This window comes from Trachurus japonicus, unplaced genomic scaffold (assembly GCF_045865225.1).
Source record: "Trachurus japonicus isolate A0001 unplaced genomic scaffold, Traja_1.0 AP030749.1".
NCBI classification, from domain to species: Eukaryota; Metazoa; Chordata; class Actinopteri; order Carangiformes; family Carangidae; genus Trachurus; species Trachurus japonicus.
In genome coordinates, this window is record NW_028220882.1 from 539,341 (window position 1) to 592,626 (window position 53,286).

Here is a 53,286-nt window from a genome sequence, read left to right on the forward strand (position 1 = left end):
TTTTGTTTAAAAGGGACAATACACATTAATGCATATTAGAAATTGTACAAGTATGGCGGCCATCTTGAAATTTGTGACTTTCAAGTTGTTTATCTGCTTTTTTTTTTTAATGACCCTGAGAGAAAAACAGACCAGTGTTGGTGTTTAATAAGATTAATGTGACTTCCCTTTAACAAGTTCATGAGTGAATTTTCTCTTTCTGCAGGTTTGACTTTTTAAAGATGAGACTTTTGGTTCTTCTCCTCGTTGCTGTCTCCATGGGGACGGCTGGTAACTATTCACCTTTCCTTTGTGTCGTTATTTGCTTCTCTGCGACTACAAATGCACATTTTATTTTCAGTTTACAGGTGAATGATGTTGAACTTGTTCTTCAGGCAGCGTCACCATCAAGACTTTGGTGTTTCCCAGTCAGACGAGCACCAGCCTTGTTGAGTTGACTCCTCTGAAGCCGATGCAGCTGAGTGCCTTCACCCTGTGTATGAACGTGGCCATGGAGGCCGACACCCCTCCAGGGCGAGACATCATCCTGTTTAGCTACAGGAGTCAAGCTGATGATGAACTCAACGTGTGGCTGGAAAAAGACGGAAGGTAGATGTCCTCTCTCAGTGCGGGTTCAGACTACACAACGTTTTTATCTTTACCTGATGGATTTGTGTAGTCTGATTCTGCCTTAACACAATTATTAACACCAACGTGAATACGGCTTTGAGGCCAACACATGTCGATGAGTTTAAGGTATTAAATCAGGTCCGTAACTGATGAAAACCCTCTGAGAGTGCCTTTATGTCCATGTGTCCAGGTTGTCCCTCTACCTGGCTGCAGATAGTGCCTTGTTCGCACTCCCTCAGCCCGGGGCTCTGGAGACTCACCTGTGTGTCACCTGGGAGTCCAGTTCAGGTGCAACTTCCTTCTTCCTGAACGGGAGGAAGAGCTTGGCCAAAATCTACAGGAAGGGTCACACGATTCCATCTGGAGGGAAGGTTTACCTCGGTCAGGATGCTGACGGCGGTTTTGGAGGTTTTGACATCAATCAGAGTTTCGTTGGGGAGATCTCCGACGTCAACATGTGGGACTCTGTCCTCTCAGCCAGCTCCATCCAGGACCTGTACTCCAGGAGGAGAGAGCAGAGAGGAAATGTGTTAGACTGGGAAACATCCACCATGACGGAGGCCGGCGAGGTGGAGGTCCTTACTCGTGAGCTGTAGGTTTAAAACCTGAGGCCACAATATAATCCTGTGATTTTGTTGAGCTTGTTGGTTAAACTGAAGTCAAAGCTGTTGATCTGATGAACTCTGAAAAGTCCAATAAAAACTTACATTAAAAACGTTGTCTGTGGTGCAGAAATACTTTACATGATCTAGCCAGTGTTCAATGTGTCAACTATACTTTGACTCTCAAGAGTCATTATTATTATTATTCCATACGGTATAAAGGTAGATGTTTGTGTTAAAGCTCCTTCAGTATAAAGGTAGATGTTTGTATTAAAGCTCCATACAGTATAAAGGTAGATGTTTGTGTTAAAGCTCCTTCAGTATAAAGGTAGATGTTTGTGTTAAAGCTCCATACAGATCTTCCATCAGACTGATCAGTTTCTCTCTTGAAGCTTCACTTTAGACGGGGTCCGCCCGCTATTCAGACATCCCGCTATTCCGACATGTCTCTATTTAGACATCCCGCTATTACGACATCCCTCTATCTAGACATGCCGCTATTCCGACACTTTCTGGTATCGCTATTCCAACACGTCATCTTTTTTTTTTTTTTTTACACAGCTGCGATACCCAGGCGCGTCTCTCTCTCTTTTTTTCTTTTCAGCATGCCTATCACCGGTTTGATCAGGGAGTGTTATTCTTAATCTCAACAACTAAACTATCAAGTCGCAAACAAAACTGACACACATTATAAACAAACAGAACTATGCTGCAGTTTGTTTGTCAAGTTAACCTGTCACCTTCAGCACCACGGACAGCGCGGCGGATGAGCCGCGGAGCTGCAGCTGTGAGCGTCTGGGCTCTGGGCTTAGGTCCTGGGGCCTCATTTATCAAAACTGTAAGTAAGCAGTGTAAAACTGCTGCTATTAAATTTTTTGCTTAGGCCTACGGTGAAAAGACACCCAAAATATTTACACCTTTTTCAGATCTATCAAACTGTGCGTGCACAACTCTTCCTGCAATTTCTCTTTGATAAATCAAACTGGATCCAAGAATGGTGCGCTCGTGAACACACCTCATATTCCGCCCCCGGAACGCCTAGACACAACCATATATGGTCAGCACGTGCATATTAATTAGCCATGTGCACTCTGTGGAGCGGCTACAAAGTGACAACAAAGTGACAATGAAGACAACGGGCGGAGGGCGGGGGAAAGAAAGCGAGATACATGGCATCGGGCAATAAATTAGTCAGAAAAATGATCTGGCATTTTAATAAACTACAATAAAAACAAAAACCTCCCAAATCTCAACAAAAGGGAGCAGAAAGAAGAATAATCTTATGTAATCTGCCCCTTTATCCCAGAAAATCTTTTTTTTTTTCTTTTACCTATGTTAAAACAATGTAAAGCAGGATTTCCAGGATACTAGTTACCATTACTTTGAACGCCTTTCCACGACACAGTTACAGCTCTACTGGACTCAGTTTAGGTCATTTTCCATTACAGCTGAGTCTGTGTATGAGAAACAGTGTCTCAGATGAAAATAAAAAAAAATCAGAAGGACACGTCTGACTATAACGTAATCAATGTCGGAATAGTGGGACGCTTGAAAAATAATGTTAATGCCGCCATTCCGACAATTAGAAGTCAATGTCAAATAGCGGCATGTCAGAATAGCAGCATGTAACCACTTCAGACTTGGTGACTTGGGTCCTGATCAGGACTCTGCAGTGACTCCGTCCTCCACCTCCAGCTGCTCGTTACCCACACATTAACAACAGCTGCCGACCTTAATGGGTCCGTTAAATAAAGTCCAGTCAGCTGGAACATGAACAGTGTTGGACACAAATATTAATTATGATTGCTTGAATTGAGCACTTTCCAAATTCTCACGGGCACTCTCTACAGCTGTATACAAGCGATGTCGGAAACCATTGACATATTCAATAAGATTATTTGCTTTGACTGTGAATTGTGATGATAGAACTGATTGTTGTGTGTGCCACTGTGTGACTACATGTCGCGTCAACACGTAGTGACGCGAACCGCAGGACTGTGATTGGTCCACTCAGAAGGTCAGTGTGGTGAATTCACCCGTTCTCAGCCTCGACTGGTGGTTTAGTGGTCGGCCAGACCACCTCCGCAAACGTCTTCATCACCTGCACTTCAACATTTGCAATAAAAGCGTTTGTTTTTCAGTTGCCATTGTTTACTGTGACCGGAAGCAAACCCATTAGTTCGACCTCCCGCTGGTTCGACCTCCCATCGGTCCGACAATCGGAGTAATGAGAGTTCGAACTAATGGGAGGTCCTCATTAGTTCGAACTGGACTAGTTAGCATTAGTCCAACTCTCCATTCTTACCGTTCACTATGCATTTATATAATTATTCATATAGGCTCCACCTGTCAATAAGACACACGTGGAAGAAGAGGCGCAGTTTGTGTTTCACCAACGAGGAGCTGTAATTACGCTCGACTTTTACGCACTGCTGCGCGCTCATTAGTGTCCATAATTAAACCATGACACTCATATCAAATCAAACTTACATTACTGACAGGTGGATTGGGTTCTCTCTCTCTCTCTCCCACTCCGAACAGACAGACGGACGCAATCAGAAAGGAAACGGAGGCTGCGCATTCATCAAACGGATCAAACGGATCATGTGCAAAACAAGCATCTAATAACATATAACGCTCATTATGCTTCCAGCCTGTCTAGCCTCTACCTGGTCTTTTTACTAAACTTAACCAACTCCTTTCTTCATTGCCTGAACCTAACCAAAGCCAAATTTACTTTTTTTTTCTCTCAGTCTACTGTCTGCAGGAGCGGCGGCTGCAGCAGGCTCGCGCCCGTGAAGTGAGCTCAAGCCTGATCTGGCTCCTTTCTGGGCCGCGTGTGTGATGTGCGTGTGATGTGTGAGAGAGAGAGAGAGAGAGAGATCAATGGAAGAGCTTGTCACAAAGTAGCGATGACAGTTCGAACTAACGGGACCACCCATTGGTTCGACCTCCTATTGGTCCGACTTGTGGTTGATTTTGTCGGAGTAACGGGAGGTCGAACCAATGGGAGGTCGGACCAATGGGCAGTTCCCAGCAAACCAAGGGATCCGATATGAGCCCCGCCCGAAACCCACACAAAGACACAGCCACACCCCCCTAGTGGCTTGGTGGTGAATTGCAGAGCAACGCATTCTCTCAATGCAGAACTTGGAATGCTCAACGACGGTGTTGGGTCGACACGGAAGCATAAACTAGGCTTTAGTGAAGCAGAGAGAGCACCAGCCGTGGTGTTGTTCGGCTTGTTGTAGGCCGCCGTGGTGTTGTAGGCCGCCATGGTGTTGTTTGGCTTGTTGTAGGCCGCTGTGGTGTTGTAGGCCGCCGTGGTGTTGTTTGGCTTGTTGTAGGCCGCTGTGGTGTTGTAGGCCGCCGTGGTGTTGTTTGGCTTGTTGTAGGCCGCCGTGGTGTTGTTTGGCTTGTTGTAGGCCGCTGTGGTGTTGTAGGCCGCCGTGGTGTTGTTTGGCTTGTTGTAGGCCGCCGTGGTGTTGTAGGCCGCCGTGGTGTTGTTCGGCTTGTTGTAGGCCGCCGTGGTGTTGTAGGCCGCCATGGTGTTGATTGGCTTGTTGTAGGCCGCTGTGGTGTTGTTTGGCTTGTTGTAGGCCGCCGTGGTGTTGTAGGCCGCCGTGGTGTTGTTTGGCTTGTTGTAGGCCGCCGTGGTGTTGTAGGCCGCCGTGGTGTTGTTCGGCTTGTTGTAGGCCGCCGTGGTGTTGTAGGCCGCCATGGTGTTGTTTGGCTTGTTGTAGGCCGCCGTGGTGTTGTTTGGCTTGTTGTAGGCCGCCGTGGTGTTGTAGGCCGCCGTGGTGTTGTTCGGCTTGTTGTAGGCCGCCGTGGTGTTGTAGGCCGCCATGGTGTTGATTGGCTTGTTGTAGGCCGCTGTGGTGTTGTAGGCCGCCATGGTGTTGTTTGGCTTGTTGTAGGCCGCTGTGGTGTCGTTAGGCTTGTTGTAGGCCGCCGTGGTGTTGTTTGGCTTGTTGTAGGCCACCGTGGTGATGTTTAGCTTCGCTTCCGCGTCAACCCAACACTGTTGTTGAGCATTCTAAGTTCTGCGTTGAGAGAATGTGTTGCTCTGCAATTCACCACCAAGCCACTAGGGGGGTGTGGCTGTGTCTTTCCGTGGGTTTCGGGGGGCTCATATCGGATTCCTTGGTTTGCTTCCGGTCACAGTAAACAATGGCAACTGAAAAACAAACGCTTTTATTGCAAATGTTGAAGCGCAGGTGATGAAGACGTTTGCGGAGATGGTCTGGCCGACCACTAAACCACCAGTCGAGGCTGAGAACGGGTGAATTCACCACACTGACCTTCTGAGCGGACCAATCACAGCCCTGCGGTTCGCGTCACTACGTGTTGACGCGACATGTAGTCAGGATATTTTGGAGGTGCATCAGGGGTTGTAGGGTCCGCAGAACCATAAGCCAGGCTTAAGACCACAACCGACCACAAGGCCTACAACCATGCAGTATGCTGAAGCTGGGAAGGACACACACACAGTGGTACACACAACAATCAGTTCTATCATCACAATTCACAGTCAAAGCAAATAATCTTATTGAATATGTCAATGGTTTCCGACATCGCTTGTATGTAGCTGTAGAGAGTGCCCGTGAGAATTTGGAAAGTGCTCAATCCAAGCAATCATAATTAATATTTGTGTCCAACACTGTTCATGTTCCAGCTGACTGGACTTTATTTAACGGCCTCATTAAGGTCGGCAGCTGTTGTTAATGTGTGGGTAACGAGCAGCTGGAGGTGGAGGACGGAGTCACTGCAGAGTCCTGATCAGGACCCAAGTCACCAAGTCTGAAGTCAAGCTTCAAGAGAGAAACTGATCAGTCTGATGGAAGATCTGTATGGAGCTTTAATACAAACATCTACCTTTATACTGTATGGAGCTTTAACACAAACATCTACCTTTATACTGTATAGAGCTTTAATACAAACATCTACCTTTATACTGTATGGAGCTTTAATACAAACATCTACCTTTATACTGTATGGAGCTTTAATACAAACATCTACCTTTATACTGTATGGAGCTTTAATACAAACATCTACCTTTATACTGTATAGAGCTTTAATACAAACATCTACCTTTATACTGTATGGAGCTTTAATACAAACATCTACCTTTATACTGTATGGAGCTTTAATACAAACATCTACCTTTATACTGTATGGAGCTTTAATACAAACATCTACCTTTATACTGTATAGAGCTTTAATACAAACATCTACCTTTATACTGTATGGAGCTTTGACACAAACATCTACCTTTATACTGTATGGAGCTTTAACACAAACATCTACCTTTATACTGTATGGAGCTTTAATACAAACATCTACCTTTATACTGTATGGAGCTTTAATACAAACATCTACCTTTATACTGTATAGAGCTTTAATACAAACATCTACCTTTATACTGTATGGAGCTTTAACACAAACATCTACCTTTATACTGTATGGAGCTTTAACACAAACGTCTACCTACTGGGTCTAACGGGGGGTTGGATTAGACTATGGGTTAAATTTACGACAGAATATGCCATAAACGTCTAACTTTATATTGTATGAAATAATAATAATGACTCTTGAGAGTCAAAGTATAGTTGACACATTGAACACTGGCTAGATCATGTAAAGTATTTCTGCACCACAGACAACGTTTTTAATGTAAGTTTTTATTGGACTTTTCAGAGTTCATCAGATCAACAGCTTTGACTTCAGTTTAACCAACAAGCTCAACAAAATCACAGGATTATATTGTGGCCTCAGGTTTTAAACCTACAGCTCACGAGTAAGGACCTCCACCTCGCCGGCCTCCGTCATGGTGGATGTTTCCCAGTCTAACACATTTCCTCTCTGCTCTCTCTTCCCGGAGTACAGGTCCTGGATGGAGCTGGCTGAGAGGACAGAGTCCCACATGTTGACGTCGGAGATCTCCCCAACGAAACTCTGATTGATGTCAAAACCTCCAAAACCGCCGTCAGCATCCTGACCGAGGTAAACCTTCCCTCCAGATGGAATCGTGTGACCCTTCCTGTAGATTTTGGCCAAGCTCTTCCTCCCGTTCAGGAAGAAGGAAGTTGCACCTGAACTGGACTCCCAGGTGACACACAGGTGAGTCTCCAGAGCCCCGGGCTGAGGGAGTGCGAACAAGGCACTATCTGCAGCCAGGTAGAGGGACAACCTGGACACATGGACATAAAGGCACTCTCAGAGGGTTTTCATCAGTTACGGACCTGATTTAATACCTTAAACTCATCGACATGTGTTGGCCTCAAAGCCGTATTCACGTTGGTGTTAATAATTGTGTTAAGGCAGAATCAGACTACACAAATCCATCAGGTAAAGATAAAAACGTTGTGTAGTCTGAACCCGCACTGAGAGAGGACATCTACCTTCCGTCTTTTTCCAGCCACACGTTGAGTTCATCATCAGCTTGACTCCTGTAGCTAAACAGGATGATGTCTCGCCCTGGAGGGGTGTCGGCCTCCATGGCCACGTTCATACACAGGGTGAAGGCACTCAGCTGCATCGGCTTCAGAGGAGTCAACTCAACAAGGCTGGTGCTCGTCTGACTGGGAAACACCAAAGTCTTGATGGTGACGCTGCCTGAAGAACAAGTTCAACATCATTCACCTGTAAACTGAAAATAAAATGTGCATTTGTAGTGTCATAGGATCAAATAACGACACAAAGGAAAGGTGAATAGTTACCAGCCGTCCCCATGGAGACAGCAACGAGGAGAAGAACCAAAAGTCTCATCTTTAAAAAGTCAAACCTGCAGAAAGAGAAAATTCACTCATGAACTTGTTAAAGGGAAGTCACATTAATCTTATTAATCTCCAACACTGGTCTGTTTTTCTCTCAGGGTCATTAAAAAAAAAAAGCAGATAAACAACTTGAAAGTCACAAATTTCAAGATGGCCGCCATACTTGTACAATTTCTAATATGCAAAAACCTACATGACAGATTTAGCATATTGCATTAAAGGGATAGTTCAACATTTTTGGCAAATTGGCCCATTGCCATAATCCCTATAGTCATAGCAGTAGGTTCGTTACCTTTAATTGTCGGTGCAAGCTATTTTTAGAACGGCGGAGCAGAGCCGTGAGCTGCTCAGAGCTACGCTACAGAGGCTCATGGGATTTCTTGGTTTCCCTCATCAAACTCATCAAATACACAATCCAACAACTCCACAACGCTCTGGTGGACAAGTTGTGACCTGCACATTCAGTTGTTTTAGAGGTAAATACAGAGACTGCTTGATGAAAAACTGCCCCTGAAGGCAACGCGCATCAGTGGTTTTGCATGAATTTACCTCTAAACCATGAATAAACCACGAATAAACCGCTTTTAAATGAAAACAAACATTCACAAATTAGCAGGCTGCTAACTCCGATACATTTACATTAATGTGTATTGTCCCTTTAAAAAAAAAAAAAAAAAAAACTTTTCTGCAAAATATCAGATAGGAACAGTGATGAACAAATTATTTCTTGTCATTTAGATCTGGATGAAGCAGCGCAGGTCGTATGAGAAGGATGAAGGAGTGTACTCACCGTGTCGCTTCGCAGATTCTGCTGCTGAAGATCCAGACGAGAGGTTTTTTATATCATGAGTCCAGAAGCTCCGCCCCCTTGATCGCTTGATGTGCAAACAACACCCGTTGACTTCCCATCAGTCTGTGATGATGCTGTTTACCCTAAACTGGATGTCAACAGACAGCCAGGACACTGACCCGGTTTAAGTGTTTTCAGGTCAGCAACCTGAAGTCATGTTTTTTTATGTGGAACTAGGGATCTATTTTAGGCCTTATCTTATTCACCCTTTATATTAACAATTTAGGCATTGGCATAGCTAATAGTTCTACTCATCTGTACGCTGATGACACAATTATGTATTCTGTTGCTCTAGAGCAAGCTCTAATTAATCTTAAATTAACACTTAATCCAAAAAAGACAAAATATATGATATTCACAAGATTGCTTTCATCCCTGCCATCACACGGTGGGAAAATGATCTTTCTTTTATCGTAATAGAGTTTGTCTGACAATAGAATGTAGAGAAGAACTTGTTCAGGCCATTTTCTTATCTGCTCTTGATTACGGTGATGTCATTTACATGCATGCCGCTCTCTCCACATTGAAACCCCTTAATACACTTTATCATTCTGCTCTTCGTTTTATGACTGGAGATGTGTTCCCAACCCATCACTGTGTTCTTTATAACAAGGTTGGATGGCCATCCTTAAGTGTAAGGAGGGAACAACATTGCATGGTTTTTATTTACAAAGCCTTACTTGAAATTTTACCTGTTTATCTTACCAGTTTAATCTCACTTAGAGTTTGTAACTTGCACACTCGTTCACAGGATTCCTTGGTTTTACAAATTCCCAGTATCAGGACAGAATTAGGGAAGACTGCCTTTCACTTCTATTCCCCTCAAAATTGGAATAACTTACAAAGCTTCTTTAGATAGCTTTAAGAATTTACTATCAAATGTTCTACAGCCTGTATGTAATTGTGGATTATGATTTTGAATAAATAAAGGTGAAATGAAAATGTTCATACTACTAGAAAAACTAATATTCTCCTAACATCATGTAAAGGTGTAGATTATCTTATTTGAGGTTCATTCATGAAGAGTTCTGGTTCTGACTTTAGGTCATTTGACTTTAAATGATGAACAGATTTCCCAGTATGCATTGCTTGAGAGGAACAACAGGCCAGGCTGAGCCTCTCAAACAGTGGTGATGGCGTCTCGCTCAGTTCACTGAACCAGACGGTGCCTAGTTTTGGCTTCACACGAGGGATCAGAGCCAAATCACACAGAGAGGAGGATGAACGGGAAACGACTGGACACAGTGAGAGTCCAGAGTCTGAGCAGACTCACCTGCTCGTGTCCTCCACCACTCACTTCCAGTTCATCAGAGAAAAGATCAGAGGTTAAGTCTTGTCATCATTTCTGTATATGAAGTCCTCAGTTATGGCTAAATAGTGTTTTGTGAAGCATCACTGACCTTTGACCTATTTATATGTAGTATATAATAAAATAAAAACTAGACTAAAATAGAGCATATGAGTTTGCAGCATGAAAGATTGATTTGTATTAAAACAATTAAGAGGACTCAAAGTGCAAATCCAAGATTCCTATTTAAAGTTCTTAAAGGAGTCATCACCTTGTTTTTTACGTATCCAGCCCCCCTTGGATCGCTTTGGATCAATTCGTAAAACTTATTAGAATTTTTTTTTTTTTAATCAAACAGAGCTTGTTCTGACCCTTTTTCGTACCGCGACTTTATCACGCGCGAGGTTTTGACTGGTCCGGATGTGCATTGTATAATATGTAATTTAGGCGCGCGTTGATTCGCCGCAGGAAGGACAGAGCCGGGGGGGGGGGGGCTAGCCTGCATGCAGACTCTAAAACATAAACAGCATTACCTACCATCTTTTTACTACAGTAACCTAGTTCTTATTGTCCTTTCTCCCTGCTGAAAAGGTGCACCTGTGGAAATTGTGATACGATGCCCACTGAAAGAGAGAATGTTTGCTGCAGGGAGACCCCAAAGGTAGATATAATACACAATGAGATCTTTCCTAGTCCAGTGTGCTTTTAAAAATACTACAAACACATGCCTCTTTTTGTTGCACAGGTGCTCAGAAGGATGAACCAGCTCCAAACTCCCCCCATGTGTATGACACAACATCCAGGCTTAGAGCCTGTCTGCCTAAATGTTTTTTCATTACAAAATGCAAGAAACATTTATATGCAGGATTATGCCCATTTACCAATTGGAGGCAATGAGAGGTAAGTTTTAGTTCAGCATCTATGTGGAATTAAAAAACAAACGTAATTACCAATGAGATAACTGTGCATGTCAATGTGATAATAAAAATTGATATATATTTAATAAATATATATCAATCAATTGTTTGTAGCTGTGCATCTTCAACTGCATGGCATTGAAAACCTAAAATATCAAAGACAAAATCAATTTTATTGGTTATCTAGATTCACATTTTAGATTACAATAAAAATGCATTTTAGATCAAATTCTCAATTGTATGCAGGCTTTTTCATATCTAATTCAAATGGACTGCTATGATGGGCTTGGCAAGTGACACCTCAACCTTACGCAGCGAATCAAGAGCATCAACATTTGTTCTCTAACTTGTCATACTAATGTGTTTGAGAAATTATAAAAACAATCAACTATAAACAAGTACCTGAACATACCTTCTGCACTTTAAAAAATGATGCACCGCTGAAGTATATTGCAGCAGAAAGTTGCAAATTCCCAGCTGGTGTGGAGTGACCAATCACTGGCTGACTTTTCCATTGTCTCTGGTAGTGGCAATGTGGACATCTCTGGACAATGGCACAGAAAGTTCCCCTGATGTTCTTCTTGACATGACAAACTCGGCTGCACACTGGGCACTTCTCAAAGAGCTCCATGAGGCATGTTTCAAAAACCAACAGCTTTCGTATTTTGTGAATGGACAAGGGGTCTCCATGAGTGGTGCTGGGGTCTTCCCTATGTTGAGAGAGTGAAAAAAGTCACAAGTGACTAAATTAACTACAAGGATATTTAATGCAAAACATAAAAGTTATACAAACAAAATAAAACAAACAAAAGCCAATGATGCAAGGCAGGCGAGGCAGGCGAGGCAGGCGAGCCCAGCAGTCCCCACGCACCGCACCGCACTGCACTGCACTGCACCGCACCGCACCGCACCGCCCCCCAGTTTCAGCTGCAGGGTATTTAGCTCAGTGGACCAGGTGAGCCTTGTTTCACTGATTGGGACCTGGGTGGAGCTGTGGGGGAACAAGGAGAGGGAGACACACACACAAGGCCGAACCCCTTCCGGCCGTAACACAACCATGTACAATGAAGACTAGAGGGGCATTTGAAGAGCCCATACCTCTGCCATAGCCAATAGGCTTTATGCACAGCTCCACTACTTATAACTTTAGCCAGTTCCTTCATTCCCTGTCTTACATTATTGGACAACTAACCAATCTAGGTTTGTCTGACCTCAGACACACCTGGATAGTTATGGTATTCACAGCTCTAACACTTCCTGAAACTCTGAGGCTCTGTTATTTCCTGTGTAGCAAGCACACCATTTTTGTTAGTTCAATCCAAGGGAGCAGTTGTCGGTCTGAGAAGTGAAGCTCACTTCCGCGTTCAAAAAACTGCAATCCCCTCTTCTTCCTCTGGGGGCTGGTGTCAGAAAGCAGCATTCCCCATAGAGCCCCGTGTTAAAATCACCCACTTTACATCCTCAGTAAACATGTTAAAAGCCTGGTGTCAGAACGTTTTTTCGTCTCAATCGATAGTTTCTACCCCCGCACACACTCTGGGGGGGGGGGGTTTAACTCTACAGTTTTACTGTTATTAGGTTAAAACTCTGGCCAATCAGGGCGCGGAAACGTTGAGTGACAGGTCCGAGCAGCTCCGTGGACAGCTGCTTCGAGGCCAGTGGGCGGGTTCTCGGCCGGCCAATCCAACATGCCGCTGTTCAGGCCGCCATATTTGAGTCACAAAAACGACTCCCCAAAACCAATGGGGGACGTCACGGACGCTACGGCCATTCTTTTTACAGTCTATGGTTCAATCCAATCATTAGTCCCCAAAAACAACAGTGCTTCTGAGTTTCAGGAAGTTATGTGCACACAGGTAATTGGCAATCAATTGGTAATCAAATGTATTAGAAGTCACATAATGTTTTAAAAGTAATAATGTGTTAATGTTTGAGCCTAGTTCTAAAAAGCAGATAATGGCTGATCAAAAACCCAAATGTTAAAAAATAAAAGTTATAACTTACGAATTATCCATTGATTCTGTTGAATGAATGAATGAATTTATTTATCTTGGTATATCAAGCTTATATAACCGAAAGGGTGTAGGTTGAAGCCAAAGCTTATATACCCCTACCCCTTTTTTTTTTTTTTTTAAGTATATTTTTTGGGCATTTATGCCTTTATGGATAGTACAGTTGAGACAGACAGGAAATGAGGAGGCAGAGAGAGGGGGAATGACATGCAGTAAATGGCGCCCGACGCGGGATTCGAACCAGGGCCGACTGCAGCGAGGACTGTGCCTCTATACATGGGGCGCCCGCTCTAACCACTACGCCACACGACGTCCCACCCCTACCCCTTTTACCTTAAAAAATTAAAATAAAATAAAATAATATATATATACGCATTAATACAATAGGATCAGATTAGGCTTGGGCGATAGGACGAATGTATCGCCAATCGACCACCGGCTGAGTCCGTCACGGTTGATTTAATTTTTGGCGATTGTCTGGGCGATTTTTTTTGCATTTTATTTCGCCAAATTAATGGTCTGGCTCCACAGAATTCAACTCTAATTTACATGGAGCACAATTCAAAGCATGCGTAAATTGGATCTGGCAGCTATGTAGCCTAATATGTAGCTATGTTATTCACACTGATTTCCGACGAGTCTGAATTATTTTTAGAAGAGCGTTATGGCTGTAATGTTTTATGATATTCAGTGTGCCCTTATTTTGAAATCCTTGTACGGGGGTTACTGTTACCAAGGATACTGAAATAAAAGTAGCGAAGCTCCGGACAGAGTTGCGGTGATTGTATCCACGTTATGAAAACACATGTGTCGATCACAACAACGGATTATCAAGCTGATTATCCATACGAAAGGTAGGCTGCCGGTTCTCACGGCCCGGACTTTTTGAGGGTGTGTGTGTGTGTGTGTGTGTGTGTGTGTGTGTGTGTATGTGTGTGTATGTGCGCCGAGCGGACCCGTCTTATAGAGACACGCGTCTATGGGACAGGCTTTTATTTAATTTAGAACAAACCTTATGCTCAGCAAAGATGGAAAATATATAGTCTAATATAATAAAATAGTTCTGTTGTTTGGATACTTTGGATCCAGAGCAGCATTCATTTACAAGTCAGCACCAATTAAACTACTTTTAAATAGCCTAAACGTAAACATTTAATAACTCGGGTCAGGTCGGAGTCGGACCACAGGCTTCTTCTTTTTTTTTCTTCCTCACAGGAGACATAAGGTGTGCGCTGCACTACGCTCACCTCGCTTCTCTCTGAGCGTCGGTGCTCTGGTTGTGATTGATCTGCTGCCTTGACTCTGCCCTTTATACGTGCGCGTTCACAGATTCACAGCAATTCTGTTGAAATTATTTATCTATCACCTGCGCTCTGCACACGTGTCATAACGGCCGAATATATCGTCAACCGCCGATTTAAAGGGGTACGGTGGCCGATTGGAATTTTTTTACCTATCGCCCAAGCCTAGATCAGATCACAGACATTTGAAATTAATCAGTACACTTACATTTCTGATCACAACAAAATAAACAATTGTACACAGCGCATAACCCAAAATAGTACAAAATCATTGAACTTAATTTTCCATACTGTAACGAGAAATGATGTTGTTCTTATAACACAGTTAACACAGTAACTGAGTCTTCTGGGTTGTATGTGGAGTCCTGTGGTTCTGGAGCCACAAAAGATGAGCTAGCCTCCACAGAGCTTTCCTTATCTTCATGCTCCACCAGATTGAGGTGAGGCTGCAGCAGTGACATTTTTGTTGGCGTGGAGGACCAGGGAAGGTCAGGAACAACAGGATCAGTTGATGTGCTGACATCTGTTGTCCTCACCTCTGTTGTTTGTGTACTTTTTATGCACAGAAACAGATATTGACATCATAATGTGCAATAAAGGTGGACTGAATATTTACTTCTTTTATGAATAAAAACATAAAAGAATCGTGTGTTGTACTTGGTGTGTTATAATTTTCTATATGTAAATTAATCTCCCAGACTGACCTGTAGTTTTCACGTGAGGTTGTAATGTTTTGAGAGACAACTGTGTGCCACTTGATACCAGCTTGATGCATTCTGTCTGGCAGCCAACATGTGGCCTTGGACTTGGAGGCATTACGGCAGTGCTGGTGCTGGGCGCTGTATGAGATGTGCTAGCCTAAGAGAAGCAAAAATACATTTTAAAAGCAAATTGAATAAAAACACAAAACAAATCTGATTATCTGATATTGTTCAGAAGTAGGCTAACTAACTGTGTTTGAGTCCAACAAGGGTCACAAAATACATCACAGAAATTGACCTTTCGCAAAACCCCGCCCCCGAACGGTCATTGTCCAATCAGACATCATAGCAACCGTTACTATGTAAACAAGGTCCCCCCCCCCCCCCCACCCTTCTCCCACTCCCAGCTAAATGTCATGAAAATAAACAAGCATACAGCCTACATCAGCTCCAAGGTAAGCTAGCAGGACTAGGGCTGTATCCGATATCACTCACTACCACAGTGTTTCCTCTAGGATTTTCTTTTTTTTAAGGGGGGGGGGGGGGGGGGCGATCGGACCTTATAACTTTCACTTTCACTACGCACTGCTGCAGCATATGAGCTTCTCTCTCTCTCGCTCTGTGTGTGTAAATGTCAATAACAAACAGCGCTATGAGGAGATGAATGAACGGAAGACATGCAGCGGTGTATTTGCGACCATTTTAAAAAATAGAAGGAGCTGTACATATGAGGAAACACTGTAGCCTAACTTACTATAGTGTACTTCCACAGATTGAATCCTCTCGGTGGGGAGAAAAAAAGAAAAGAAGAAGCTCTGGTCTCGGTCCGCGACACAAACACCACGTCCTGTTACCCGTATTCTCTTGCTGATGCGCCACATGATGCAATTTATGAATCGATAAAAGCCGTATTTTGATCATCATTATGTTTACATTGTGACCACGCAATTTTGTAGTGGTGTCAGAATGTTTAGTGATTATTAATATTCATAAATATAGCGCTCATATGCCTCTGAGACTCTGATGGCTCAAGACGCTCAATATAAAAACACTGTTGACACTCGGGCAGCGTTGAGAAGCTTGTCGGGCTAGCAACGGTAACTACGGGGGGCGGAGCTTTTGCGAAAGGTCAATTGAAGCTCATCACATGTGTGAAGAGCTGCAGTTGATAAGGAATGACAAGTATTATAATCTAACATTAGATGTGACACTGGGTATTGTTAAAACTGTGATCAAAATAAACAGTAAAATCCAGCTGCAGAGCCTGTGTTCACACTTCACACTCGTGTTTTACATGTAAGACCTGAGTTTTAATGCTGGTGGGCACGATGTATTAGATTAGATTACATTAGATTTATTTGTCACTCATGGGGAAATTTGTCTTCACTGACTACACGTTAGCAACGAAGGACAGCATCGTGCATTACAAGACAAACAACAAGACAGACAACAACAGTAGTTATCCACAACGAAAGTAATGATACACACAGCAACAGTAACAACATGCACAACACCAGTGACAACAAACATGACGACACAGTGAAACAGCGGACAGACAGATCAATGTTAGACAGACAGATCAGCGGGGCCTGCTGTTCAGGGCAGCTAACTTATAGCTACAGTGATCAGACTTTGGTGTGAAAATGTCAGACAAAGTCTGGCTGAGGACGGCTGTGAGCCGAAACACGTCCTCACAGCCGTAACATGAATGTCAACACACTCACTCGCCTCGCTTCAGGTCCCTAACGTCTCTGCCACAACTTGATGAAATCACCCCCAACCCGGGGGGCAAACCGCAGACGCACCGCGGAAATACTAGTTCCGTTAGCATCTAGTGTTAGCACGATTAGCAGTTAGCTGGTGCCCTTTCTGCCAAACAGACAGCGGTATACCGTCATTTCAGGGTCTCAGACATTATAAAGCATAATCTTACACAACACTTACCGACTGCGCTGCAGGTGTGTCCCTGATGGTTGGAATCGCCCCTTTTTTTTAGCCGTGGCGCTGTAGCCAGCTGTGCCTGATACTGGCCAAGGTTTGTGAAGGAGTCTGTGGTAAAGTGGTCACCACAGACATGAAGAGCGGCAGGGAGGGTCCCAGGAACATTGCCGTTGTATATGAAATTGATCCACTGGTCCCTGGTGGATTGATCTGCCGATGCAGGGATATTAAAAATACTTGTATGTTGATTGTGGCAACCAACCACCGCGTTTACATGCGAACGACGTTTTGACATCTTGCTGTTCTCTTCAGTAATGGCGGCGCTTCGGTGATTTCAGGTAGCGGACGGGGCGGGGTTGGGTGGTGAAAGAGGGGTGGGCTTATGCAAGTAGCCTCCACGGTGACGTCACCGTAGGAGCAGAATCAAAATCTCGTGCTTTAGGAAGGCACACCATTGTGTGCTATTCCTGTTCGGAAAAAGAGCCAAACCGAAAAAACGGCGAAAAACTTTCAAACTCCAGCTTTTCAGGCAAGTTTCAACTGAGGTCAAACACCAATATGCATGTTTTAACAAGAGAAATTGCGATTTCCTGGTGATGACTCCTTTAAAAAGAGCTCAGTTATAAGCACATGAAAAGAGAAATGTTTTTAACCTGGATTTAAAGGTGTTTACAGTTGGGGCTGATCTCAGTTCTGCTGGTAGTTTCTTCCACTTGTGAGCAGCATCACAGCTAAATGCTGCTTCACCATGTCTGGTCTGAACTCTGAGCTCCACTATCTGACCTGAGTCAGTAGATCTCAGAGCTCTACTGGGTTTATACTCGACTAACATGTAATTTACGTGTAGCACCTTTAACCTCAATGTTAGAACGAAACCACATTCTCTAGGTTCAGAAAGTTGGACTCCATGTGGAAGTTGAACAGTGATCATTTATTGCATCAAAACCCATATTATTTCACTGCACATGGAATAGAAAACCCCCCAAAAAACAAAATAGAGCTCTTAAAAATCAAATCAAATCAAAATAAATTGTCCTTTTCCTTCTGTATCAGAAGAATAAAGTTCAGTTCTGTGTTTGGTGTGTGTGTTTATCAGTTCTTCTACTACCCGGGTAGATTTTGTGGTGAACGATCTTATCTGTATCAGAGTGCAGTGAGTTGAAGTCTGTCTTCGGAGTGGATCCCGTTCTCCGTTCTGTCGATCGCCTGATCAATCCCTGATCCGGTAGAAAATAAAAAACCAGTCTACACAGATGGTGTAGAAAACACATTCCATTAATACCACATTCACATTGACTTTCTACTACTTCTTCTCTGATTTCTCTGAATATTTATAATCAAATTCAGTATACACAATTTAAATCATTATAAATGATAGTGTACACAATAGTAGAGTTATTTTAACGCAACTATTCCTTCTGAACTCATATTTTTAACATAAATAGACTTAATTGTCTTTTTAAGCAGTATTTATATTTTAAACAGCTTTTTAAATTAATATTTATCTTTTAACTTCAATATATTTATCTTTTTTAACCTTTTAAACCATAAATGAATTTAATTAATTCACTCTTTTTAATCATCATAATAACCACAATGAAATAAATCACAATTTATACACAAAACAGTACAGTAGAATAACATTCTTGCAACGTATCATCATATCCCATTTCTGTCTCTCATTCAACATGGCGGTGGCCCACTAGCTTGGCCGGCTACACCATTAGCATCATGGCAAGCTACCTGAGCTAGCATAGCTGAGCTAACCGCGATTAGCATTAGCAATCTTTTTAAAGTTGTTTTTCTCACATAACACGGAGGATACAACAATACCAAAGTGGATGAAAACATTGGATAATAACTCCGACTGGTTTTATTAAAGTGTTTCAGTAAGCAATATCTTCACAGGAGCTAATATGAACAGGCTAAAACCAAGGCCTAGTATCGTAGCATCTTAGCATAGCTCTGCTTAACAAAGGGCTTAACACGGTCGTAGCGGCTCCTCTCTCTCTTTCACAACATTCACAGACTCTCTCCTAATAAACGAAAGGTTTATCAACACACTGTGCGAAGACTAATTGTGAATTCATGAGTTTTTCCATCACTTTTCATACCTTGGTCCGGCAGCTCACTCAGCGGGTGAGTTGCCTTGGGATCGGTGTATCGGCAGCGAGTGTGGCTCGGTGTATGGGCGTGAGCAGAGCGCATGGCCGAGGGAAGTGGGGGTGCTGGGGGTGCTGCAGCACCCCTAGTGGTCAGAGTGAGATTGGAAAAAAAAATATTTCAAATAATTATGAATACGCAGCCTATTAATAATTTATGTTGAATGTTTTGGTGACTAATTAGATCTTCCGATGTTGAACTCTTTATAGACCTAAAGTAGAGTGTGTAATCTTCCCACTGAGAGAAACAGCAGAGCTCCCTGACAGCTCTCAATGAGCTGCTGGTGAGTCGGCAGGAGAGCGTAGAACCGTCTTTTTTAAATTTTTTTTTTAGCAGAGCCGTCCTTACACACACACACACACACACGTCCATGTAAGTTTGTCATCTGGTCATCACGTGAACAGCTCTTTTACCAAGTGTGCAAATTGGCTGTGTGGTTTTTACCTTGTAGTATTTGTGTCACTGTCAGTTTGAAACTAGAGAAAGTTTATTGAAAAGTTACTTTCTCACCGTAACGGATTTAGGAGGGAAAAAACAATTTAAATCCTTAAACAGATTTTTTTTGTGAAAAAATCAGAGATTTTACTATACTAGGCTGTCTCGCCCAGCTCTATGAGGAGAGCTGTTAAACAATGTGTAAATAGTTGGATAATAATTCCTTATGGACGGATTTTTGAGAGACACACAGAGTTGCGTGTGTCATAGACAGTGATGGTACAGAGACTCAGGTTTAGATAAATATAGACCTAGGTTGTCGTCCTAAAAAAAAAAATTTTTTTCAGCACCCCCAGCTCAAAATGACTTCCAGCGGCCCTGAACGTGCTCAACGACAGTGAAAATGAATGCGGGGCTGATTTTCCACCTAGTGGTGGGGCACGGGAAGTTCGGGAACTACATTCAAATGACATGGGCTTCGTAACCATATGGGTTACACATGTATTCTGGACCTATTCAGTGATTTGTAGACCAGTAGCAGAACTTTAAAATCTATTCTGTAGCTGACTGGGAGCCAATGTAAGGTCTTAAGAACTGGGGTGATGTGATGTGATCTCTTTGTTCTGGTTAAAACTCGAGCTGCAGCTGTTTGATACTTTTCTGGGGGAGTCCAGTCAGAAGACCGTTAGGCTACAGTAGTCGAGTCTGTTGGAGATGAAAGCTCAGCTTCTCCTGGTCAGTTTGGGACATAAATATATTATGGATGTGTTCTTAAGTTGATACTAAAAGGCTGTTTCTAGAGACAGTGACTCGAGGTGTTTATTGACAGCAACCCTCTTCTCTTTATTGCCAAAAACAATGATCTCAGTTTTTTCCTGATTTAATTGAAGGAAATTCTTTTCATCCAGTTTTTGATTTGCTCTAAACAGTGACATAATGACTCTATTGGACTGCAGTCATCTGGAGACAGTGTGAGATATATCTGTGTGTCATCTGCATAACTATGATAGCTGACATTAGAGTTCTGCAGAATTTGACCCAAAGTAACAGAGCGTTACCAGACAGAGTTGTTTTATAGGTAAATACAGAGACTGCTTGATGAAAAACTGTCCCTGAAGGCAACGTGCATCAGTGGTTTTGCATGAATTTTCTTCAGAATCTTCACAAACTTCAGGTCTGAATGTTGTGAGGTTTAGAAAATGTTCAAACACTAGTTGTGAACGTGTAGAAACATGAAACCATTTCAGTTCATATGTTCAACTCATGTGAATATTTTGGATGTTCAACAGTTTAAAAGACGACAGAAGTCGGACGTCTCTGGGATACAGACAGCGTTTTATTTTGACAGTCTTGATTCGTCTTAAAAAGCAGCCCTTTTTCTAAAAAAAAAACACCCAAAGTAAAGACGACAGAGATCAGCTGATCACCCACGCATCAAACAAACACCTGCACTTTCAACATAAAATCCTCAAATGAAGGTTCTCTCAGCTCAGTGCAACTTCACATCGAACAGCGTTCTTCATAAGAAAGAAATGAAGATGGAGATAAAAACACGACCTCCTGACAGACGAGTGGAGCATGAGGAGCGGTGGACGAAGGTGAAGCTTCAGTCTGTAAACATCAACATGCTTGTTTTGTCTTCACGTCTCCGAGTGAACAAGTGAACAAGCCACAAAATCCACAGAAGAAAAGTTTCAGTCCAAAGAGACTCAGGAAACTGAACAAATCCTTTGAAGCCGTGAGTTTAATTGTGTTTTATGTAATTTTGATGTCTTTCTCTTAACTTACCTTATAGTCTACTTGCCAGCCCATAGGGCCCCATTGTGAACCCGGAAATGTTGAGTACCCCAAAGTTTTATGTTAGAAATAGATAGTACGGGTCCCCAGTATTCAGAAACTGCCAGATGCTAACTTATATATATTGGACAATTAGCATAACAGACATAATTAGCATAATTGCCTATATGGGCAATATTTCAACAAAATTGACTTGGCTGATCTGGGCAATATTGGAGTGGTTTTAGTGACCAGATTTTAACCGCCAGTGGGCCGATTTTGAGGGATTTCAAAATCTGGTCACTTCTGGTTTAGACAGCGATTTTGAATTTTGAAAATGTCAGAAATGGATTCAGCATCATCAATAACCCCTAAAACCACTCCAATATTGCCCAGATCAGCCAAGTCAATTTTGTTGAAATATTGCCCATATAGGCAATTATGCTAATTTATGCTAAATTGTCTGTTATGCTTATTGCCCAATATAGTTAGCATCCGGCAGTTTCTGAATACTGGGGACCCATACTATATATTTCTGACATAAAACTTTGGGGTACTCAACATTTCCGGGTTCACATTGTTGGCAAGTAGACTATTACCTAAACTGTTTGTAAAAAACGGGCTATACAAATAAAATTGCCTTGCCTTGCCTTGCCTTCTTTCTTCTGCTAAAAGCCTAACTAGGGACGGGAGATGGAAACTAGCATTAGCTATAATCTCTGTATGCAGAACATCAGTCACATTGACTTGTTTGTAACGAGTGGAAGTGTCACTATGTTAACCTGCATTGTCCCTATCAAATAAACTAAATTAAATTAAATTAAATTAATCCAGATGTGACGTGAGTGACCTGCAGTTACCAGCTGTGGCCACAGGTGGCGCCAAACATCTGAGAGTCTTCACCGAACCCACTTCTTCAATCTTTGATCAATTATAACTTTTCTTTTCTTTTTTTTTAACTTGCACATACGACTGTCAGCTGGCGTAGCTACGGCGCTAATCCTGATGGTGGCGCTACGCTACGTTCAAGAGTGAAAGTCTTCAATGGAGGAGCAGTGATGTCACAGGAAACGTAATAATCAATAGATTTTAAATTAGAATCTATAAACCTACAATTAATCCACCAATAAATACCTAAGATTTAACAATTGACTAGAGTTCAAAAATGGTTAAAATAACCGTATTTATTTTCCTGTTAGCTTCGTGGGCTGTGATGAGCTCTCTGATGAGGTATTGATTGGTTGATTGATTAATTATTCAGTCAATATATTCTTATTTTCAATTCCTACAGTATGTTGTTATGGAAATGATTGGGCTACTTTTCCTGTGACATCATTGTCCATGGATCAAATTAACTCGAGGGTTCACTAGTGTTTTATGAATTCTGAGTATGAATAGATATAAATACATAAAAACGTACATAAAAGAAGAATTTCATAATTAAAAACATAAATAAATTCACTCATTTATTATTACTTAGTAATGAAAATGTTATTTCTGTTTATTTATGCATTTCTACAAACATTTACTTCCTTATTTCTGCATTCACTGATTTATTTATTCAAACGTCTGTAGATTTATTTCTTTACAAATATTGATTCCCTTTTTTCCAACATTATTTCCAACATGTGCTTAAGTATTAATTTCTCATTATGTTATATTTTTTCTGTTCCTGTGTTTTGTTAATCAAATTTATAACGTATTTTACATATATTTACTGACGTTAATCAGGTAACAAATAGATCTACAACATCTTCAATAAATCAATTTATAAACGTAGAAATGCATAAGTAGATAGATGAATAACAGTGTTTTTCATTACGATGAATCAGTACATTTACTCTTGTTTGTCCTTCATAACAGTAAAACTGAAACAATTAAACTGACTCACATTTTCCATCAACATTCATGAGGTCACATGACGTTCACACTCATCATCGGTCTCAACGAACCGCTCAACGACACGACGACTGTGAACGCACCCTGAACGACAAACAGCTGATCCATGGCTTCAGTGTTTGTAACAAAAACCAGTGTCACTGTGTTTTTAAATGTGTGAGTGTTAAAGCACCATTAGATTCCCAAACATCCTCCAGTCTGACACTGGGACAGGTGGGGTGGGGTGGGGTGGGGGGGCAGTGGTGGAGGAAGTCTTCAGGTCCTCTACCAAAATAAAAGTCCACTGTAAAGCTGCCTCTTTAAAGGAAAACTCCCATTGTTTATCATTAGAAACAAGATGGTGTAAGATGAGGAAAAAAACCCAAAAAACTCTGATGCTGTTGAAGGATTGTCTTCACGTGTCCTGACCTTTGACCCCAACATGAACCTTTGTTATTTCTTTAAAGGGACAACGAGGAGTTTCTCCATCAGCAGAACGAAAAATTCTGCGACAATAAAAAAGTCTCATATTAATGTGGCTGAATCCACTAGGGGTGGGCAAAAATATCGATATGGCAATATATCGCGATACTTTATACCGCGATACGATATCGATATTCAATATTTAAATATCGATTTTTTTTTTCAAAAAAATAAAAAATTCAATTTTTTCAAATAATAAATCATGTTTCAGACGTAAATCCAGTACGACTTCCGCACCTCTGCTCCGTGAGGTGTCACTGTACTGCTACCTGGCATGGATAATTTGAATTACATTGTTTTGACTCAGTTTGTCCCATAAATTATCACTATCATCTGATGTACATACAACTTGGATTTTAAGATGCATAATGCCTTTTACATTTTTCAGTGAACTATGTAGAATATCGTAGAATATCGCAAAATTTGGATATCGCAATATCGTATCGTATCGTGAGGTCCTTGGCAATGCCCACCCCTAGAATCCACGTTACCACTTGTTAATGGCTCCATTTTAGATAAATCTATGGTTTTGTCTCTATGGTTATTTTGTTATTATTAGTGGTGGTGGAAATGCTGGGCGAGCCGACCAGCGTTTCTTTACTTTCATGGCGAGTCATGAGAATAACGCCGCCGAATCTCCGTTTATGGTGGGAACTACGACGGTATATGATCGTCTTCCAACCTCTGACTTTAATTCTTGATGAATGAAAACATGAGTCTGTCTTGCGCCGGTCAAAGAACTTCACGGTGCGGAGGCTCATAAATGTAGTGTGGAAACACTTCGCTTTTCCAAAACTCCTCATTGTCCCTTTAAAAGGAGTCAAACTCCTCCCACAGACTGTGATTAACGATATCAACTCTCCACCCGCAGAGCGAGCTGCTCCACCATCTTCATTTTAGGAATGTCTGACTCCGCCCCCAAATCTCAGATAATCCAAACATGGGCAAAAGGGGGTGGGGCATGTATGGAGCAAACACCCCCCCCCCCCCAACCCACAACTGTTAGTCAGGATCAGGATCGGGATCAGAATCAGGATTGGGATCAGAATCAGGATTTGGATCAAGATCAGAATCGGGATTGGGATCAGAATCAGGATCAGAATCGGGATCAGGATCGGGATCAGAATCAGGATCAGAATCAGAATCTGGATCAAGATCAGAATCGGGATCAAGATCAGGATCAGAATCAGAATCTGGATCAAGATCAGAATCAGGATTGGGATCAGAATCGGGATCAGGATTGGGATCAGAATCGGGATCAGAATCAGGATCAGAATCGGGATCAGGATCGGGATCGGGATCAGAATCAGGATCAGGATCGGGATCAAGATCAGGATTAGGATTAATTACCTGTTACAATAAATGAACCACAGAAACTTTTCTGTTTGTCTCCGTCCGGTGACGACGTTGACTCAGACCAGGTGACGTGAAGCAGAGGATTCTGGGAAACCTCCTCCCCCTCCCACCCCTCCCCCCTCGGAACAACAGGAAGTGGCATGTTCATATTTACAGGACAAGGTTTCAGTTCATCAGACGTTCAGAGTTCACACTGCAGTCCTGGTCTGAGCTGGACCTGGTCCTCAGCCTCATCAGGTGGGTCCAGACCTCCCGATCCGGTCCAGACCTCCCGATCCGGTCCAGACCTCCTGATGGGGTCCAGACCTCCCGATCCGGTCCAGACCTCCCGATCCGGTCCAGACCTCCCGATCCGGTCCAGACCTCCCGATCCGGTCCAGACCTCCCGATCCGGTCCAGACCTCCCGATCGGGTCCAGACCTCCCGATCGGGTCCAGACCTCCTGATCGGGTCCAGACCTCCCGATCGGGTCCAGACCTCCTGATCGGGTCCAGACCTCCCGATCCGGTCCAGACCTCCCGATCGGGTCCAGACCAAGGGGGCAGTTGTGGGTCTGAGAAGTGAAGTCACTTCCTCGTTCAACAAGCTGCAATCCCCTCTTCTTCCTCTGGGGGCTGGTGTCAGAAAGCAGCATTCTCCATAGACCCCCATGTTAAAATCACAGACTTTACATCCTGAATAAACATGTTAAAAGCCTGGTGTCAGAACGTTTTCTGGTCTCAATCGATAGTTTCTAACCCCGCACACACTCTGAGGGGGTTTAACTCTGCCGTTTTACTGTTATTAGGTTAAAACTCTGGCCAATCAGGGCGCGGAAACGTTGAGTGACAGGTCCGAGCAGCTCTGTGGACAGATGCTTCGAGGCCAGTGGGTAAATCCAACATGGCGCTGTTCAGGCCGCCATATTGGAGTCACAAAAACGACTCCCCAGAACCAATGGGGGACGTCACGGACGCTACGGCCATGTTTGTTACAGTCTATGGTCCAGACCTCCTGATCTGGTCCAGATGATGGGATGTTTGAACTCAGAGGCCCCACCAGACCAAGTTCTTGCTGCAGGAGGCCGAGACGTCACAGAGGGGGGAGGTGACGTTCGTCCTCGTGTCTTTTGTGAAAGGAACGGAGAGAAGAAGAGGAAGAAGAAGAAGAAGAATGAAGGAGTGGAGGTCCTGAGGAATGATGGAGGAAGAAGAGGAAACAAAGAACAAGAGAAGAACAAGAAGAAGAAGAAGAAGAAGAGGAGAAGAGAAGTCTGCAGCTCAGAGACCGAGCTGAGTTTAGGACAGAGACGTGTCCAGCTACCTTAGTGTGTGTGTGTGTGTCTGTGTGTGTGTGTGTGTGTGTGTGTGTGTGTGATCAGCTGCAGTGGCACAGCAGCAGTCCGGCCACCAGGGGGAGCAGGTTGAGCAGCAGCAGCCACAGAGTGACGGCCAGACCTGGAGAACTGGAGCACGGGTCTGAAACACACACACACACAAATAAACATGGATAAACACAGTAAAAACTCTGAGCTTAGCAGTGGTGTAGTGCCCCCCACCCCCCCCAGTCTTTTTTTTCTAAAGAGGAACTAAGCAGGATTTCTCCTGTGGCTATGCTACATTTTTACCTTAAAAGAATAGTTCACCCAAAAATTGAAATTTCCCTCATTATCTCCTCCCCCTCATGTGGACTAAGGGCTGGGAGAAGTTTCAGAGTCCTCCATGTCTTCTCTGAGTTACAGGGGGTCTCGGCGTAGCAGTGTATAGGCGCATTTCCATTGCAGGAACTTGGGGGTAATTTTACGGGGCCAGCCCCGTTGGTGCGTGTTTCCACTGCAGGAACCTCCCCCACAGGGCCATTTACAGGAACTTTTACGTGGGCCAACAGAGTACCTACTCCAGGGTAGGTACTCCGTTCGGCCCTGAAAAGCTCCTGGGGCTCGAGGTTAACCCGGCGCTGATTGGCTAAAGCTAGAGCAGCTCTGACGCTACCAGAAACCACCAAAACAACCGGCATTTTCAAAAGGGGGAGCAGAAGGGGAGCATTAGCCTAGCAGACACCGCTGTAAACAACAAGAAAACAGCAGGAAGATGTACGACAAATGGACCGACGATGAGGTGCAGACATTGATTGCAGTCTACAGCACCGAGGAGATTCAGAGGGGGTTTGAGTCATCGCGGCGAAATGAAAATATCAGCGCACCTCGACACACTGGGGATCCATCACGCCGTGAAACAATGCCGTGAAAAGTTAAAAAAAAAAAAAAACTCAAGCAGGATTACAATCAACCGCCATGTGCACAAACACACAAACCAGAAACGCGGCTACCGCCTCAGCTCCTTCCATCCTTCTCCTCCTTCTCCCAACTGTCTTCGTAACAAAAAGACACACCAAAAAACATCCAAATACCTCCATGCTGCTCGTATGTAATGTCCGTCTTGTATTGAAGCCCCGACATGCAAAATTGTCCCGAAAAAAATTACATACGTCTATATTTCAAGCTTGTTTGTAGCGGAAGCTCCTCTTCCCCGTTCGTCAAATTTTGACGAACGGGGAAGAGGAGCTTCCGCTACAAACAAGCTTGAAATATAGACTTATGTAACATATGGGACGCTAGGACCCAGGTCACCAGGTGGGGAACCTAGCAACAGGAGCATTGACAAGGGTGAGCTACGAGAACAAGTCCACGTTTGTTCTCGTAGCTCACCCTCGTCCATGCTCCTGTTGCTAGGTTCCCCACCTGGTGACCTGGGTCCTAGCGTCCCATATGTTACACTTATTTAATTTTTTTCGGGACAATTTTGGATTTCGGGGCTTCAATACCAGAGGGACATTACAGACGAGCAGCATGGAGGTATCTGGATGTTTTTTGGTGTGTCTTTTTGTTATGAAGACACTTGGTATCCATTTGCAACCATCATATGGACATGCACTGCTACGCCGAGACCCCCTGTAACTCAGAGAAGCCACGGAGGACTCTGAAACTTCTCCCAGCCCTTAGTCCACATGAGGGGGGGGGGGGATAATGAGTGAAATTTCAATTTTGGGTGAACTATCCCTTTAAGTCGTAGTGGATGGTATTTCCATAACGTCACAGATTTTGTATTTCGATGGCGTCCACCCAGTAAAACAATCCCCACTACACCACTGGAGCTTAGCTCTAGCTTTAGCGCCTAGCTCTCTCTTCACTGACCAATGGGGTTGCTCCGGGAGGCGTTGACGGGGGGCAGCTGGTGGGGGAGGGGGCAGTCGTCACAGAAGTCGGTGCAGGCGGGGCAGACGAGGACGCCGTTGTAAACCCAGTCGTTGACGCGCACGCTGACGCTGAGCAGCTGGCCTTTACGCACACACAGGAAGGAGCGGTCCTGAACGAACACCGTCAGGCCCTGAGACGAGCACCACACCTGGGGGGGGGGGGGGGTCACAGGGGGGTCAGAGGGCTTGATTCATCAACTGTTGATTGAAACGTATTGATCGATCAATTGACCTCTGGCTAAGCCACGCCCCCAAACGCGATGAGCCAATCACAGTGTGCATAGCTAGCCCATACACTGGGACATTCTCTGCTTCCACGTCCATTGAAATGCATTGCAGTTAGTCAGTTTTCATTCGTTTTTATATGTTTTTTCTTGACATTTTAAGTTTAAAATGGTCAAACGGTGTTCATGGGGTACAACTCTGACACTAGGTATCCTGAGAGGCTGGGGGCCACGGGGGGGATTTTTTTTAACCTTTTCCCAAGCCACATCTCAACCGAGAGAAGTGTCTGCTCTGGATAAAGTTATGCAGTAGACCACAACACCAACTAAACCTGGATAAACTTAACAAGGATGTCTACATCTGTTCTAAGTTAGGTCAACAACGTATTTGAGGCAACATATTGTCAGAGATGTTTAGATGTTAAAGTTATCTTTAATAACATTACGGTTCAAGCATAAAGTCCGCTATCTTAATGCTAACGTATAATGTAAAACTCCATAGACAGGCTAACAGAAATTAGCATCGCTATCGGCGTTTCGCGGCAACCGACAGCCATAGCAGTAAAGCTAAGTTAAGGCCCTTTTGGTGACTTCGAGATGATATTTAACCTTTCTGTCTCTCCTGTGAAATGTATCCTACTGTGACAGCTGTTGCCATAGCAACTGTCACCGAATGTTGACTGTTTGTCCGAGTGAGTGGAGGGGGCGGGGCTTAGCCAGAGGTCAACTGACTGACTGACTGCAGCACCTTGTAGCAGCCGGAGCCCCAGTCGGGGTAGGTCATCTTCCTGGTGCATTGCTCCATGACGAAGGCCGACTTCTGGTACAGACACACCGAGTCTGGTCCGTACTGCTCCGCCCCGTAGTTCCTCCACCAGTCTGCACACACACACACACACACACACACACAGAGCCCTATAAAATCAGTTTTATTTTTTCCCAAATTCTGTTTTTTTCCATTATAATATTTTGGAATTCCATTTTTTCACCTTTTACTCTTATTTTACTAACAAAAAGAGTGTTTCTTTTATGTTAATGACTAAAATGTACACAAATTACTAGCCCTAATCCAGATTTGCTTCTTCATGTGCAATTTTCCCCGATAAACGTTCCTCTTCCACACGAAAACAGCATTTTTGCCAAATTATGTCAAATTCCACAATATTCCGCATTAAAAACAGATTCCGTTTTAATTGGCCAATTCCACGATTTAGGGGCCGTCCACACAAACACGGGTATTTTTGAAATCGTGCGTTTCTCTGCACGGTTTGGCCTTTTGGCTTTTATCAAATAGTAAATTGCGGTCACTTCCCCACTGTTTTGCTTCCTCCCGTCCTGTAGCTACATTTGTTTTCAATGAAGCCTTTCAGAATCAATCAGTCGATCGATGGATTATCGCTACCATGTGTATTTGTGTATTTTCGTATCTGTCATAAACAAGAGATTACGGGCGGAAAAGTAAAGTTTGGTTTCAAAAATACCTGTGTTCGTGTGGACTAGGCCAGACTTAGTGGTCGTGGAAATCATAGGGCCCTACACACACAACAGAGTTTTGTGAGGTCACTTTTGACCTTTGACGTCCAAATTCTGGCCATATGACACTACTACTATGGGATGTGCCTGTCTGACCCCTGGTTGACCCCTGGTTGACCCCTTGTTGACCCCTGGTTGACCTCTGTCTGACCTCTGTCTGACCCCTGGTTGACCTCTGACCCACCTGGCTGGTTCTCCGACACCCTGCAGTACGAGTTCCTCTGGTACTCTCCACTCAGGTGCCAGCTGAACTCCTGACTGAAGGGACAGAAGTCAGCGATCTCCACGGCGCCGCCGAAGAACGACACCTGGTCGGCCTCCACGTCAGGGATCGCCTCGAAGTACTGACACACACACACACACGCACACAGACAGACACACACACAGAGTATATTAACTAGGGGTGGGAGAAAAAATCGATTCACATAAATATCGCGTTATCTTTTTTGACGATTTTTAAATCGATTTTCTTTTTTCTTTCAAAAATCGATTTAAAAAAAAAAAAATTTAATATTGTGCAATGTGCATTTGTTAGCCTTTATTACACACAGAGAGTACAGAGTACAGACAGTTTTCAAAAGGGTTTAAGTTCACTTTATAATGGAGTATGTTAATTTAACTCTGTTTTTAGTGTTTTGTTTGTTTTTATTCTGTCTTATGATTCTTTTTTTTTTGTTTTGTCTTTATGTAAAGCACATTGAGTTGCCTTGGTATGAAATGCGCTATAAAAATAAAGATGTCTTGCCTTATAGGCTCCTACAGTATTTGTGTGCAGATAAATGTTAAAAATGCTAAAGACTAAAAATCGAGAGAATCGGCAATATCGTAGAATCTGAATTTAAATCGAATCGGCATCCAAAAAATCATAGAAGAATCGAATCGGGAGAAAAGCGTATCGTCCCAGCCCTAATATCAAGATTCATTTTATAGACAGCACCTTGGTTTCTAATGTTTCATAGACTGTGAGTGTGTGTGTGTGTATGTGTGTGTGAGTGTGTGTGTACCTGGTACTCCAGTGGCAGCTGCTGTGGATACTTCTGCAGGTTGCACACGGCCACGGCCAGCTGGTCCTGTCTGCAGGTCAGCTGCAGAGGAGATGCTCGCACCGTGTCACAGTACGGAGTCACCGCGTGTCGCCTAGGCAACGACAACATCATCATCATCATCATCATCATCATCATCAATATCAACATCATCATCATCATCATCAACATCATCATCAATATCATCATCATCATCATCATCATCATCATCATCATCATCAACACAAACAGCAGAAACAGCTCCTCAGTCCTGTAAAACTGTAAAACCAGATGAGACCGATGAGCTCCACTGTCAACACTCAAGATGAGGAAGAGGAAGAAAAAGAAGTGGAATAAGTAGAAAGAAAAAGAGGAATAAGAAGAAGAAAAAGAAAAAAGAGGAAGAAGAAGATGATGAAGAAGATGAATAATAAGAAAAAGAGGAATAAAAAGAAGAAGAAGAAGAAGTGGAATTAAGTAGAAAAATAATAAGAAAAAGCAGAAGATGAAGATGAAGTGGAATAATAAGAGGATAAAGGCCCTTTCACACCGCGGACGTAGCGAATAAACGACACGAAATTGCGAAATATTCGGCGGCGAATATTTCGCATCAAAACCGTTCAAGTTTGGCTTTGCGACGGGTGGTTCTTCGCCTCCACGTCATGTCTTTAATCTGTTAATTATCACTCACGTCGCTATGCCACTGTCGTCTTGTTACCGCAGCTCACTGTCTGATCACTGCCTCTCCTCTTTCCACTTACCCCCCCTCCTCCTCCTCCTCTCTCCTCCGAGACACAGGTTATTTACATTGTTTACATTAGCGGCCAAGCACGTGTCCATGCGCCCGTGTCCGTGTGTGTGTGTGTACGTGCAGTGCGACTGTACGCCAGGTGGAGGGGTTGACTGGCAGGGATGAGAGCAAAGACGGTGAAACGCTAAAAAAAAGCTAAAAGAAAAACTTTTTTTCCTGTGAGAGACTGTGCGGCCACCCTCTGTTGGGAAACAGCTGTCTGTGTTCTGACCGTTCTGACGTGGGGGCTGTGACGTGGCCTACCTCCTTTTCACGCCACATGATTGGTTGATGTGTTTATTCGCCGGGTGAAAGCTCGGAAAAACAACGAAAAAAAAATTATGTCGCATTTTTACCGCGACACATTCGCGGTCGGTGTGTAAGGACCCGTTATGAAAACCGGGGTTCGGAAAAAAATATTGACGCCCAAAAAATACGTCCGCGGTGTGAAAGGGCCTTAAAGCAGAAGTAAGCGGAATATTTGTGTTAATCTAAGTCTTAAATAGTTATATCTTCCGACAGCAATCACTTCTATAGAGTGTTTGGTCTGAAACACGGGTCTGTCAGTCACTCTGCTCTGCTCTGAGCCCAGGAGAAAACATTTCCTTGTATCCTACAACCTTTATCCAATGAGGAGAGAGAACGGCATAAAGGGGCAGTCCTCTCTGTGTGTGCAGCCAAGGGATGCGCCTGAATGTGGTGACGTAGGGACGAGGGCAGGGGCTGCTAACTCCATCTGCTGACAAGAAGTTAGACAAAACCACCGGATCGCTTACTTCTGCTTTAAGGAGGAATTACCGGGAATAAATCTGAAATTTACAAAATTGATTGGTGAGGGTGAGTAATATATTTTACTCAACGTTCATGTTTTTGTGGTTCAGTAAAAATAATCGATTGTTCATACAAGAATTAAAGTTCTGACAAGAGGAGACTAAGGAGAACAGAACCAGAACTAGAACCAGAACCAGTCCCTGTATCAGTATCAGTCCTGTATTGATGGTGGATCTCCTGGATCTTTAAGACGTTTTTTCCTGGATCTGCGGTCCGGTCCGGGTCTCACCTCTGCCTCTGCCGGTCCATCCAGAACTTGCAGCTCTTCATGACGAAGTCGCAGCCGAGGCCGCGGCCCCAGTCCAGCCGCTGGGCCTGGCCGTAGTCGGCCCGGTACCAGCCGCTGTCCTCCATGATGGCCAGAGTCAGCCGAGAGAAGACCCGGTTCTGGGTGTGGGAGCCCGTCATGGCCTCGTTCTGAGACAGAGAGGCAGAGACAGAGGTTCTAGAGGAGAGGGTCCAAACATCTGGACCGGTTTTACTGATCTGTGATTGGTCGTTACCTCCAGCAGCCTCTTCTCCCAGTGGTTCAGCTCGGTGCCGGTCCCGCCCTGGTTCTCCAGCTCCATGCCCTCCAGGATGGGGCAGTTGAAGTGTCTCCTCGCCTCCTCCTGCACACACACACAAAAACTAGAACTAACTAAAACCTCCAGGCACCAACGGTAAACTAAGGTAAAGTCAGATAATATCATCTTAAGGCGCGATTCCACTGCAGGAACTTGGGGGTCATTTTACGGGTTCGGCCCCGTTGGTGCGTGTCTCCACTGCAGGAACCTCCACCACAGGGCTGCTTACAGGAACCTTTACGGGGCCGAACTTGGACAGGGTATATACAGGAATCTTGAAGTTAATTTTAAAACCTTTTTAAGACTTTTTCAAGACCTTATCAATATTTTTTAATACCTCACCACCGCTTCAAACTGTAACCATTTACATCAGTGACACTTTTAACTTAACAGTTTTAGTTTGTGATTAAGACTGTAGACCACTTGCAACAGAATTCAAAATAGGCTGGGATAATAAATCAAAGGAAAAGTTTATCAAAAAAGAAATATTGCTCAACTCCCAAAAAACAAAAACTACAATCACGACAGTCATGACATGTGCCTCAGCTCGTTTGATTTTGTTTCTAGTAGGGCTGTAGCCGATATCCGAGTGCCATTTCCCTACTCGGATTTAAGACTTTATAATGTTGTGAAAAGACTTTTTAATACTTTTTAAGGGTCTTCATTTTCCCAAAATTGATTTATCACCTTTTAATACTTTTCAAGACCCCGCGGATACCCTGTTGGAGAGCGTCATGTCTCCATGACTACCGGTTGAAATCTGGAAGCGCTGATTGATAAAACTTTCCTGATGGAGACTCCAGTAGGGCCGGTTGTTAGTAGCTCTGTCATTTATTTCTATATTGTTTGCATGTTTAACTCTGTTTGGTACTTCCGGCTGGTTTCCGGTTGCGTTCACCCAGCTCGGTCCCGTTAGTTCCCGGTTAAACGTTAAACACGGCGGACCTCTGCTGTTCGGTAACCACGGTAACCAGCTGCTCCGCGGACCCGAGGGACGGACCCGCCGACCTGTCGGTGTCTGAGCGACTCAGCGGACACGCAGCGACCGGCTGCTGCTGCTGCTGCTTCGTCTGTGGACAGAGCTGCGTCTCCCCGCTGCGTTAACCTTGTTGTCAACGACTACGGGAGCCCTTTTAGCTCAAACTTGTTGAGTTGGCCTGGCAGTTGGGTCGCACCAGAGTTCAGCTGGAGCCGAACCGAGACGAGACGAGACGACCTCCTCAGGCCACACTAGTTTTGGTGCATTAGAGTGCGATGAGCTTTCACACTGACCAAATTGAGTGCGATCTAAATTTAGATCGCACTAACACTGCAGGTGTGAAAACACCCTCAGACTCAATAAAAACTACAACTAAGACTAAATAAAGACTAAGTGCACTGCTGAGACGTTCTCACCACCACTCTGGGAGTGACGAGGACGTGGACTTGGTGTCGCACCATCACCCCCCCTCTGATGTCCCACAGCCGGCTGACGCTCCGGATCACCGCCTCGCTCCACTGGTACAGGCCCAGGCTGCACACACACACACACACACACAGAGTCAGAGAGAGAAACAGATCCAAGATGGCCAGGAGGAATAAGAACAAAAAAGAGGAATAAGAAGTGGAAAAAGTAGAAAAGGAATAAGAAGATGATGATGATGATGAAGAAGAAGAGGAATAATAATAAGAGAAAGATGAATAAAAAGAAGAATAAGTGGAATAAGTAGAAACAGAATAAGAAGAGTAATAATAAAAAGAAAAAGAGGAATAAGATGGAGAAAAAGAGAGAAAAAAGTTGAAGAAGAGAGAGAATAAGAAAAAGAGGAATAAGATGGAGAAAAAGAGAGAAAAAAAGAGGAAGAAGAGAGAGAATAAGAAAAATAGGAATAAATAGAAGAGGAGGAATAAGAACAAGAAGAACAAAAAAAGAAGTAGAAAAAGATGAAAAAGAAGTGGAATGAGTAGAAAAGGAATAAGAAGAAGATGAAGAAGAAGAGGAATAATAATAAGAAAAAGAGGAATAAAAAGAAAAAGAACAAGAAAAAGAGGAATACACAGAAGAGGAGGAATAAGAACAAGAGGAGCAAAATAGAAGAAAAAGTGGAATAAGTAGAAAAGGAATAAGAAAATGAAGAATAAAGAAGAAAAAGAGGAATAAAAAGAAGAAAAAGAGGACTAAAAAGAAGAAAAAGAGGACTAAAAAGAAGAGGTGCTGGTGTTGCTCACCTCTCGTTGAAGGCGGGCAGGCCGCTGGCGAAGCGCGGAGTCAGAGGTTTACCGTCGTCGTCGTGGTAGAAGGCAAAGAGGCCGGCGGAGAAACCCTGAGGAGAGAGAGAGGCAGCGTCAGAGTGTGTGTGTGTGTGTGTCTGTGTGTGTGTGTGTCTCTGTGTGTGTGTGTGTGTGTGTGTGTGTGTGTGTGTGTGTGTGTGTGTGTGTGTGTGTGAGGACAGCAGGTCGAAGGTTAAAGGTGTGCTACTGACCAGAGCGTGGATGATCTCGTGTTTGACGGTGGAGAGCATCCCCTCGAACTCCTGAGGCTGAGAGGAGATCATGGCCGGACACAGGTTGGCATAGCCGGCTATCGGCCTGAACACACACACACACACACACACACACACACACACACACACAGAGACACACACACACACACACACACACACACACACACACACACACAGAGAGACACACACACACACACACACACACACACACACACAGACACACACACACACACACACACACAGAGAGACACACACACACACACACACACACACACACACACAGACACACACACACACACACACAGAGATAGATACACACACAGAGAGACAGACACACACACACACACACACACACAGAGAGACAGACACACACACACACACACACACACACACACACAGATCTTATTGTGCTGACGTGGTTTCATCGATCAACAACAACAACAACAAACAAACAGTTTGTTATAATTAGCGTTGAGTTTCATCAGAGACACCTGAGCAGTTTCACCTGTCTCTGTCTGTCTTCACCTCTGTCATTTACATAGAAGATTTAAAGGGATAGTTCAACATTTTGGCAAATTGGCCCATTGCCATAATCCCTATAGTCATAGCAGTAGGTTCGTTACCTTTAACTGTCGGTGCAAGCTGTTTTTAGAACGGAGGAGCAGAGCGGCAGGCTGCTCAGAGCTATGCTATGGAGGCTAAGGGAATTTCTTGGTTTTCCTCATCAAACTCATCAAATACACAATCCAACAACTCCAAAACGCTTTCGTGGACAAGTTGTGAGCTGCACATTCACCACGCTATGAGATAATAATGGAACGTTACGAGACGGAGCCGTTTTAGAGGGAAATTCATGCAAAACCGCTGATGCGTGTTGCGTTCAGGGACAGTTTTTCATCAAGCAGACTCTGTATTTACCTCGAAAACGGCTCCGTTTCGTAACGTTCCATTATTATCTCATAGCGTGGTGGTTGTGCAGGTCACAACTTGTCCACGAAAGCGTTTTGGAGTTTTGGGATTTTGTATTTGATGAGTTTGATGAGGGAAACCAAGAAATTGTGTTGTGTTGTGGGCGGAGCCTCACCTGTCGAGCTCTGCCTCCAGCTGGCAGTACGCGGCGTAGGCCACGATGTTCTCCTGTCCGCAGCGCTCCGTGGTGATGCCGCTGACGTACAGCACGAAGTCCGACCCCTCCACGCCGGCGCCGTCCGGGGGGCCCGAGGGGCCGCACGACTTCCCGGTCTCACTGCACACCTTACATTGCTGCACACACACACACACACACACACACACACACACACACACACACACACACACACACACACACACACACACACACACACACACACACACACACACACACACACACACACACACACACACACACACACACACACACACACACACACACACACACACACTCTGATTAACTAACAATAGACCTTAATGAGATTAACTCTCTGTCTCCACCCCTCCCCCCTCTCCTTCACCTGGCTATGATGTAACTTTAACATTAACAGGACCATGTTGTGTGACAGTGACCATGACACATTCAGCAATATGGAATTAAAAATGTCTGATGGAAACAGTGATAATTATCGGCCCGATATCAGGAAATTATGACGTCATTTCGATAAATCCGATATCATAACTTATCGGCCCGATAAGATTTAGTATATATTTTTTGTCAGCACTGCGGTATGGGTCGTTTTTCTTTACCAAGCGCTCTCGCTCAGAGCGCTCTGCTCTACTCCTACAGGAGACCTGCGGCCTGCAGTGAATGCTGCGTTCAAGTGGCCTCCCTATAATCGGAAAAACAACTTTCTGACGGAAATCAGAATAGTCCCTCATTTCGGAAAACAACTCGTCAGCTCGGTCATAATTTTGGTAGTTGCCGACTTTACTTGATCAACGTCTTATCCACAATATTTTACCAATTACCCTTATTACACATAAACCATAGAAATATGAACATAAAAAGGTCTGAAGAACGGCTCGCAAAACGGGAACTGGGACTTCCCGTCAACACATGAACGCAGTGCTTACAAGTTTTGTAAACACAGAACATGACGGCGCTAATGTGGGACGGTAATAAAGAAGACAGCTCGCTGGATATCTGTAATAAATGTTCCAAGGAAGCTCCACGAGGAGGGAAAATAGCGCGAGCAAACCTGGTCAGTCACCTGAAACATGAGCGTCGCTCCGACGGAGTTTTCAAAGCTACGAGGACGATGCTAACGACGCTAGCAACATAAAGCTAACTGTAAGAAGCCACCGGGACACAAACACACAGACACTCTCTCCCTCTCTCTCCCCCTCAACCACACACACACACCCCCCCACCCCCTCTCACACAGACAGTCTGTCTGTCTGTCTGTCTGTCTGTCTGTCTGTCTGTCTCTCTCTCACACACAGACACAATCTCTCTCTCTCTCTGAAAAGTTATTCATTTGTATGGAACCAGTCAGGCTTTTTTACCTTGTGGGATGCACTTTTCCCACTTGGTATTTATTTTAAATGAGTAAAATAAATAAATAAAATAATGATTATAAATAATATAATAAAATCAGTTCTAGAGTATTTTATTTTTTATATCAATGAGTTATGCACCTTATTTAAATAGATGTTCATTGAGATATCAAATAGTTTAGCAAATGTTTGAAAGGCTTGTTAATAGAATATCTTCATTTAAAGAGTCAAAACTGTCACGATATACTGTATGTTAGGTCCTGACTAGTCTTTCTAATCTCCAGGTATGTTATCGGTTATCGGTATCGGTATCGGCCTTCAGAAGCGGAAAGTTATCGGTTATCGGTATCGGTTTCAAAAAAATGTTATCGTGCATCCCTAATCATGAATATGGATAAAAAGTTAAAACAGTCGATCTAATCAGATTTTCTCTTGATCGATACAAAGTTTATGCGACAGTGGGCCTCAGATAGTCGGTTACAGATGAAGGATGGACTTCGAGGGATCCTACACATTTGAAATTTCCAAATTCCAGACTTTTTCCAGACCCTAATTTCCAGACTTCTCGGTACAAAAATTCTAAATAATTTGTGACATTTTATGTACGGTAAATAGATGTGCATAATCTAAAGAAATCATGCAATCAATCATTTGTTTTCATTATTCTGAAGGTGAATGCCATTATGTCACCAAATAAATTCCAGGAGATTGTAGCTCGGTACAATAGCACATACAAAATAATTAACCCAAATAACTTCAGACGAGACCCAGAAGTAGTAGAAGCGGACTAGGCAGCACGCATTCGGTTTCTTTTTCTTTTTTTTTCTTCCGTGCATGTCCGCGTCCTCTATGGAGAATGCAACCTTTGCATCCACCTGTTTTGCCGATGGTTTTGCCCTTTTTGCGGAGCCGGACTCGTCATCAACAGCACCATCACCTAGACTGCAGGGAGCCCGGACAGCTGATCTCTTGACTCTGTGGGCTGTCAGCATGCAGCGCGCACGCTCCCGTCACATGTGAAGCAGAATGAGGGTCAAGTAGCTATCCCATTTAGAAAAGGTGGATTTGTTTTATTTAAAATATTTTATTTCATTAGGGGAAAAGTGGCACTTTCTGCTGTTAATTTGAATAGGAATTATTGAAAGACAAAATGCAATTTACAAATGTAAATCCCACAAGCCCCGCCCCCTCTACAATTCGACACTCCATTTTTTTTGTCGAGGGGAGCATGTGTCGATTTTTTGTCGATTTGTCGACAAAATGTCCCATCCCTAATCTAAAGGTCTGAGATGGAAACGCTCTTGAACGGCGTTATTCACATTGACATTGATATTTAGATAATTGGATGGAAACATGGTTAGTGTGTGAGTGTGTGTGTGTGTGTGTATGTGTGTGTGTGTGTGTGTGTGTGTGTGTGTGTGTGTGCAGTAGCGGCTCCTGACCTGCAGGTGGTGCTGTGGGACGACCACGGGGCCGCACCGGGTGACGTCAGCACAGGCGCCCTGACAGTAGCGGTGGGGGTCATCTCTCTTCCTCAGGTACTGGTTGGTGGCGCATTGTCTGACATCACACAGAAACAACCAGGTCACCCAGGCAACCGAGGCGGCCATGTTTGAGAGGCGACAACTTTTAAACTTCTAACGCTAAAGTCTGAACCCGAGAGAGAAACTACTGAGCTGCACATTCACCACGCTATGAGATAATAACACAACGTTACCACACAGAGTTGTTTTAGAGGGAAATACAGAGACTGTTGATGAAAAACTGTCCCTGAAGGCAACGCGCATCAGTGGTTTTACATGAATTTCCCTCTAACTCCACTTGCACTTTCCACTGCAATCCTAAATTTTTATTTTTATTACCATGGGCTATTTATTGTCACTGTTTTTATTTATTCTCTATGCACTCACTTTTTACTACTTTTTATATGTTGCTGTTGAATGATGATGTTTATTGTGCAGCTGAGAAACTCTATTTCCTTCGGGATAAATAAAGTATCTATCTATCTGTCTGTCTGTCTGTCTGTCTATCTATCTATCTATTTGTCTATCTATCTGTCTGTCTATCTATCTGTCTATCTATCTGTCTATCTGTCTATCTATCTGTCTAGAACAACTCTGTGTGGTAACGTTGTGTTATCTCATAGTGTGGTGAATGTGCAGCTCACAACTTGTCCACCAGAGCGTTGTGGAGTTGTTGGATTGTGTATTTGATGAGTTTGATGCAGGGAAACCAAAGAAATCCCATAATGAGCCTCCGTAGCGTAGCTCTGAGCAGCTCACGGCTCTGCTCCGCCGTTCTAAAAATAGCTTGCACCGACAATTAAAGGTAACGAACCTACTGCTATGACTATAGGGATTATGGCGATGGAACTATCCCTTTAACACTCACCTGCTGAGCAGCACAGGCCCCACCCTCCTCCTCACACTGAAGGTCCTCTGCAGGTAGTCGATGGCCTGAGGAAACAGTTTATCCTGCACACACACACACACACACACACACACACACACACACACACAGATATATATATATATATTTTAATATTTTCATTCTTTCCATTCCTCTATCTGAAGCAGCGGTGACCAGCAGGTGTTTGTCCTCAGCTGTTCTCACCTTCACCAGCCTCCTCTTGTCGGCAGGAAGCCTGAAACACACAGAGAGAGAGAGAGGTTCAGCTCAGACCAAGGTTACTATCGTTAACGACAACGAACGAAATGACAAAAACTAGAATTGAAAAAACATTTTGCGTTAACTGAAATAAATAAAAACTATAATCAAATGAAAAAACGATAACTAACTGAAACTGTATTGTGTGTTTACAAAACTAACTAAAACGTACTGAAATTATAGATAAAATCCCCTTAGTTTTCGTCTTTGTCAATTTCGGATTGATATGCTACTTGATGTTAAATACAATACAACATGTGAGGTCGGCTACTGTACTGTAAGCCTCTTGTTACTTTACTGTACTGGTATGTAAAAAACACTGCAGGAACTAAACACATTTGTTAAATGGTTTATTACACAATACTTGCTCTGATCTTTTTGAATCCTTCAACTAACAAATAACCCAAAGTATGAAAAAACTAAAACTAATAAAAACTAAACTAAAACTAAGCGTTTAGAAAAAAAAAACTAAAACTAGCAAACCCGCTCTAAAAACTAATTAAAACTAACTGAATTAGAGAAAAAGAAGTCAAAACTAAATAAAACTAAACTATAATTAAAAATCCAAAACTATTATAACCTTGGCTCAGACACTGACTGAACACACACACACACACAAGCTGGGTTTCCATCCAAGTCGTATCGAATTTAAAAGCAGATTTTGTGAAAATGCGCAAAAAGCTAATGCGAATTTATGCCCGTTTCCATCCGTTATTGTTTTGCGATTATTGGGAGAGGAGGAGTGCGCCGTAAGATTACGTCATAAGAGAGCGTGAATGTATCCAACAGTTGACACTCAGCTGACACTCAACATCATGGACAATTTACGTACTTTCCGGACTATAGACGCACCTGTATAAGCCGCACCAGCTACATTTTAAAAGAAAATACTGTACATATTATATAGGCCGCACTTGAATATAAGCCTCAGGTTTTCATGTTGTTACTGTTTAATCTGTCTTGTTACTGTGTTGTATTTTTGTGACCTGCCAAGGGACTACAGATGCAAATTAGCTTAAAGCTATAATCTGGTATAGTGCATCAAATGGCAACATTTATGTTTTAACTGTACATTGTCCCTTTTAAATAAATTAAATTGAGTAATTGAGTTGAGTAACATGAGATATTTACACAGAAAGACAGTAGGAACTGTGACAGTCTGCTCGCTTTTCTGCTGTTTGGTTACGCTCCTCTCGCCCATGTGCATCTGTTTACATACGAAGCCGGTGGAAAATCAGTAAGTTACATAACGATGTTACGGCGTGTGTTTGTGTCGTCTTAACCGTCATAAACAAAAGATTATGGGTTACGGAGCGCGTTTGTGTTGCGGTGCAGAGAGGAGAGCTGGGAGACTTATAAAATGGAAAGGTGAAATCCGGCGATCTGATTGGTTCTTAACCGTGGCTACTATTCTAAAGCCTTATCACAGCGTAGGCTATCACTCCGCCTCAGGCACGTATGACTGGTATGAATGGAAGTTGTTGTCATGTATCCATGACAACGGACTGTTGCAGTCCGTAGCAACAGACAGCTGATGTTTTTACGATGTTAAAAACTGTAGTAAAGTAGTGTAATTGACATGTTGAAGGTGAACTTTGACCTCCAGAGGGTTAACAACGGTAGAGGGGACTGAGCAGTGACAGAGGAAAAGACCAGATGCAGAGCTACTTGGAGCTAACGTCTGGACAGCTGGGACTAGTTTTTTATTGGATAATATGTATTTCTGGTTGAATAAAACTACATGAAATTGATTGTGTATTCCTCTTTCATATTGTCATTATTGGTAACCGTTTTATAAAAGCAATATATCACTCCAGTCCGTGGTATATGCTCATTCTACCACTCTAAGGGGGAACATCGCCCCTTTGAGTGGTAGAATGAGCATAGACCACGGCCTGGAGTGATATATTGCTTAATTATAAAACAGAAAGGTGAAATCCGGCGATCTGATTGGCTGTTAACCGTGGTATAATGAGCATATACCACGGCTACTATTCTAAAGCCTTATCACAGTGTAGGCTATCACTCCGCCTCAGGCACGTATGACTGGTATGAATGGAAGTTGTTGTCATGCTTCGCGTCGGGCCGAACAACGCCCCTTAGCCGTGGTATAATGAGCATATACCACGGCCTGTCGTGATATATCGCTTAAAGCAGAAGTAAGTGATATATTTGTGTTAATATAAGTCTTAAATAGTTATATCTTCCGACAGCAATCACTTCTATAGAGTGTTTGGACTGAAACACGGGTCTGTCAGTCACTCTGCTCTGCTCTGAGCCCAGGAGAAAACATTTATCGTATCCTACAGTTTTTATCCAATGAGGAGAGAGAACGGCATGCAGGGCTGTGTGTGCAGCCAAGGAACGCCGTGAATGTGGCGACGTAGGGACGAGGACTGTTATGGTGCGTTCAAGGAAACTCGTATTTTTCCGACCGTGAAGTCGTACCAGTTCGATCTGGTACGAGTTCACGGGTCAGAAGTTACGAGTGGCCGTTATAGTGACTTTCACCGGTAAAACAGGTCGGAAAAACACGAGTGGGTTGCCTGGAACGCTACAAAGTCGTAAGTTGTGACTTGAAGCTGTAATTTACGATTTCAAAAGCCTGCCTGGAACGCAGCATTAGCCAAAACGACCGGACCACTTACTTCTGCTTTAAGTATTTATTCGCAATTTTTGAAAATGCAAATAAAAAAAGGTGGATGGAAACGCAACTACAGACAGAGTTACAGCTGGTGTGTGTGTGTGTGTAGGTGTGTGTGTGTGTGTGTGAGAGAGAGTTACTGGTCACTCACTGGTCAACGCTGTAGTCGTAGATGATCTTGATCTTCAGCTGCAGGTCGTCAGGAGGAGAACTCCTCTTGGTCAGACGCTCAGGCCTCAGGTAAACATGGTGGACCACCTGGAGGAGGAGGAGGAGGAGGAGGAAGAGGAGGGGGAGGAGGAGGAGGAGGAGGAGGAAGAGGAGGGGGAGGAGGAGGAGCCAACAAACCACGGTCAGATCATCACATTAAGGAAACTATTAATAATAATAACAATAATAATTATATATATATATATATATATTCACTGCTCAAAACTCTGGTCATAACATACAGTCACTTTGTATAGGTTGTTCTTTTCATTCTCATTCAATAAAGTCTATCTATCTATCTATCTATCTATCTATCTATCTATCTATCTATCTATCTATCTATCTATCTATCTATCTATCCTTTAATCCAAGTAAAATGTATGGAGGCTAAGAACATATTTGTTCAGTTATGTTACACATTTAAAAAAGGTCAATTACCTGTGACAGATATAATAATATTATTATATATTTCTTTATTTCGGACTCTGGGTCCATAGCAAAAACACAACACAAGACATAATACAACACAACAACAGACACACAACACAGACAATACAAAAGCTAAAACATAGAAATATAAATTTACACCACTGATATCAAAAATAGAATTACTATAAAGTTAAACAGCTGTACCAGTGATTATTATTAATAATACTAAGTTATTGTTGTTAAAAAAAAATACATACAGTCATCAATACAGTGAACACGAAGAGATTGAGAGAATGAAAACAGCTACAAGAGTAATCTGAAGCGTTTTGTTTACAAAATGAGGCTTTTACTTTGAAGGACTCTTCCCGGAAGTGTTGCTTCCGCTGTTGCTAGGGGAAACAACACCGGGCTAACGGTGATAAACGTGATAAAACTACATCAATAACACGGTCTAATAAACATTTAACGTGTGTAACGTGACCCGGTGGGTCCCCGGTCACCGTCGGTAAACACCGGTCACACCGGCACCGACCCACGGTGACGTGACGTGACGTGTTTTAGCCTGTTAGCTCGCATGCTAACTGCACAACAACCGTCGTGCTGCGTTCAAGACAACTTGGAAGTCGGGAAAAACGAGCTCTGAGTTGTAAAAAATGAATTGAACGGCGTCAAACTCGGAAATTACATTTAATTTCATTACAATTAAATTACTATTGCAGTAGCTTATATGAAATACGTTTATATTTAGCTGTGATTGTTGTATGGTGTGAAATTGTGTTCCTCGTATGTGACGGAAATAACGTTAAACTGTTATCAAGGCTAAAAACATGAATGAAATTACTCATTCTCTCAATCTCTTCGTGTTCACTGTATTACATGTCTTTTTTAACAACAATAACTTATATTATTATTATTATTAATATTAGTATATCTGTCGGAGATAATTGACAGTTTTTAAATGTGTAATATAACTGAACATGTTCGTAGCTCGTTTTTTTTTCCCGACTTCCGATTTGTCTTGAACGCAGCATTATTAGCTCGCATGCTAACTGTACAACAACCGCCGTGGTTAAATCTGGTTTAACGGATAATAACGGCTAGCGGCTAGCGGCTAGCGGCTAACTTAGCGGCTAACGGCTCAGTCTCACCTCCTCTGGTCCGGGGGCTCGGTGGCGGCAGGGCCCGGGGTGGCAGCTCGTCAGCGCGGCCAGCAGCGACAGGACGGCGGCCACGGACCACGGCTTCCCCCCCGGCCCCATCCTCCTCCTCCTCCGTCCGGACCCGCAGTCAACAGAACCACCGGGTCATTCATCGCTCCACGGCAGAATCACAACATGTCCGCATCCCGCAACTAATACCACCGCAGCCCAGGACAGACGACACCGACCGGCCGGTGGAGGGACAGAGAGAGACGGTAGGTCGGGTGATGAGCGGCGGACAGCGGCGGCAGCAGCTCCCGGTGTCGGTGTTGTCGGTTCCTCCGGGGGTCAGCTGACAGAGCTACCGGCAGCAGCAGCACGGAGATCGTCTCTGAGCGGGAGGACTCACTCAGAGGAAGATGTGAGGAACCATTGTAGTAGTCAAGAGGCACAACGGACCAAAGATCGTCTCTGAGCGAGATGACTCACTCTGGGCCCAGTTGTTCAAAGGTAATCTAATCCGATCGGATTTTGGATAATGGATTGGATCAAATCTTGAAAATGGGTTGTTTCAAAACCAAAAACGGATTCTGAGATCGGATTAGATCACGTAATCCAATCTTGGTTTTGATCTGGATAAAACCCTCAGTTTGTGTTGTTCAAAACTTTTCAGTAGGATCGGGAAAACTTTGATCCAAAAAATCTGGATTATTCTGATCCCAGCAGTTGGGTGGATTCAAGAACAAAATGTGATTTAAATTAAATTCAAACTGGTCAAATAAACAATATTCATAATATAGTAGCTATACATTACATTTATTGATTTATATTTTGCACCTAATTTTAAACCACAACAGTGATTAGTAAATAATGTTAACTTTTGAATATTCTACAACTGAAAAACTTTTCCCCAACTACTTTTCCCCAAACTGAATTTAATGAAATTTGAAGTTTGAATTTTGAAACACATGGGGAAATATATGTATATTTGTATATATTTGTGTATATTTGCTTTTTTCAATTTATTTTACCAGCCCAACCAGATGGAGTCTGGCTGTTTAAAAGACATTGAAGAAACAACAAAGAGCACAACACATACACTCCGTTTTCAAATAAACACACTTGAGTGACCCATGCTGCTGTTCTGCCTGTTGTTTACAGACCTTCATTGTGATGCACAGTCCCATCTCTAGAGCACTCAGTATCTGGATTTGGTAATCTTGAAAATTTGGATTTGGATCAGACTGATCCAAATCCAACTTTGCATCGAACAACTGGGATAAAAGTAAAACAGATTATGTGATCCTGGATAGCAAAAAAGGGGATTTCAAAATCTGGATATTTTTTATCCAGATTACACCTTTTGAACAACTGGGCCTGCAGAACACTGCACCGCAGCCAGTTTGACACCAGGGGCCTGTGCATATTCTCATTTGCCCAGGTCATAGTATTTCAAAGGAGGTTAAATCGAAAGCAACTGGACTTAGTTATTTGTCTAGGAAGACGTTTCACCTCTCATCCAAGAGGCTTCATCAGTTCATGTAGCATCTGACCAGGCTGGGACTGGTCCAACTATCTGGTGTGGAGACTCACTATTTAACCTCTTGTGTGGGCGTTCACAAGGGTGATGATGTCACTGGTTCCCATTTGTGCTCCAAGTGCCAACGACAGTCGTTTAAATGACTGCCTTTGATGGAAGGTTGGTTTCGACTTCGTTAGTGCCCTATTGTGTTATAACGACAGTCGTTGGAGCCACTTGCCACTTGTGAACAGTGGGCGTGTTTGTGTTAAAACCTCAGTGAGCAGCTCTGTATCAATGGTGACTGTAAGTTCACAGGACGATTTACAGTTCAATAGCTACATTTCTTCTTCTTTTTTAATTTATAAAGCACATTTAAAGGTGTACAGAAAAGAAAACTGAATTTGAGCCCACTCTGGATCATAAAATTAATGTGATAACTCATATTTCAGACGATGTAGGCCAAACTTTGTGCAAAATTCTATTTTTGAGTAAATCCGGGATGAAAGTGTGTTTGTTTTTTTTTGCATTGGATAATGCAGGCGCACGGATTATACGTCAGCCTGCTCCACGGACTACAGATCTGGTGTCCCACAAAAAATACGTCACCAACTGACACGGGAAAGGAAGGACGCCATGTGGTCGCCATGGTGACGTCACTACGCCACCTGGAGTCTCTATGGTTACGGATTCTACGGATTGTTTTATTTTACAATAGTTTTACAACAAACTGCTGATTTCTCAGCATGAACCGTGATGTTTTAAACAGGTAGAGTTCAGAGAGTTTTCTCATGACACAATTCAATCGGATCACGAAATAAAACTTTGACTCCCGTTCACTTACATGGAGGTTTTTTACGAAATGAGTTCCCATGGCAACGTCACTTTCTGCTTCCGCTGAGGCTCTCTATTTCACTCCAGTGGTTTCCTCCTGATGGATCTACTTGTATTAAACCCCCTGCTGGACCATAAGTGACATCACAGCACCATTCTAGCTGTTAGACTACCAATAACTGTTTATAATAATAATTATCACCTGATTCATTCAAAGTTCTCCACTGAGTGTTTCATGTCAGTGACAGATAATTGTCATAGTGTCTGGTTCAGTTCACCTTCATGTTAATGTTGTGTGTGTGATAAATGTTCTTTGTTCACTTTGGAGTTTATTTCTTGGAGCAAAGTGCAAAGAAGCAGCAGGTAATTAATCCAGATAAGATAACATCATGACCAACAGGTGAGTCACAGTTCAAAGTGTTAAAGTTGACCTTTGACCCAGCGGTTGTGTCGCAGTTTATTTCCCCGTGTGAAGGTAAGGTGAACAGTCTGAATGTTTTCCTCGTTAACACCTGTCGTTAACTGAGTTCTCTGTCCTTCAACTTGTCGTTGTGTTGTTGTTGTGTTGTTATAATGTGACTGTAGCTGAGTCAGAGCTGCAGCTGTAAAGTCTGGACCGACAGAACCGTGTCCTCCATGTTAGCTGTGTCCCAATTCAGGGGCTGCATCCTTCGGAGGGTGGATTTGAAGGCCGATTACGTCACAGTGCTGCGCGAAGGCTGTCCCAATTCGTCTAAATTCGAAGGGTCCTCCAAATGCAGCCTCCAAATGCGTCCTCCTTTCCCCTGCATTCGGAGGATGCATCGCTACTATCCTTCGCGGCCTCCCGTATCCCAAGATGCTTTGCTGCACTGTTGTTGTTATTAGCAACCTAGCCGCTAGCTATCGAACGGAGCAGCTCTGTGCTGTAGCCATGGTAACCCGGCTCTGCGGCCGGCTCGGAGGTGTGGCTGCCCGCTGCTGAGCTCTGCTCTGCTCTGCTCTGCTCTGGCTGCACAGGTGAGGAGCGGAGGCAAAGCATCTTGTGTGTGACAACTTTTAATAAGAAAGCTATGAAAACACATTACTTGTGCTCTCTTTATTCTCTATTCAATAGCCTACCCCCCTGGCTGCTGTTCAATGGTTTGTTTATTAGTATATTAATGATAACTGCCCTTGTATTGATTCTACTTATTTAAAAAAAAAAAAAAAAAAAAAGTGAGGGGCGGAGGAGCGGTAGAGCTGTTGCAAGCGCCACTTTTAAATGTTTAACGTCCGGCCGTTGTTTACGTTCGGATCAGGAAATGCTCTGAAGGCTAGACCGTCCCATTTACCGACCGTTGATGCGGCCCCCGGAGGAGCCTCCGAAGCCGTTGCCTCCGGCGACCGCGTAGGCTGGGTCCTCCGAAGGCTGCAGCCCCTGAATTGGGACACAGCTGTTGTGTGGATGTTGTCGGTAGAAGCGCTGGAATAATTCTTCCTTACCTCTCTGAGGTTCTTCTATGAGAGCTCAGATCTGACTCTGTGCTTTATGTCTTCACTTCATCTCTTGCTGTGTGTATGTGGAGTTTCCATCGCTCACACATTCTCCATCTCTCTGAAACCTTGGAGATCAGTCAGACTTGGTTATAGACAGCCTAAGCAGAAGCAGAAATGAAGCTCGCCGTGGGACCTCAATTCGGGAAAAAATCTCCATGTAGGTGAACTGGAGTCAAAATTTTATTTCGTGATTGTGTCATGAGAAAAATACATGACCTTAACCTACTTAAAACATCATGTTTCATTTAGAGAAATCAGCAGTTTGTTGTAAAATGGCAACAGAAGAATGTATTTAGTGTGAAGACGCTTCAGGGGTGGAGCAGTGATTTTAAATGTGGGGGTGTTCCAAAGAACGGAAATTGAATTTCAAAAAAATTTATTTTAAAAAACACACAGATCAACAAGAAGAGGCTTTTCCAACTTTAAATAGGTATATGGTTGTCCCAGGCCTTGGCTATCAGGAGAAAATAATTCCAACAGACAACACAATATGAATTCATTTTATTTTCTCGACTCGCTTTCCTCAATCCAGCCACTTTTGCCTTGAAGCAGTTCCTGTCTGAAACAAGACAGAGGGCCTTTCAAGGTGTGTAATATTTATTTTCTCTTTATTTTGGCCATGGATGATTATTTGGCTATTCCTTTCCTTTAAATTCTGGCAGAAGGGGGGGGGGTCTCCGCTGACAGAGATGGTGTTGTTAATTTCAGGGGGCGTAGAGCCGGCTTCCTCTGCATTCACTCACCGGTACATGACAACTTGACTTGAAAAAATGTAAATTTTCTGCTGCCTCTTCTTTTTTGGCATCTCTGCCTCCTTCTTCTTTCTCGTAATTTCTCAATATTGTTCACTTTCAGTCACCGGTGAGTGACAGAAGCTCTGACTGGCACTTAACCAAAGTCCGTCTATGGCGCTTTCCCACTACACTTTCGCGGCACGGCACGGCACGGTTCGGTTCGGTAAAGGAGCTTTTCCACTACAGCTGAGTTCTTCTAGTTCCTCCTCAGCGGGGGCGAGGTCGGCACGGGGGTGAGCGTGCGGGGCGCATTGTCCGTCTCTCTTTTTTCGATCCGCTCGTCAGCTCCAAACCAAGGGGGCAGTTGTCAGTGCGTTCAAAAAACTGCAATCCCCTCTTCTTCCTCTGGGGGCTGGTGTCAGAAAGCAGCATTCTCCATAGACCCCCATGTTAAAATCACTGACTTTACATCCTCAATAAACATGATCAAAGCTTCTGGTGTCAGAATGTTTTTTTGATAGTTTCTACCCCCGCACACACTCTGAGGGGAGTGAATTTTTTTTTAACTCTACCGTTTTACTGTTATTAGGTTAAAGCTCCAGTTGGTAAGTTGATGAAAGTGAAAGTAAATTCTGCAACTTGGTCAGAAATTTCAAGACAATACTTCATCAGGTCTCTTTATGAACCTCTGCCAAGCACCCCACACACACAGACACACACACGTGTAGGCGCACGCACACAAAGTAGCCATAAACGCACCCACAAAAGACGTACCGTATCCATAGCAACCGGAGACTCCAAAACGATCTCACATCTCTCTCACCAACACACTCTTCTTGTGTGTGTCTGCGTGTGTGGAGGGGGGGGGGGGGGGGTATGACAGAGGTGAAAAGAGGGAGCTGACGGTGTATTGTCTTAAAATTTCCGACCAAGTCACAGACTTTACTTTCACTTTCGTCAGTTTACTACGACGTGTAGGAACGGCGATTGGCTGCTCCTCCTGCTCCCTCTACCTGATTGGTGGAGAATCGTCGGGCGCGGTGGATTTTGGCAAATACGATTCCAGGCTGTAGGTGGAGCCAGAGGAGTTGGATTTTGTCCCAAATTACTCATTTAATGTCTGACCATCAGAATATAGTGTCAGTTCCAGCAAATATGACTGAATAATTGTTACCAACTGAAGCTTTAAAACTCTGGCCAATTAGGGCGCGGAAACGTTGAGTGACAGGTCCGAGCAGCTCCGTGGACAGCTGCTTTGAGGCCAGTGGGTAAATCCAACATGGTGCTGTTCAGGCCGCCATGTTGGAGTCACAAAAACGACTCCCCACAACCAATGGGGGACGACACGGACGCTACGGCCATTCTTTTTACAGTCTATGGTCCAAACTCACTGTGACTTCAGATTTCCCGGGCCGGCGGCTGGGTCAGCCGCCGGGTCGTGGACAACGGTCTGTGATTGGGTGAATGACCGTTCAATTCGACCACTGCCTTTTCATGCAGCGTAGGGGGCTGAGGCTGAGGTGCGCTCCATTTTCGTATGCTGGTGCACAGCGAGGGGTGGGCACACGGGTTTACCTTTGGAAAATGTGGGGGGGATGAAATTATTTTGCCATAAAAGTGGGGGTGTCGAAAAACACCCCCATCCCCCACGGGTGCGACGCCCATGCACTCCACGGACTACAGATCAGGGGCCGTATTCACAAAGCCTATTAACTTACCGCTAGGAGTGCTCCTAACTCGCACTAAAAGTTTTTACGTAGGAGTTTTTTCTTAAAAGCTATTCACAAAGCCGCTGAGACCGACTCTTACTAAGGATAAATCACTAAGAGCAAACTAAGAGTCACGCCCCTGGTGACGCCCCGTTGCTATGGATTACGTCAATTCTCGTGCACGAATTCGAAGCGCTCAACACGGTGATTGGTTGTTGAGTGCCGGCGGCGCCCCCCTCCCCTCCCTCCTCCTTCTCCTCCTCCTCGCCGCCAGCCGCTCCGCTCCACTTTTTTTTTCTTTTTTTTTTGCCGTCAGGTCCGACGGGGCTTTTCAGACAGCTTCGAGTCCAAACCACTGTCTCTGCTGCCAAGTTGGGCTCTGAACTTTCTGTCTTTCTCTCTGCCATCTGCATCTTTCTGCTACAGTTTTTGTCGCGTCTCACTTTCTGCAGTGTGACGCTGTGCAAATGCAATGAGGGTCAGTGCGCACACTCGCAAAGCAGCCGCTGGTTTTTTTTCTTCCCACATTTTAATATTAATTTTCACATTCGTTGACAGCCCTAATATTATATGGTGATCATAATGATGAGAAAAGAAAATGCATTACCCACATTTGTGGCCTATAGCAGGATTTGAACCCAGACTAACAATAAGTTTAGTTTACTGGGGGAGCAGCCTTATCACATGAGCTATTACTACTAACAGATGTGTGTGTCCAGCTCACCCACCAACTTTTTAAAAATATTTTTGGCTCACATCAGCATGACTGCATCGCAGCAGTCGCAGTCACCTCAGTCCGACCGTTGTGACGCCGATATTGGACAGTTCGTCACCGTCACTACTCCCGTTTTATAGCGAAAATGTTGTAGATTACCCAAAAAAAAAAAAAAAAAAAAAAACACCGACAAAAAGGCACGTTGGGCATCAAAGGGCAAAGGGGCAGGTGCTCCAGCTCCCCCCTCTGCAGCAATTCGCAGTCCTCCATACATTTGCCTGGCTGCAGCCATTTGCGATTCTTTGTGAATAGGTCTTACTGAGTTAGGAGTCCTCATGAGGACTTTTAAGCTCTCCCAGACTTAGGAGCTACTTTTAGGCATAAAATACTTTGTGAATTACTCTTATTTTAAAAAACTAGGAGTCCTAAATTTAAGACTGACACGCCCACTTTTTTTAGGAGTAGCTCCTAAATTCGGCCCTTAGGAGCTACTTTTAACCTTAAGATTCTTTGTGAATACGGCCCCTGGTGTCCCACTAAAACTACGTCACCAACTGACACGGGAAAGGAAGGACGCCATGTGGTGACGTCACTACGCCAGCTGGAGTCTCTATGGTTACGGATTCTAAGGAGTTTTATTCTACAATAGTTTTACAACAAACTGCTGAGAAACGTGATGTTTTAAACAGGTAGAGGTCGTATTTTTTTCTCATGGCACAATTCAATCGGATCACAAAATAAACCTTTGACTCCGTTCACTTACATGGAGGTTTTTTACGAATTGAGTTCCCATGGCAACGTCACTTTCTGCTTCCGCTGAGGCTCTCTATTTCACTCCAGTGGTTTCCTCCTGATGGATCTACTTGTATTAAACCCCCTGCTGGACCATAAGTGACATCACAGCACTATTATAGCTGTTAGACTACCA

The 53,286-nt window shown here is 43.6% G+C and overlaps 3 protein-coding genes across 3 annotated transcripts in view; 1 reads left to right on the top strand and 2 right to left on the bottom strand.

Annotated features, from left to right (window-relative positions):
* Positions 1-1,328, top strand: part of LOC146960063 (C-reactive protein-like) — a 1,517-nt gene extending 189 nt beyond the window's left edge. Inside the window, exons 2-4 of the mRNA XM_085772663.1 lie at positions 206-270; positions 375-588; positions 800-1,328. Coding sequence (XP_085628789.1) covers positions 222-270; positions 375-588; positions 800-1,205 — 669 coding nt within the window. The 5' untranslated portion in view covers positions 206-221 and the 3' untranslated portion in view covers positions 1,206-1,328. The remainder of the gene's footprint in view (positions 1-205; positions 271-374; positions 589-799) is intronic.
* Positions 1,329-6,872: 5,544 nt separating this feature from the next.
* Positions 6,873-8,803, bottom strand: LOC146960064 (C-reactive protein-like). The gene is made up of 4 exons (XM_085772664.1): positions 8,778-8,803; positions 7,931-7,995; positions 7,613-7,826; positions 6,873-7,401 (listed from the first exon to the last, which is right to left on the bottom strand). The coding sequence occupies exons 2-4, from the start codon at positions 7,977-7,979 to the stop codon at positions 6,996-6,998; spliced, it is 669 nt and encodes a 222-aa protein (XP_085628790.1). The 5' UTR covers positions 7,980-7,995; positions 8,778-8,803; the 3' UTR covers positions 6,873-6,995.
* Positions 8,804-25,296: 16,493 nt separating this feature from the next.
* On the bottom strand, positions 25,297-45,470 carry LOC146960065 (leishmanolysin-like peptidase). Its single transcript, XM_085772674.1, has 18 exons — positions 45,339-45,470; positions 43,703-43,809; positions 40,854-40,884; positions 40,632-40,714; positions 39,683-39,800; positions 36,856-37,034; positions 35,751-35,856; positions 35,497-35,591; positions 34,684-34,801; positions 33,226-33,333; positions 32,952-33,139; positions 31,084-31,216; positions 30,264-30,423; positions 29,295-29,425; positions 28,261-28,471; positions 26,079-26,545; positions 25,547-25,565; positions 25,297-25,337 (listed from the first exon to the last, which is right to left on the bottom strand). The coding sequence occupies exons 1-16, from the start codon at positions 45,447-45,449 to the stop codon at positions 26,445-26,447; spliced, it is 1,980 nt and encodes a 659-aa protein (XP_085628800.1). The 5' UTR covers positions 45,450-45,470; the 3' UTR covers positions 25,297-25,337; positions 25,547-25,565; positions 26,079-26,444.
* Between the last annotated feature and the right edge of the window lie 7,816 nt (positions 45,471-53,286).

Excerpts from the sequence above, each read along its gene's own strand:
- LOC146960064 (XM_085772664.1), bottom strand. The coding sequence starts at position 7,979 with ATGAGACTTTTGGTTCTTCTCCTCGTTGCTGTCTCCATGGGGACGGCT. Across the intron at positions 7,827-7,930 it reads TGTCTCCATGGGGACGGCTG|GCAGCGTCACCATCAAGACT; the intron begins GTAACTATTCAC and ends CTTGTTCTTCAG. Across the intron at positions 7,402-7,612 it reads TGGCTGGAAAAAGACGGAAG|GTTGTCCCTCTACCTGGCTG; the intron begins GTAGATGTCCTC and ends CCATGTGTCCAG.
- LOC146960065 (XM_085772674.1), bottom strand. The coding sequence starts at position 45,449 with ATGGGGCCGGGGGGGAAGCCGTGGTCCGTGGCCGCCGTCCTGTCGCTG. Across the intron at positions 40,715-40,853 it reads ACAAGAGGAGGCTGGTGAAG|GATAAACTGTTTCCTCAGGC; the intron begins GTGAGAACAGCT and ends GTGTGTGTGCAG. Across the intron at positions 35,857-36,855 it reads CTGGAGGCAGAGCTCGACAG|GCCGATAGCCGGCTATGCCA; the intron begins GTGAGGCTCCGC and ends GTGTGTGTTCAG.